This window comes from Pezoporus flaviventris, unplaced genomic scaffold, assembly GCF_033815535.1.
Source record: "Pezoporus flaviventris isolate CSIRO_AGI_PZ_B2104156 unplaced genomic scaffold, CSIRO_AGI_Pfla_v1 ptg000030l, whole genome shotgun sequence".
NCBI classification, from domain to species: Eukaryota; Metazoa; Chordata; class Aves; order Psittaciformes; family Psittacidae; genus Pezoporus; species Pezoporus flaviventris.
Window position 1 is genome coordinate 1,877,968 of NW_026892578.1, and position 71,094 is coordinate 1,949,061.

A 71,094-nucleotide genomic window follows, 5' to 3' on the forward strand; every position below is an offset into this window, starting at 1 on the left:
CTATCCCAGTGCTCGGTGTAGCATCTGTGAGAATATTTTTGCCAGCAGTGTCGTGGTGGGGTTTCTTAATTGTTCTACCCTCCAAGAAAAAAATCGTTTACACTCAACTGGCAACCATTTTAACATTTATTATGTCTGCAGCAACCTGGCAGCTGGGGAGAGGAGTCAGTCATACTCCTAGAAATGCATAACCAATGAATCACCAAAATGTGCAAGCTGACCCTGGGTTATCTCTGTGCTCTGATCTCCTTTGAAAGCAGGGAATGGGGGATGTGGTCACTAGGCTGAGGTAGCTTTTAAATATATTTGCTAAAGTGACAGACCCAGAAAAAGCATTCACTGCCTCAACTCGATAGTTGCTTCCTTTGTCAGACTGCAAGCTCTCTACCTGCCAAGCCAAGGAAGGCACACACATGTTCTCGGGCATTGCCTGAGTATCCAGGTGCCCCTTTTCTGCCTAAGCACCATAATTCATACATCTTTCTACTCATGCCCCAGGTTCAGGAGGCTTTCATGGAGTTCTCTCGGGCTTGGTTTGGCTACTATACTTTCATTTGAACTTACTCCTCCCAGGAGATGCATTATCCCACCACCGTGTCTTGAACCTAGGGCTCTGAACTCCCACCACTGGGAGTTTGTTGACTCATGGCAAGTGAAGGCACCATGCAGAGCCAGCAGGAGGGAGCCTGGCTCTATTACTCAGTGGTTAGGTGAATCAGCAGTGATACTGACTGTTTCTTTTTTCCTTATTTTTTAATGTCTAGTCCAGATGTGATCTCAACCCGTGAGTGCATTTCTAGGCATCATGCCATGCAGACTGTAACGTAGAGTCAACAGGCTTACCTTGCATAGTGCAAAAGAAATGCAGTTAGTAACCTGAAAATCGCTGTCCTTCATCTAGGTCAGAGGAGAAACTTGAGTCTTTTTCCTTGTAGCATGCGCTGAATCCAGGGCACTGGTTAAGCTGGAATTAATGGCAAAACAGTGAGGGGCCACGTCGAGCTGTCACAGCACTTGGCTGACTTTCTCTTTTGAAACTCGGATAGCGCTGAGTCTCAAACATGCCCAGAATACAGTGAAATTTTCTGCTTGAACTAAGAAACAGATTTCTTTTATGAGCTTCTCCATTCAAGCGTCATGCAGTTGCTTGATGAGGATTAAATCATACTCTGGTAGCTGAATTCACCAAGGAAGGAGCTTGCTGCAGTAAGGGAACTCGGACATGGCCAATGCCTCTGTTTAGGAAACATTAAGCATCTGTCACTTAGCCTGGTCCCTCTCCCTTCCCAAGTTTTAACTTCCTTACTTATTTCAGATTTATTGATCTCCCCTGTTTGAGTCATTATAACACATCAGATAATGTACCTGGGACCAAACTTGTCCAGGGTACCCTATACATGTGTGCTGCTCACTGGGACACCATTCAGCAGTAGACCTGGGAAGCCTGCCACAATGTGCTTCCTATTTCCCAGTCTGAGAGCTTCTTTCTGCATGTCATCACACAGGCCCAATTCTTACTAGGACTTAGGTTTAAATGTGTTTGCATTGGTGGAGATACGCTGGTGTAAAACTGTTTTGAGATGTGGACCATGGCCTACTTTTGGCTGAGAACTTCCCTTGTGCCCTCCTGATGGGCATAAGGGGCATGTCTTCCATGACAAAACAATGGCAGCAATAATAAATCCTGGTAAAATAATATCAACTGAGTGTTTCACTGTCACTTAATAGTGCAAATTGAAGCATTCTTCTGAGCAATTCAAAGATGTGCACACTGGGACTCCTCATGTCTTTAAGCTATTTCTCTTTCAAGATCACTCTGTCTTCAGATAAGCCTTGTCTTCCTTCCTCTGAAATCATGGCAAAGATCCAGAAACTGGTGAAGCCGTGTCTTCTAACACAGATTATAAATTCAGTACTAGTCCATGGTACAAATGAGTATGCAAGTTATTAAGATCTTAAGAACGGATCTTCTCCCCCTTCAGTCCCTTGTCATCCATCTCTTTTCCTCCATGGATCCATAGATTTGTTTCAATAGTCATTTTTGTAATTTTTAAAAAAGTAAAATGACTCTTCCACATCCAGGAGGTTTTAACTTACTTTCACTACATTAAGAATCTACAGTTCCTCTAAAAGAAAACTTGTTCTGATACCTGCTTCAAAGCATGTTTCTCCTCAGAGCATATTCCAGAGGAAGGGTTGAAGAAGTTGCTGTTGGGAGGAACGGTGCTGAAGTGGTGAGGAACTACGAAATGGGAGAATGGAGATGAAAATGCTGTAAAAATAGCAAGAGAGGGATAGACGGGGAAAGAAAGAACAGCATAAATATCTGCAGGAAGTGAACGTAAAATTTATTGTCTGAAATGGCATTTCATGATAGAATAAAGCAAAAAAAAAAAAAACCGAAAATAATTCTCTTCATGGCAGGAATTACTTGGTGATGTTCTTTCGTTTATGCTATGAAGGTTGTCAAGCAAGACAAATGTCAGGATACCTTCTGGCCATTCTGGCTCTGCATTTATACCTGCTGTCCCATTACCTACTCAACAGGACCACTGATATTTTCCAGACATACACTTCCTTCCACAGTGCTTGCTAAAAGTGAATGCAGCTCATTAAGCTTTGTACCAGCCTTGGCAGGGGCCACCAACAGATCAAATGTCTGCTGCTGAAGAGGAAGCAAACACAGTGATGACACTTCATTGCTGCCTTACAACACATCAGCAAAGGAAAAGAAGCATGGGGACAGAACAGCGGGGAAAGTTTTTTTCATTCTAAGTGTTACCAGTCTGAACAGGATGAATACAGGACTCGGGTTTAGCACCGCAAAATGTACACTGAAGACTACGTAAACATTTGCTGGAGTAGGGTTAGTTTCTCTGATAAATAATGATTCATTAGTGTAATAAGAGAACAATTTTTACTTGAAGATAAATTTGAATATAAGGATAAAAATATCTTTTTTGATTATAAGGTAAACTGTGACAAATATTACTAGTCTATTACAGTAATTAATATCATTATTTACTCTAGACATAAGGATTGAAAACAAAATCAGACAAATATCTAGATCATCAGCATTTGGCTTCCTTGGAAGGTTAAAGTTTTATCCAGGCTGATTAATAGACATTCTTGAGGATTTTGAAGCTATTTCTGAACAGAAATTAGCTGGGTATCATAGCAAATCTTTGAGGCTAAGTAACCATACCCTTATTTCACAAACAGGGAAGCTGAGTCAGGTGGATAGGTCCTATCTTGGTGGTGTACATGCTTAACTTCATACCCTTGGGTAAGCCTCTGTTAAACAAAGTGCTTGGTAAGTATGGAAATCGTGCCCTTAGGTGGTTCACTGAAATACAGTGATACTGTTATAGATCAAGAGAACTAGAACTAGAGCTCAGACATCCAATTCCCCATTTTATACACTCTCTACTCAGCTGCCTTTCTCCCTTCTGGTTTTGGTCTTCTTCCTAGGAAAGCAGCATTTATGGCAGCACATAATTTGCTTGCTTATCCATCTGTCCTCACCTGTTAACTTCTGAATCTGTTGAGCATTTCTAGGCAAATAAGATGCAGAGCTGAAACCACAAGCTGATTCCTAACAATTATATGGAAATAGGTACCCTGTGAAAGAAAGAGCTCCAGTGTGTGTCCTGACTGAAATAAGGGTCACAGCATGAATTTATACTAATGAAATGGTAACAAAAACTATCTTTAATTAGATACAAAATGGCAAATCTTCCTCAAAGCATAAATCTAATATAAATAACTTTGCTAGTTCTGTTGATCACATAATTGCTAATTTACTTTGGTAAAACAAGAGGTTAATTGCACAGTAGTTTTGCACATAGCTATTCTTGTATATCCCATGCTACAGATTTCAGCTTAGTCTAGCCACATGTAGCTGACGCTGGCACTGCCTGAATTGTAAAGCAAAGCAATGAAAAATTTCAAAACATAGCACCTCTGGCACCTCTCTTGTTTCTGATGCTGCAAAACATATTTATCTTGATGTAGTGTTACTTTCCTAACTCAATTGTGGCATGGTACAATTGTCAAGGAGAATGGATGTTTTCAATAACACCTATTAGAAAATGTGTGCACATGGTGCTCCACAATTCAATGAAGCTGTGGGCAGATGGGAGCATGGAGATGAAATGTTGCCTGGAAAAGCTCTTCTTCTTCTGCCTGTCTAGAAGACTGATGCTGCTGATGGATGTCTCAGTTGTGCAGAGGGCTTGCATTTCACTCTGTAGTGAGATTTGTGTTTATAAGCTTGCCACTTTTGCTTGCTTTGTAAGGTGAGGAAATATCCCAACTTATGGCCTGGAAGAGCCTTGTCCAGGTGAGTACAAGGGATGCATAAGGTCTGCTGAACTCATTTGTTACCTGCGCTAGGAGTGGGACGAGCACAGCACACCAGCGGCTCCGGCACGGCCAAATTTGATATTGGCGTTGCCCTCTGCTGACCAGTCCAAATATTGCAATGCTAAATGTCCTTACCCTCTTGGAAGTCAAGTGTGTGCTCTACTGCGCGTCACAAAACCGTGACTTTGGATTATTTTAGATTATACACAGTCTGTGGATCTATACAGCCTATACACAGCTGTGGAAATGAAGGAAAAGACGTGGTATAAGACTACCAAGTTATAATCAAAGGCTATTTTTGGTGTTTATTTATGTAGCAGAGTCTCTGGTGTAGTCCCCAGAGAGGCCATGCTGCCCAGCAGGGTGGGTGGCTGCAGCATGTCCTTTCACTCCAGGGTCGTGAGAGGAGACATGAGCTTGGTCCTATGCTGATCGGGGCTCCTGGATTTTGCTACCAGGTCACACTTTTTGCTAAGGGTCCCACATGATTGCCAGTCCTTTTTGCTCTGAGGTCCATTCATGTGTGTTCTGCATTTTTGCCTTCTCCGTTGGAAGGTCTAGGCCATATTTAGGTCTTTTGCTGGTTGATGTTTAGATATCTATATTCCAGAAGCATGTATTTTTGTGCACACATCTACCCTTTGCAGTAATTCATTAGGTACTAGCTGAACTGCTGCGCAGAAACCCCAGGGTGCAGAAGCTTTGTGTGAAGGTATTAAAAACTTTTTCCTTTCAAGTCTGCTGTATGTTCTCCTCCAGACTTTTTCTACTGATCTTGCAGCAGATTTAAGGCTAATACATAGATGGTGTTTGCTCTACAAGGTTCTTTGCCCCAGAGAAATGTCAAAAATTCAGATGGTGAATCATAACCAGCTATAAGATCAGTCACATTTTTGTTTCTGCATTGCAGGAAAAAGATCCAGAGATGGAGACTTGGATGGAGACTCCAGACTCTCTCTGGATGGAGACTCCAGAAAAGATCCTGGAGAAGGAGACTTGGCAGCTACTTCTAGTTGTTCAATGAAGAAATCTATCAGAGTGATAAATGTATAGATTAAGGCAGTTTATGAAGTCCAGCCCAGTCAAACATACGCTTTTACTCTGCTTAATAAGGCAGAGGGGTGGCAATTGCAATGTGTCTGGAACAGATAAGTGAAACAACTCTTCAGAGTGATCTCCACGTAAGAATCCGCCTTGGCTGCCTGTAGAGACCCTCTGATCACTGCTCAACTCTAAGATCCCAGCAAAGAAATAAACATTTTGTTGCTGTCTTTAGAATAACAAGCACATCTGTCTTGAGGCTGGACTTCATTTGGAAGCCCCACGTGCGCTAGGAAAAAGCTGGAACAGGATGCTGGCAGCTTTTGGCCAGCCTGTCGAGCAGTTACATATCTTCTGCCCAACTGGCTATGTTAAGCAAATGGTTTTAAGTCTCCAGCAGGTAGAGCTGCAATTTCTACAGCTACTTCTTTCTCATTACTTGCTGAGAATCATGAAAACAAGCGGTCAGCTAACGTGGTTTTAGTTCCTAAATAGTATTTCATGTCATGCATACATGACAGTTGTTTCACTGGCTGTCAGTCAGCTCTTATTGCCAGTCATGTGAACTCTCTCATTGAATTTTCACAGGACTCCAGTTTGTGTGCAGTGTGAGTTTGCAGGGCACAAATGATCTTTTCCATTCTTTTCCATAATCCACATGCTTCCTTTTCCATCCTGAGACGTTTTCTCTCATGTTACACAAACATTCCATAAGTAAGGACAGTGTCCTTCCCAGGTCTGCCCTGCAGCCCTGGGAGTCAGGGTCCGCTTGTCACAGCTGTTAGTGTGACAAGTGTTATCATGAGATAAAAGTATGCAAAGTATGTAAGTACTGGACTTGCTAAGATTATATCTTCACTTCTCCAGAAGCAGCCAGAGCAACTTCAAGCTGAAGTATGCTAGATATTCAACAAAACAACGGTACTACTATTTCATTAAATGAAACATAATTAGGAATAAATATTGCATCATGATGTAACACTGAAGAGAGAAAATGCTGCCGGCAGTTATTTCAGAGCTGGAACTATTGAACCTTAGATTCCTAGTGAGGTGTTGGTCCCCCTGATGAATTTTTATGACCAAGAAAAGGTAACTCTGCCTATCAGTCAGTGCTTCTGACAGTCAGATTTAATGTGAATCTTTCCTCATTTTAAGCTCACCTTTCCTGGTAGTACCCACCCATGCCATGGTGGATACTGCCAGGAGAGGTGAGCTTAAAATGAAATATTTTATCATTCCCCTTTTCAAACTTTCCTTCTTGCAAACCAGCCCTACTTCATTCAGGACACCAGCTTTCCTGAATGAAACCTCTGCCTTTGCTCTCTGCTGGGCTCTCTCCTGTTGGTCCCCCTCTTTCTTCTCCAGTGCTACTCTCTACATGAAGTCTTCTGTATTATCAGCAGTGCAACACCTCCCATGTCATAGTCTCTACAGCTTCTCATTCATTCCACATCAGAATTTTGCATTCTTCCCAACACTGTGATATTTGACTGTCTACAGCTAAACATCCCCTTTGCTGCAAAGCTTCAACTCCTTATTCTTCAGTGCGTGTAATACCTGCCTGACATCCTCCATGAGCCATACGTGTTTTTTCCACATGAATCTTTGCCGAGACCATTCTGAATGCTGACTGTCCTCCAGCGCTTGCCGTCCCTACCAGCTTGCTGTTGTCTGGATATTTAGTAAGTATGCTCTTCCCTGTGGCAGCTGAGAAGGCAGTGAGGCTGTTCAAGGCACTAGAGAAGATGTGCTGGTCTTGGCTGGGATAAAGCTGATTTTCTCCGTAGTGGATTTGTTTGGATTTGTGGATTTGTTTGGATCTCCATAGTTTGTATTTCTGCTGGAAACAGTGTTGATGACACAGGGATGTTTTCGTTATTGTTGAGCAGTGGCTTACACAGGGTCAAGGCCTTTTCTTCTCCTCATACCACCCCACCAGTGAGTAGGCTGGAGGTGCACGAGGAGCAAGGAAGGGGACACAGCTGGGACAGCTGACCCCAACTGACTCAAGGGATATCCCACACCATACAGCATCATGCTCAGCATATACAGCTTGGGGAATGTCATGGTTTAAACCCAGTCAGGTAACTCGTTCACTCACTCCCCCCTTTCTTGCCCTCCCCCTACTCCTGGAGGGACGGAGAGGAGAATCGAAAAGAATGTAACTCCCACGGGTTGAGATAAGAACAGTTTAGTAACTAAGGTATAACACAAATCACTATTGCTACCACCAATGATAATAATGATAAAGGAGATAACAAGGGAAGAAAATACAACATTTCACCACCAACCAACCGATAACTTGCCTCCCCCAGCCCGAAGAACCACCAACCGATACTTTCTCCAACCCCGCAGTCTCCCAGCCCTTCCAGTTAACTCCCAGTTACATCCTGGGCATGACGTGCTGTGGTATGGAATACCTCTTTGGTCAGTTTGGGTCAGGTGTCCTGTCTCTGCTTCCTCCCGGCTTCCCCTCCTCCCTGGCAGAGCATGAGGCTCACAAAGTCCTTGGCCAAACCAAAACATCCTTGTTATCAGCTCTGTTCCCAGGCTGAAAGTCAAAACACTGCACTGCACCAGCTACCAAGAAGGAGAAAAATGACTGCTACTGCTGAACCCAGGACAGGGAAGAAGAAAGGGGGATATTCAGGGTGATGGCATTTTTCTCCCCAAATAACCCTTACACATGATGTAGTCCTGCTGTCCTGGAGATGGCTGAACACCTGCCTGCCTGCCCATGGGAAGTAGTGAATGAATTCCTTGTTCTGCTTGGCTTGTGCTCATGGCTTTCGCTATACCTACTAAACTGTCTCTATCTCAACCCACAAGTTTACCTGGGGGCAGTGAGTGAGCAGCTGTGTGGGGCTTAGTTGCTGGATGGAGTTAAACTATTCAGAGGGTTTTCCTCTTGTGCTTCCTGCTCTGGCTTTTTGGTGATCAGCAGGTTGTAAGGCCAGGCAGCACTCGCTCCCCCACTGGCAAATACATTTCCAGGTCCCTTGCTGTGTGCTCTGCAGAGAAATGCCTTGCTAAGCCTGGCTTGAGCAGGCCAGGCTTTTAACACAGGAGGTCCTGGGTGAGCCTGAAGTGATTTTCGAGGAAAGCTAGATAGCACGAAGGTGTGTGCTCCTGGATAAACCTGTCTTCCCAAGAGCGGGCAGAGCTGTCTCTAACCACATGCTCTAAGCTGTGGCAACTGGTCTCGGGAGTCGATTAAGTGTTAGAAAAAATGTTCTCCTTTGCAGCTTAAATGTATTGCCTCTCAGTGTAATTGACTCTCCCTCCTTGCTCCTTCTTATTACAAGAGGATGGATAAGCATTGGATTTACTCTCCTAAGCACACTCATTAGTTGCATAACTTGTCATGTCACTCTTTATTTGCCTCTTTTGCTGACAATGGGAACTTCCTTTTCTTGCAGGTATTTTTTCTGTGCTTTGAATTGTTGTTGTCTCCCCCTTGACTGTGCTCCTCAATTTCTGCTGTGGGTTTTGCAGTTCAGGATGAGTTTTGGGCCAGGGATGACATTTACATTTCAATACTCTTAATGGCTCCTATTCCACAGGTGACATTTGTTTTCCTCCAGAAGCAAGGGTTCCCACTGAACAGTGAACAAGAGCTCTCCTGTACATTTTACAGAGGAGCCACAGTTACTACAGAAATATGGCTGAGGAACCTAAGCTGGGTCCTTACCTGCAAATTACCACCTTATTATTATTTAACCACCTTCTTCTTATTTAACCAGTTTCAAGGACCAAATAGATGTTATTCATGAAACCTGTCATGGGTGAAGGAAGCCACTGCTGACTGTGAGAGCACATCGTGATTTACCCATGGTACAGTATTGCTATGGGTTAACCCTGGCCAGCAACAGCTCAGCCCACACAGCCGCTCACTCGTTCCCCCTCCCAAGCAAGATGGGGGAGAGAAGGAAGGGTAAAAATGAGAAAACTCATGGGTTGAGATAAAGACAGTTTAATAGGTAAAGCAAAGCAGAACAAGGAATTCATTGCTTTCCATCAGCAATGCAAATGTTCATCTCCAGCAAAGCAGGGCTCTGTCACGTTTAACAGTGACTTGGGAAGACAAAAGCATTAACGCCAAATGACCCCCTCTCTCCTGCTTTAACCAGCTGTATATGCTGAGCATGACATCCTATGGTATGGAATATCCCTTGGGTCAGTTGGGGTAAGCTGTCCCCTCCAAGCTCCTTGTACCCCACCAGTCTGCTCACTTGTGGGGTGGTGTAGGAAACAGAAAAGGACTTGACTCTGTAATCACTACTCAGTAATAGCTAAAACATGCCTCTATTATCAACAGTGTTTTGGTTACAGACCCAAAACACAGCACCATACAAACTACTGTGAAGAAAATTAACTGCATCCTGGCCAAAATCAATACAAATATTTATGCAGAGCTGAGTAAAACTTGATACTGTTCAGCTTAGCCTTTGAGGTGAAACAGGCCAGAAGTGCCAGGTTTCTCAGGATTTATTTTTAAAGACACAGGTATTCCCATGCCTTCCCACAGTTTGCATGCAGTTGTATCAGTGTAACTGAGATGGGATCATGCCATGTACTAGGACTGAGGAATCAAGGAAGGAAAGGGAAAAAACAAAAGGCTTGAAGAAGTCAACACTGTGGGACTCCGTGTTGAGGAATTCCAGCCTGATGTGTATCTCCAGCCTGGCTTTTACTATGCTTTTTTCTTACTAAGGAAGTAGCTGCTTTAAGTTTTCTGCCCATATATATCTTCACCTACCAGAACAGATCACCCCACTGCACACAGTGCAAGCACAATTGGCTGGACCACAGGTTTAAATACATGATTTCAGTAAAAAGGGCAGATGTTCAGAATATCTCTCATAAGTGACTCATTTGTGCTTTATGATAGCTAGTAAGGCAAGGCTGGAAAACACACAGCATCTGACCAAATAGTGCCTGTGTGTAACAGCAGTACTTGTTCCCCTTCTTTCAAAGTACTTTGGATTCAGCAGTTATCACACGCAAGACCTTAGTTATGAAAAACAAGAATTAAGTCATCAAAATATCAATGATGATTCTAACATCTCATCATGCTGTTTGGGACGCAAATTGTGAAATGGCAGGGAAACATATTATTTAGTCAAAAGGGCAAGCTGGTAATTCATGACCACATTAAAGAAGATGCTACAAAATGCACTGTTGGATTTGAAAATGGTCGATATTCTGATGATTGATTTCCTTTGAATACAGTTGGAACCATGCAATGCTGCACTATAGCCCAATGAGGTCTAGTACCCACTTCAACAAAAAAAAGGACAAGAGTGATTAACGATTGCAAATTTATTACATGGAACAGCAAAATCCAGACAACTGAGTCACATAATAGACAACTAGTGCAATGGGAAGTTTCTTTATGTAAACCAAGTCCTCGCACTGGTAAGTCGACCAATGAACTTCATATTCCATGGTATTCTGAAACAAATTAACACATTATATTTTATGTTGAGATGTTGGTCTGAATGTGACTTAGTATTCAGTTCTGTATGCTTAGTCCTTCTCAAAGTTAAGACACGAAATAGCTTTAAGTTCTAGCAGAAGTTTGATGGATGAAAGTCTGAAAGTTCAGGTAAGTGCCTAACCTGTTACTTGTACTCAAACATGAAACCTCCCTCTTCATACAGTTCTCTCTCCACTATGTCCTAACTTCACTTTCCTTCTTTTAAAGTGTAGAGGCAGGGTGTGCATCTTGCAGCCAGGTTGGCTGAGGGGGTTGAGCTGTGGATAAGATTTACTGCTGTATGCAAGGCCACGGCATGGTTACAAAATAGTAGCTTCTACACCAGCACTTCAGTGATATGCAGTTGATAGTCCAGCAATTCTGCTAACATCAGAGTACTCTGCATAAAGTACTTTCATGCAAGTTTAATCTAATTGGTTTTGAACTGCTTTGCAACAAAACTCATGCTGCCAGTTACTCTAAACAGATCTGGGCAGCACTACCTGCCCCTAAAGGTTTCATAGCTATGAAATATTTCCTGCACACATGTGGACTTAAACCCCAACCCTTTCAATCAACAGCTGGAAGAAATTCTTACATTGAAAACAGAAAACAGTGATCTTTATTGTAGGATAAAAGGTTGGAAGATGAGAGACTGAAGGAGGGGACACATGTACATTGACTGTCTTGTCCATTTCCCATTAAGACCTTTAATAGACAAGTTCAAAGATGGATATGCAAGTGCTAGGTGATATTATTAGATCTCGCCATCTTCCTTCCTTACATCCCCACCCCTACTCTCTCTAGTTAGTTTACCCCAAGGCAGGTCCTAATTCTGATGTGAGGATAACTCTGCATGCAGAGATCTGTATTAGTGGGCTCTTGTGTAAGATTAGGTGACTGATAGTCTCTTGCAACAGAGAGGAGTCTAGCTTTTGTGTTCCAAGTACAATTTATACTTCTGGTTTTAAACTTTATAATTGCTGTACCATTTCTAAAATTTTGCAGAGGAGGAAAGCTCCTCCTTACTGAACCTTAAAGAGAGAATAAAACAGTACTTGTCAAGAGCGTATACCGGAAGTCTCTGAGCATGAAAAACCATGCATTTCTTCCCAAAAAACTCCTGGTGACAATACGAAACACTCATGTGACAGTCCAGGTTTGTAATAAGTTGCAGTAACTCCTTCTGTCATAAAGATCATTATTAATAAAAACCCAGAACAAGTTCTTGTCACTTTTGGATGCCTACTTACCACTGCTTTCAACAGTTCTTCCATTCCGAGGCTGAAAAATATAAAAATTATATGGTTGGGCAGAAGTATGAGATGCCAGATTTATGTGCCCACCAAAATACATCTCCTGTCATGCAGACAGAGTACATAAGAAGGCTGCAGTAAGATTTCCTTTAAAGGGACAAGAGGTCAAATACCAGGGGATCTGTGCAGGGTGGGTTTTGCCTTTGAATTTGAGAAATATTCCTTCAGCCTCTGGCCAAACAACTAAACGTTCTGGCTTTAATTGCTCTCATTAAGGGTCTTGGTCCCAATTCACTGGGATACTATATGCAGGTGCCTAAGCAAGAGCATATAAATAGCACCACTGAAAGCACCTGGCCAGACACACTTGAAGTGAGCCAAAATGCAAATTGCAGCTGAACTGGGACTCTGGTTACCTACTATGACCTACTTTATAACTTTTTAATTACTAAAAACTGATCTGGTGTTAATCAGTGTGTGTCAAACAAAAAATTAGACCATACCATAGTTCAGCAAGACAATGGGTGAAAAAAAATAAAACACACGGAAGATATTATGATGATGTCCATAATACTGCTTTGGCTTTTCACCCTGCTACAGTGTGCCATATCTTTCCGGCAAGACTTTTCAGACCAAGTGGACATTCAGCCCACACACATTTTATTTAACAAATTTAGGATCAGTGCACCTTGGAGATACAGGCCACATGCTGCTTTGGATGATTTGTCTTTGGATAATTTGGCTCAAGATAAAACATTTGCAGAGTCACCTCTTCAAATAAAAATAAAGCATTTAATCCATTACTATCCCAGATCTCATTATCTTGTCATCTTTTAATGGAACCAGAGATTTATACACAAATGGCCACCTAATCTTTCAAACAAAGAATATTTGGCCTCTACTCAAAAGTGCAGAAAGAATTTGTGAAGGGAAACAGCTGTTCATCTACACTGTAACACATCACATTGTCTATGATTTAGATTCTTTAAGTAAGAGATTCAGATACCCTGAAAAGGAAAAAAGGCCGTCCCAGAGTTGCATGACTATCCTGCAAAATAAAACACAAACAATAACACGAGACTTTAAACACAGTTCCATAGACCTGTTGACAAGTTTCAGTGTCATTCCATCAGAATATCAATAATTCAGGGGCTTTTTCGGCAGCATGTAAACAACAAGATGTTGTTAGTCCCTGATGTCCATTCATCTGGAATGCTGATTAAAAATTAATACCCAAAGGACATTGTCAAGAACTACCCATTCTGCCTAGTGTACCTATACTATATTACCATAATTAAAGATTCAAGGGCTTTAGAAAATGTATAAAGGAAAGCTTTACTCATATTGGTTTGCTTTGCAGAAACAAGGTCAGCAGAGCTCACTTCCCAACCACTGGAAAAAAAAAAAAAAATCAAGCTGACTTTAAAAAAAGCAGCAAAAGAAACAGGCCATACTTTCCTGTCCACTGCTACTCTCTTGTCTTCACATTTACCTACCTTCTTTGTAAACTTTGCAGCAGCAACCTGTGATTCCTGCAAGTGGACAGTGGAAGTTAATCAAGATGCTGTAATTTCTTTGGTTGGTTACAGTAAATTCTCCATCACGGATGAGGTTGCTGCACTCCATGTGAAAAAGAGATAGTCTTACACTTATCACAGACAGATGTAAGAACAGTAACAAAGATATTTTGAAAGGTTGATTTTGAACCTTGCCTTATCCAGTGTTACCCCATTCATTACAATCATTCAACATGCTTCCCTTGCTGTTCAACCAAGAACAGCCGTGCTCTGGCAGGTGAAGCAGAGCTCAACCTGGAGTGAATGCAGGAATTCCACTCCTCTGGGTTGAATTCTACACATAGCTCTTATCTTGTTAAAATGCGGTTGCTCTTCACTTTTCGGACTATCCTTGTTTTTAACACAGGCATGATTGCTGGTTTTAAGCCTTCCCCTGCACCCTTTATTCTTCAGGAAACTCCTCATTTTTATTACTCAGTCTTATACCAAGGAATAGAATCTTACCTCATGACAGGCATTCTGTGTCTAACCAAACCCTGAACTAGCAGTCTAGTAAACCAGCCACGTCTGGGAACCTTCCTACCAATGGCACGGCTGCCGGGCTGCCTGCTCTCAGCTAAGATAGCTCTGTGTGCTGCAGGCACAGTTATACCAGTGAATTAGATTGAAGAGTGACCAGATTTAGTTATGTGGAGCAGGTACATATATAATGACCAAGGATGTGAAAACAGGGGATGAGAACACAGGAAAAGCATACAGATGAAACTGGAGAGGAGGAATTATAAAAGACAAAATACACAAGCAACAATGAAAGAATCATGATTCAGAGTATAAGACAAGGATTTCTGTGATTCAAGCCTCAAGACAATAATTTATAGAGCAACTGACATCAACTTACAGGGCTATAAAATACAATGAAAGAAAAAAGTGCTCAATCAAGGTGCTTTAAAGGATGCAAAGGAGGAGACTAAAGCAAAGAGATAGTGTGAATGCTAGTTTTGTTACAAAATTATTATTATATACCACGCAAAGATAGAGACTGACTCATGACTTAGCCTGCAGTTTCAAATATCCCAGCTAATTTCTAACAGGTGAGAGTTTACATGGCAAAAACTAAGCTTCTAAACAGTGTGTTGGCTTGACTTTAGGATGGAAATTTGAAACTCTTACAGAGATGACTGTGTAGCAGCCACATTTAGATAGCTCTTTTTTATTCTTTTGAAAGTGCCATCTGCAAGATTTACCCAAAAATTAGACAGTGAAGTTAAACAGTCTATTATTTCTCCCAAAAGATTTTAAATTCTCCAGATGGAATTCAAGTCCCATTAACACCCAAATTGCCATTGACTTTGCCTTTCTGCTTCTGAGGCCTCATTTCTTCTCTTGAAACACCATCTATTTTCTCTACATAATCTATAACTTAATGAACCAAATTTGTTTTAAAAGATCCACATAAATATAGGCTCATGTAGAAAGTTTAAGTCCAGCTAAAACCAGTAGGATTTCATAACTGTTTCATCGGGTGTGCTACATACAGACCCATGTCTACAGTGTCTTCTCAATATTCCTTGTGGACTGAGAGAGAAAGTACAACTTCATGTAATAGGAGATTTAACCAGTTGGGTAAAACGTGCTATTTGGCATAGTCATTTTTCCATATTGCACACATACATTTGATCTGCCACTTAATCAGACCACACCTAGAAATCATATTGCAGATATAGAGCTGATATTAGTTGTATCTCTCAACAGAAAACTGTATCAGTTTTAGCTCCCAATCTTGAGGGCACAGAGTGTGAATTTTTTGCAAAGTTAATAACTAAAATAGTAACCAGGAATAGGGCTCCAATTAAAGTTACTGGATGATTCTGAATGTCCCCTCATTAGCCAAGCTGCAGAAGCATAGGAAGCAATATTGAACTCAAAAACATTTAGTAGACATTTAAGACTGAAATGCTGGAATTCTTTATACAATCAGCTTCAGTACTGTAGAGTTTTATGGCTGCTTTAGGAAAGCATGCTGGCAAGAAGAGATATTGAAGTACATGTCAAAATACTTTATTGTTGTCTTGAAGGCTCTGCTTGTGATTTGAAACAACAGAGGACTCAAACTCCACAAGTAAATTGGCCTTTTTAACATACCCAGGAGCTGACTGAATTTTATGGGAAAGGCTCTTAATAAACCGGTGGCGATAAAAAAGTTATATAAAGCAGAACTGACACTGAGCTAGGTCCTAATATGTCTGCACTAATAAGAAAGAGCTACACTCTTAATCAACTTAATCTTTTGGATGCGAGTCAGAAGCACAAAAAAAACCCAAGTTCAAACAGAGTATTAAGGTCAGTAAAGCAAGGCATATGCCTCCATGTTCTAGTGGGGGCATACTACGCCTCATATTCCTCCTGGTCTAATGGAAGGTGTCCCTACCCATGGCAGTGGAGTTGGAATTAGGTGATCTTTAAGGTCCCTTCCAACCTAACCCAAACTGTGTTTAGCATGATATTAAATATGCTGTTGATCCAATGTGATGCATATTTTTAACATATTTAACCCTGTATTAGTCAAAAGTGACAGGTTAAAATACTAACCCCAGGTGTAAGTGGATGTTTTGGTTCTTGAGCTCTGAAAAACAGCAATTTCATGTACAGATTAATGGAGCTGAGAATTACATGCAAGCTACTAACAAGAAGAAATGATCTTTTCTATACTATCTTACAGCTCCTAAACCATGACACTATTAGATTCTACATTATTGTTTGGAGAGAAATGTCCAAAAGTTGGGTTTGGAGGGGCTGCTTTTTAAGGTTAAGAAAGAGGTGCTTTGAAATAAAAGAAACAAATATACCTTACCTCATTTGTTTGCATACTATTGAATATGGAATAACAGAGATCCAAAACAGTGCTGGAGATCTGCAAAACCAAACAGTATACAATACACTTACGGAGAGGATGTGGTGTAGTTTGATAAAGAATAGGCTTGATCCTGATCCCAGCATGATTTAGATCAAACACAGTTCCACTAAAACCACTCTGAGCAGGGAAAGACTTATGATGCTATTATGAGCTGGAAATCTAGTATTTTTTTATGAGGAGAATGCACACGACCTACAAATGTTGTGAACAGTCTTGTTCTATAAAGATCTAAATCAGCCTCTTACACTTAAAATACATCTTTCTATGCTGTAAAAAAAGCTTTGGGGTTTGGCATATTTAATCTATACACATTTTCTTTCACAACCATTTCAGACAATCAGGATTATAATCTTTAATCGTATACTGAAAAGTACTGTCCCATACTCACTGCCACAGGACAGGGATTGCCGATGCATGCAATCCTATTAGATAGGAAGCAACTACAGCTCCAAAGAAAGAAAACGTAAGATACCTGAATAACTGGTTCTGGGAACTATTTTCCACAAGCTTTGGTTTACAAGACTGAAAGACTTCAGGAAGAAAAATTCAGCACAGAATGTTCAAAGTTTCCAGATCATTCCTGATCTTGCAGACTTTTCTCTCCCCTTTGAAAATGACCCTTGGGTTGGGTATCATCTGTAACAGCGATGATCTTTCAAAGGTACTGAGGGTGTTTTTAAACCATTTGCAAGCTCTCTGCCAGAGACACCACAGCAGAAATGAACTGTGAAAACTTCCTCTCCCTCCCCTGCCCCCTGAGCACCCTGGAAAAAAACCATCCACCCACCACCACCAAGCTGGGACCAGGCAGGACCCTGCCCGTAACTCCTGCTGCACTGAGTAGCACTACTTCTTGCCCCAGTGCTAGCTACCACTGTGATGGGAATAAAAGCACTTTTTTCTTTGCCTAGGTCTGAGCTAACTCTGCAGGGAGATGAGCACATACACCAGCAAAGTCACTCTGCTTTCCAGAGCCTCCAGCTCTCTGAAGGAGGTTCTTCCACCTGCAGACATCGATGCTAAGGGTTACACAGCGCAATTAGTATGTCTGGAAGGGAGAGTCCCAGCAGATCAAACACATTACCAAAGTCAATTTACCTGGGGTTGATTAGACAGTTCCATCCACTGACTGAAACACAATGCCAGCTGCTTTAAAAAAAGTAAAGACATTAACACTAGGTCTGTCATACCTTGGGACATGCTTTTTAGCTCAGGGAGCCAGGACTGGGTGGTTATTAGTCTGCCCAGTTTTTGCTGACACAGGTATCCTACTCTGCACATCCCACTGTGCTCGCACCTGTCTCACCTCCTTCTGCGAGTAGCAAAGGGTTTCAGCCTCCTTGCTCTCTCCATCACCCATCACCCAACCCCCACGCCAAGGGATTTCAGGACGTATTTCCAGCCCATTGCCAATTCCCTACCTCATTTCCCTGCCGCGAGCGAGTCTCATTTCCCACCTCCCGCGGCCAGCCCGGGCTGGACGGTCTCTGTCCTGCCCTTCCACCGCGCACCGCTTTCGGGCGGGGAAGGCAAAGACAGACCTACCTGGCTTTTGGGCAAGTCCGCACCGTCCCAGGAGAGCGAAAAAGGCTGGGGGAACCCTGCGGGGACACGGCACGGGGGGACACGGCTGAGCGGGGAAGCCGCGGTGCCCAGCCCCGACGGCGCCCCTCGAGGGGAGGTTCGGGTGGGGTCTCTTATGTGTTCTCTCGGTGCCGGGGCGGGACGTACCTGAGCCCCGCGGGAGGGCGCAGAGGCAGCAGGCGGCGAGCAGCCAGGGCAGGACGTGCGGCGGAGAGGGCATGGCTGGGCAGCTGCAACCGAGCGGACGGACGGACCGACCCGCTGCCTTTATGGGGCCGCGTCGAGCCCGGGCCGCCGCAGAGCCAATGGGCGCCGGGGCGGCCCCGCGCACCGCTCCCGCCGCCGCGCCCCCGGACCGGTGTGAGCGGGAAAACCCCGCTCGCGGGAGGTTGTCGGAGTCCGGCATCAGTCACTCCCTCCCTTTGTAACCCCCCGTAAAAGCTGGTTTCCTAGAAGAGGTGACAGACAGGAGGGAGGGTAAGAAGGGGCTGCGCAAGGAGAAGCGACGGAGCTGCTGGGATTTTCACTTCAAATGGAACATTCAGTTTTGTGGTAGGGCTTACTTGGTGTTTGGAAAATGTTTCTTCTTGTGGCAGCTTGGGAAGTAAAGTTTGCCTTCTAATCTGATGGGATGTGAACTTTCATATTGAACAAGTCCCAGGGCATCCTCTTACGTTTACCTTCATGTGAAATAAGGAAAGCCAAACACCTCTTGTTTCATTTCAAAGTGCGTATGGCAGTAAACAAATTTAATGGCTTTAAACTGAAAAAGGGTAGATTTCGATTAGATGTAGGAAGAAATTCTTCATTATGAAGGTGGTGAGGCCCTGGCACAGGTTGTCCAGAGAAGCTGTGGCTGCCCCATCCCTGGCAGCGTCCAAGGCCAGGTTGGACGGGGCTTGGAGCAACCTGGTCTAGGGGAAGGTGTCCCTGCCTATGGCAGGGGGTTGCAACTAGATGATCATTAAGGTCCCTTCCAACCCAAGCAATTCTGTGATTCTATGACATAGAGCTGCTCAGAACAGAAAGGTGATTCTCTATTCTCCTGATTTAATCATCTGGGTTTTGGAAAATATTTCCTAGTTTTCTTTGAGAGCAATGCTTTCTAATCAAAACTGAGACTGAGAAAGGCAGAGTCCTGCCAACTTCTTTTTTATAGCCTTTGGGCCTACTAAAGCAAATACATATCCAGTTGTCCAATGTCTAACATACACAGTAGAGCTGTTTGGGAGGCAATGACTCTATGTGTGATGTAAGACATAAGAAGCTGCAGAAGGTATTATTGGCACAGCAGCCCCCCTTATCTCGTAATGTCCCCCATTGGCTGCGCTGTGCATTAAAAGGATTATGGCAGGACTGTTCCTGGTGGGAATATCTCAGCATCTCAGAGCAGTTGGAGAGGAGATGCACCTGCTTTCTTGCAGAGAAGGAAAGGGGAGCCAGGCTTCATGTGACCTCTTTAGTTCCACAGCTGTGCGTCCCAAGTACGTAAAGAGGCACAGGAGCAGCTGAGTGACCCCAGCACCATTAGTTCACACTTTGTTCCTTCCCCTGGGAGCAGCAGACGTCTTTGCCTCATCACAGCCCCTTGGTGCAATAATCTGAGTGGGGAGCTGTCAAGAGGTCAGGCATAGCTAGAGCAGGCACTCAGCTCTCAGCTTCTCATTCGTCTTGACTGAAAATGGGAATTTCAAGACAGGATAGTGTTCAAAGAGATAATTCCCTCTGGCTGTATATTTTTTTACCCTATGTGTGAGCTAAAGCAAAATACAGTGAATTTTGTGATTATGGTCTCTTTTATCAAGTCCTCCCAACCTTTCAGTAATGCAGAGATACAGGGTTCCAGGAAGCCTGTACCTCTTTTCACAGTGACTCTGATTCTGTCCAAGCCCATGCAATCCCAGAGTAAAAGGACTCTGTGCATTTGTTAAATGCTCTGAGTAAAGGAGGACGACATTTTATTTTTGATGGCAGCAAGAAGCAGGTTCCTGTTTGGTGTAGTTTCATTGAAGCCAGCATGGTTGCAGAAATGTGAAAGCAGAGCCCCAGTACTGTGAGCTGTGCCCATCAGAGGCAGGCAGTAAAATGCTAGAAAGTAAAGATACTCTAAAAGATTGCACATTTTTGTATTAATTATCTTCCTTCTGTCTTTTGACACTTCACTTTAACCAAACTAAAAATTATTGCTCCCCAACAGTGTTTCTGTTTCCATGTTCATTGCAGATTTTACACCCAAATAACTCCACTGCTGCAGAAACACGGAATCTTGGAGAGCCATTCCAGATCCACTGTTTGTTACTATCTTTTTGAATACTAGCATGTTAGATACTAATACTTTTAAATCCTAAGTATTTGCTACAATTTTTAGTAGAATACTACTAAATGGTTACCAGTTTGCTAGTAATATTCACTGCAACTGGCCTTCCCTGCCTGGTAAGAAAGGCATAGTCTTCTGCTTTCTTTCTCAGGCTACTCATTACCTGCCTAAATTCCCACTTCTGTCCCACATAGCCTGTTAAATCATAGCCCTTTTCTAAGTATTTAAATATATCTGAGTTTAGAAGTGAAAATTTTTTGCAATAGCATAAGGAAAAGTGTGTGTGGTCATGTTGGGCAGGTAAAATCTACCTCTCCCTGACATAAAATACTGGATGCTACCTGAACCTTTCCTTCCTCCTTTTCACACAAAATAAAGGACCTTCTACTTTACCTTTTATCTTTACCTCACCTTTTCCAGAGCACCCTAAATGCACTCTGTGCTTTCCCTCAGCACATTTTGCCTACATGTTGGTTCCATGAAGCCTGTGGAGTTATTTGTTTGCTTCAAGTAAGGCTTACACTTAAAGACAAGATGAAAACTAACTCATACAAGTTTCACTAAAAGAATCTGTACAACCTATTACCAAACTGAAAATAGTATTTTATCAGTGACTGTGCAGCATGAGGGAGGAATGGGAAAAAGTGTTTAAAATTTCTAATAGATGAGTGTGTCATATTAGGAACACACTCGCCTTCCTTCAATCAGAACTTTCTTTGCTGGTGTACATTTCATTTCGTAGGTGTTGGGTAAGGTGCAGCTCAATGGATATATCAGCACCCAGCCATGTTAATGAGCCATACTTTTATTGAACAAATTAAATTCCTGCTTCAAGATCCTGGGCTTCCTACATGCAGAAAAAGAAATAGGTTAAGTGTCCACAGTGATTCATAGAGTTAAAAATGAGGCTTCAGCTGGGGGTCAATGAGAAACAAGAGGATTTTTTATGGTGAGTCAAGAGGCTTGGCATATATTTATGGCACACATAATTTTAGAACAAAACATGCTGTGATCAATAAATGAAGAATAAGAAGAAAATTTGGCTTCAACAGGCATAAAGGTGAAGGGCTGGCTTCCTTTTTGTAAATAATCTCTGCAATGAAATCAGATCTTACCACAGACAGCGAAGACAGTCCTCATCATGCAGTGTCCAAGTGCATCCCAACCAGCTGCTTCTGCTTGCATGTGCTCAGCAGTGCTTGGTATAAAGCCTTATCCTGCTCTGAGGGCTTTCTATACCTAACTCACGAACTGTTAGGAAAGATGAGAAAAGCTGTAGAAATTGGAGGGTATTTATTAAACAAACCTGCCATAAAGCCTGCAGACATCTCCCAGTACTTGTCTTCTATTAAATATGATAGTGCCTATTTATGCTGAATACAAGCATAATGTTTAATGTCATTTTAGTAACATTCTTTTACCTTTCTAGCGCAGACAAGTGGTCCAAACAGAGAGAGATTGTCTCATTTTTGTTCTTACATGGGCAAGGCTCCACTCAGGACTCAGGGCTGTGAGCTCAAACTTTGCTTTACCAGCACACATCACACTTTTGTAAAATTGACATGGAGTATAGTGTTGATTTGGTTGTCAGAATGTCAAATAAGGACAGATAGTTGCTTTCATGCTTTTGTTTGTAGTTAGATTGCTACACTTTACGGCTATAAAGCCCTAGTCTTAAAGATGAGTAGGCCACCAAGTAAGTATTTCAAAGGGATCAGTACCCCCATAAGGTGGGAGTTCAAAGACAAGAATCTAACCAAAAGCATCAAAATAGAGGATGGGTGCTAATGGGGAAGTTAGGGAACTAGACCAGGAATCTGAACATTTGCATTTTTTTGAATAGTTTCTTGGCTGATTTCTTGGATAAACATGATTTTATGTCTGCTATGTTCAGCCAGAGAAGTAGAAATTCCTCTGAAATGAAGCAATTTGCACTTAACCAGGTTGTGTTGTATGGAAACAGTGCCGTGGCAATGGGCTATATTGGGCTGAAAAATCACTATAATTAGTACACTTGAGGCATTTGAAGAGATCTTAATTCTGGAACTTTTGCTCAGCTTAATTCTATTTTGTGCTTCCCCAGCCAGACAGGGAAGCAGTATGCTCTTCTGCTTAGGCAACTGGTGGGATAACCCCATCCGTGTCTGAGGTTGAGCTTTCATCAAGGATTTCTCCAGAATGATTTGTTCCTGGGTTCTTAGCTTGTGCTCTACCAGAAATTACCAGTTTGTCTCCCAGTCAAATACTGGAATGGCTGACACATACTTAACACCACCAGCTGAACAGATCTGATTTTAACAGCTGAATTATAATGCCGACACTCATTCATCCATGCCTCCTCAATTAGAATGATTTGATTTGTGGCTTTAATTTTATCTGAGTATAGTTATATGTAAATCAGAACTGTGTGTTTATAGAGGGATTACCACAGTCTATGATAATGGATACCTTTCACTGATTACTAAAGTATATAGGCTAACATGTATACCACGTCTCAGATTTCTAGCAAATACCAAATCCTAACTCTCCATTAGTATATGTGAAAAGATTACATTAAAATAAATGTCTCACCAAGAGCTAGCTACAGGGAGAACCAATCCCAGACCATTTCTACTATCCATCCAAGTTTCTTCAAACATCACTCACTCTAAACCCACCAGCCAGAGAGAAGATTATGTTAATCTTATTTCAGTATCATATGAGCCACCAACCCTGTGTTGGTGATATTACTTATTATCTGCCTGACTTTAAAACCATACACAAAACCCAACCTATCTAGGAATCTGAGTGTGTAAATAACTGGGAGCTCAGGCCTCTGGACACTCCAAGTTATGCATCTATCATGGAGAGAGAAGCAAGGAGTTTAACCCAAAGCTTCCCTTCCCTTAACCGTATTTGGCAGCATGTAACTCCTGTCAGAGGCCTGAGCTAAGTGCCATTCAAAATGAGTGAGTACTCAAACATTGCCACTTATAATTATTGCTGAAGATATCTGTATTTTTCCTGTTAAGTAATTTGACTCATTTATACAAAAGCAATTAATTTTCTCTGTTTCAGGTCAAATGTATTTACACAGAACTTTACTGGCACTGAAAATGAACGGACTGCTTCCCTGACATGTTAAACTTCATTTTTATGAACTCTTGGATGTCTGCTGACTTCTGACAGCTGTGAGACTTGAGCTAACTTTTATACTGCCCTTTGGCCAAAGTGGTTATGCCTGGGCATTTATCGGCCTGAGTATTTTCTCACCTCATTAGATTATATCACCCCACAAAAGCTTTAATGTAGCAAAAAGCAAAAGCTTTTCAGCTTTTAAAGCATTATATTGGCTTGAAAATATTGGAACAATAAGTCTCAGGGAAGTGGCCACCCCTGAGTAGTAATCAGACCAGACTGGCAAACAACAATAAACGAGGAGCTGTTGATACTAAATCTGTTTATACTATCTGGATTAGGATCCAGAACTGCCTGTCTATAGTGATGCCTCCCCCATAGCCTCTACTGAGAAGTGCATCTCGCCCTCAGTAGCTGTTTCTCTCTACACCTGAGTCCCAGAGACCTTCGTGCAGCACATATATGTCCCTTTCCTAAGGCAAATTGGAAAAGATCTGCCTGGTCTGCTTGTAAGCGGCTGGCCAGAAGAGCAACTGGCAAAAAACAAAACAGCAGGCTTTCCTTTGGAGGGGACTCTCCATTTCACAGCAGAATGTCTTTTTGAAAGCTTTTAATCTCCTCCTCCAATAAATTTGAATGCAAGTTTTGGTTTGTTTTTTTAATTGTTGTCCTTTCCCAAAGGCCTGTTTGCAGAAGCGGAGTGGCTTTTGTTACAGGCATAGAATTAAGGACAGAATTCTTACAGAATTTGGTTCTATTAACACTCTATTTACACATCATCTTTTGGAGTTTAGCTGTTCCATGGAGGCCAAACCCTGAACTGAGAGAGGTCTTCCTGCTCAGGGAAGGACTCCATGGGATAAGCCCTTCTGCTCATATAGTCTCTGCTCTGGGGACTGCATATTGCTGAGCCCCCGCTGAGCCCAACAGGGACCAACATTTCCAGTCAAAGATCCAGACCCAGTGTTAGACATAAATGTCTAGGAAAAAAGTTCCCTTAATATGACACAGTGGCCAGGCAACACAAATGAGGGAGAATGAGAGTGTGGCAGCAGGAATACAGTCATTTTGAAGCTCCTAGTCCCCCATCTACATTTACTTCCTCTTCTTGTATTTCCTGCCATCAAAACATTATGTGTGTGATTGCTCTTGTGGACCACCCTTGGTAAAATGGCTTGGTAAGACAGGAATTTCAGTGTGAACAGCATGCATGATGGAGCACCAGAAACTGAGTGGACATGCCCAAACTGGTGTTGGTGAGGAGGAAGATGACCATCAGTGGGGTTTAACAGTAACCAGGGAATTAGAATCTTCTGAAATAAAGAAGGAATGACCTTGAAAAGAAGCACAAAAGACGCACTTACAGAGGGTAGCGCCCTGGTGATGGGAAGAGAGTAGGGTTTGCAGTGCTTGGGTGGCTCCACCATACCACAGCCCCTGCCCAGAACAAGGGTGCAGCATCCATGTGGCCTGGGGGACATAGCAGGAGCCCAGCAAGGGTGACTCAGTGGGTGCAGTGCAAAAGTGGGAGGTCACCCATAGCCAGAGCAAACACATTGTCACTGCATGTACAGGATTTGAACTTCGGGGAATTAGTTATATAAAGATGTTCAAAAACTTATAGGAGTTCAGTAAGAGGTTTTGAGTGTCTAGTCTTGTGGTTTATCTATTGATATTGATCTTGAACATATTATTACCGTTATCATTATCACTATCACTATCATTATCATTATCAATATACCATTATTCACCAATTTCTGATTAATCACGTGCTATTAATAAATCAAGAAATCTCTTCAAACTTGATTTGGTTTAAGCTAGAGCAGTTTTTCCCTATGATATTTATGCATCTGGATGTCCCTCAATGTTAGCAACATTGTACATGAGATGCTCACCTTCTAGGTGAGCTTTCTTTTCTGTTTTACAGTAACACTTTTTGAGGATACATTTGTCTGTCTTAAATGGCAACTGCTGCACTTTTTGCTTGTTCTGAAGGCTCCAAAACAAAGAATTACTCTAAAGCCAAAAAAGAAGGGGAGAAATTTGAGAGAGAATAAGCATGACTCAAGGGAAATAATGACAAAGAACAGAGAGGAGAGCTAGGTCTCTTGGAGTGACTCTCCAAAGAGAAAACTAAGGATACTCAGCAGAGGAGCGAGGTATCCTTCATACTCTGTCAAATGCAGTACCTGCTTATCTCAGCCCTACTACCAGAAACAGAGGCTGGAGCCTCTTCAGCACTCTTCTGCATGTAAGTGGAGAAGACAGACTTTTCTCCACAGTAGAATCTGCTGTAAGATACCACTCTTAGAAACAAGCAGAGTATTTAGGGTTTTTACCTGGAAAAACTTAATTGCTAAAGAAGGAGGAAAAGCCCAAAGTCAGAGAGAAAACAGGCAACCACCTTCTAAGTACATGTTGCTGGGGAGAGGTTTCAGCAGAGATGACAGAGGGAGACTGCATCTCATCAACTGTTAACATAAAATAATACAGCGCAATAACTGGTGAATCCTGTTTGGTTTGTCACTGCTAACCTCAGAGATTTGAGATGGCTGGAGTTATCTGACTCTCATGAAGTCACATGAAACTGGAGATTATGTTGTGCTTATTTAGTTGGATGAATAATCCTGAGACAGGGGAATTAACTGCATGCAATTAAAATTTTCTTTTTTCTTTCTGTTGACAAAGGTATCGTATTGCTGGCCAGCAATACAGTGCATAAAGAAGATAGTGTTTCATGGAAGAGTGAGGAGGGATGTAAAATTAAAAACCAATTCATCTATGGTGAAATGCAGTAAGATATGTGAGTACAACATTAAAAAATACAATAAAGACTATATTAAAGATTCATGGTGCATAGCTAAATTTCAAAAACAAATTATAAAGAGTATATAGGATATATTTCCAAAATGCAAGATATCAAATTTATTTTTTTAATGTCCTCTGTTCTACCTGAGAAACATATCTGCGTATACAATTTCTGCTGGTTTTATGTTAAAAAGAAACGACACATCAACTTTACAGTTAGCTTGACAGGTTCTAGTCATTTGCTGAGATTTTGTTACATAACAATGATGCTGCTACAGTCCATGATCTTCCCTGCAGCCCTGAAAGGCAGTGCTGAAGTAACTTCAGTATCAAAATACCATTAACAAGCATTTTTTTAAAGCAGCTTTATTTTCACCATGGAATCAATAATGTGCTTCTCTTACCCAGTTGTAAAATGCTAGTGAAGAAAAGGGATTTTTTCCTGGGGGAAGATGGAGTTGGATAAGGTGAAACTTGTGTGTGGTAGCTTAAGGTTAACCTCATACTGACTACAGTATGACAATAAAACACAGACAGAAGCTATTAAGCAGAGCTCCCCACCTTCTGTTTGCAGCAAAATTAATTTTCCTTATTCTACACCAACAACACTGACAGAACAGCAGAAATTGATATGACCCAATAACTTCTGTCATAGGAGTGCATTTAACAATAGTGCTAGGCACAATCTAGCACCATGAGTTATCCAACAGAATGAGTCCCAGTGTGTTGCTGTTGTTATCGTCCCTGGAGAATGAAATAATCTGCCCTCTTTGCATTAGCTGAATTGACGAGTCACTGCTGCTCAGTGACAGGATTTCCTCAATGAAATGAGTGTTCAAGGAAGTTGTGTGTAAATTAGGACATAAAGATGCCTCAACAAAGCACATGTTAGCTTCTCTGGTGCTTTTTTCAAACTGGGGAAAGCCTACTAGTTAAATGATGCCAAAAATAAAAGGACAGAATGTCTAGAGGGAATTGAAAGTGGGTGGATGGATGGCAGCCTCCTTCTTTTCTGGGGATGCAACTTAAAATAAAGACAGTGTTGCTGGGGAAACATGCTTAAACTGTGTGATGCTTCCAAATGCAGGGCTGGGGTGTCCATGCTAAAAAAAGAATTAGTTGTGATTCTCTAAGATTCTTATGAGCAGGGCTCGATGATGAATAGAGGACCTAGTAGTTTCCTGGAACAAGAGCTGACAGCATAAGAAATGGAAAGGTTTGACTCCAAATAGTCAAAAAAGATTGTATTCAATAAGAATTTATGATGTTAGACTGCAAGAGGAAGAATGCTTAATACAGCTGGTCTGGGATATCCACAATATTTACAAAGGGACTGAGAACAGAATCTTGTCAGTAGGATATGTGATCCAAGATGGTATCCTGGACCACTAAAAGGTACACTTTTTGTGATAATAGTTGGTTCACATTTGAAAACCACATCTTTCTTTGGCTTGGTCATCACTGAATTAATTTCATCATTTTGAGATCAGTTGTAGATTTTACAATTTAGAGCAACATCAGCTGAAAAAAACACATCCTGATACTTCTATGAACAAACACATTAAAAAATGACTTTTTTCTTTTTTTTTGAAGTATAAAACACCATCAATATTGCTATTTATCAAATACTGACTGCAATAGCAACAGTGATGTCTTCATTTAAATGTGCTTCAAAACTGTGAGATTGTGAACAGACTTCTTCTCATTAACCTGCTTTCATTTAAGTTAAATAGATAGCAAGAAGATGTAAAATCATTCTCCCTTTTTGCATGAAGAAATTCCTGAGCATAAGCCATGGCGCTTCTCATGGTCTGATCTATCATGTCTGGTTTGATGAACGGTCGATGGTCACGCAGTTCCAAAACATCAACTGCTCTTAGGATGAGCTGAATAAATAGAAAAGTTGGTTGATGACCAACTCGGTTCCCGAGCTGAAAGTCAAAACACAGCACTGCACCAGCTACCAAGAAGGAGAAAAATGACTGCTACTGCTGAACCCAGGACACCATCATTTATACTTGAGGAGATATCAAAGCTGTGGAGACAGTGTTCTCACAGGAGAACGCATAATTGGTACATAAACTCTGAATAATCCTGAAAGATACAGAAAGACCATGAGAGGCCCGAAGAAGCTTAAGCAAGCAAGATAAGAGGCTGGAATTCACCGAGTTAATGAGAACTGTGGACTGTTGGCAAGCTTTCGAGGTCGAGTCCTCACACCTGTGTTTAACCAATTATATGTTAGTCACTAAGGGTCTTCAGGACATGTATCCAATCATAATATGCCAAATCACTGTAAGTGCATGTAAGAAATAGTATATAAGGGGTTAAGGATTTGTATAAAATGAACAAGAAGCATAACTCATATTGAGTCGTTCTCTTGATTCCGGTCGCTCTCTCCGACACAAAGCCTTATATTAAATGTTGAAAGCATCTTTCTTACACTCTTCAGGCTTTTCCTTGTAGTGAGGCTGAAAGCTGTATCATAAAACTTTCTATATTTACCCAACCCCTCATATTTGGTGGTTGTTGCCATAATTGATTAAAATACACTCATTTTTAAAATGGAACCTTTCAGACAATCTTGATTTTCATCAGAAACAGTCAGACATAAATAGCTCCCAAATTACTCTTGGTTAAGGACTGTGCACCTGGAGAACCATGCAACAAAGCACAGGGGCTGCACCATGCAGGAGGACACTGGCCCTGGGGAGTGACTCCCCAAGGTCAGAACACAGGCTGTCTTTGCACTGTCTTGGCTGGGAGGACATGCCAAGAGCTAAGTCCCAGCTCTCACAGACTTGCCTGCAGATTGATACCTGTTGTTTTAGGATAACCCTTCTAAACTTACATCCCCTAGAACTTTTGACATGAACATTTTTTTCCTGTCTTCACAAGAGTGGTGCTGTTCCTAGCTAATTATTGGGCTACTGGGATATGGGAAACTAATGTTCAAATTCCTCCTGATACCACATCTGCCATGTCCCAAGAGCCAGCCCCAACCAGCAAGTTATAAATTATTCGAAGCACTCCGTGTCCCCGCAAAAGCTCTTGCACATAATACAAATAACACTGATCCTCCATGCATTCATCAGCAAATGGGACCTGTGTTCTGTGCCTCCCTCCATCTCTCTTTTTCTTTTCTCACACTCCCATGACCCAAGTTACCCCTCAATCTTCTTTCAGGTGTTTCTGCTTGTCCCAGAACTGCTCAGTTTTCTAACAAGGTGATAATAAAGCTCTCCCAAACCTTGCTACAGCAACACTACTGGTATCTGATCAGTCAGGAACTGTGTCTTCTGCTTAGCATGCTGTCCATATGTTTCTTTGAGAGTGTGATCTACAACAAAAAAAAACTTAAAAACCAGCCTCACTTCTTTATCTGTGCCCGGAGCCGCTTTGGTGGTCTGTGTCTGAGCACTGCTGATCTTGCAACTCCTGGCATAGCACAGCAGGGCATGTACAGCTTACCCTTGCTGGAGCCTAAGTCACAGATACAACAGTGAGCACTGTACCTGCAGTGTCACAGCAATTTTGTCACCTGGAAATAGCCTGGAACCAATTTGCCCCTTGGTGGATGCAGCAGGTGAATTTTAGTCTCAGCTGCTTGCTTGCCCGTTTGACTTTGCTAGCCACAGAAATGAAAGAAAATCTAGCTGTCTCATGCAGGCTATGGAGAGAGGGTTAAAAGAGGGTTACAGGTTACTTTGAAAAAGAACTTGTTTTGAATACTAATTGAGTCAGTCAATCATCTCAATTTCTCTACTTTGGAAAACACCCATAACTGGGACTTAAAACTCAACAGTTATTTCTGATTTTTGTTTAAAGAATTGACTTATCTTGCTATATTGACATGATAATTTGCTTGTTGGCTGCACTCATTTTATGACCTATATAATTAAATTTGAATTATTAGGTTCAATTTTAATTGTCATTGATTTGATAATTAAATGTAGTTCTTAGATACTCTAGCCCAGCCCTGGCAACACATTGAGCTCATCGCTGTTAATGAACCCCACAAAGCTTTGAACCCCTTTCAAACTACCACAGATTACGTCTGAGAATATAAGGTAGACCAGACGGTTCAGCTAATGGCATGCTTACTTACCTCAGCCTAAACTTCTTGTCTCCTACACAGAAAGCAATCAAATGGTGTAATGATACACATTCAACAATTTCCAAGGCACTTATGGTATGATAAAACTTGTTTCTACCCTGAAATAAAAAGTTAAATTAATATTCAAATGAAAACAAGTCTCATTTGCTGCTTATGGGTCTGATCTTGCCCCTACTACAGCCAGTCTGATTTACCTAAAGATATTAGCTCTAAGCCCCCCCAGTCCCTCCACATACCTCAGTCTTTCCTATGTACCAGCTATTTCAGACATGCACTTTATAGCTCACTCCTTGCTAAAGTTATTTCAAATAAAAAATAATCCAGGAAATGTGTAATACTTTATGTATTATATTTAGACCATGCTAGCAAATCCTGCAGCTATATGCAGTTGTACACCCCTGCATTCCTCAGCCTGAATTTTTTGATTGCCATAGTGTCTCTTAATGACTCTAGAGGCCACAAGGTATTCTATATGGTCTTATCTTGTGTCAACCAGATCCACATTTAAACCAGCTTGCTCAAGTTCCAGAAAGAGACAGAACCTGTTGATGAAGATCACACCCTCTGCAAAACAAGGTACATGAATACAAGACATCTCCTTTGGTGATCAGTCATGCGTCAGAAATGCAGCCATGAAGCAGACTTGTGATTTCAGTAATAATGGCACTGCACTAGAAAAACCTGCTGGTTTGATTAAGATTTTTTTTCCCAAGTACTTGATGCTGAACAGGTGACTTGTCTTAAGGTCAGCTCTTATGGAGGCAAAGCATGATTAAGAGGGCTACAAAGACTAATCGTAATAATTGGCATAGCATTAAAACCTGGAATAATAGCAAAGAGCAAAAAATAAACATAGTGTAAGTTTAACAATATGTGCAAGCCTATGCTTCTCCTGAAGAGGATGAGCTTGGAAGGTCAAGGAAAATGAGGGTGCCTGCAGTGCGATTAAGCTGGATGTGTTGACATGCAAACTGCAGACTGGATGATTACTTATCTTGTCCAAGACAGGGGCTCATTTAAACATTTGGTATGTTTAAATGCTATTTAGAATTAACTCATGCTGAGGGCAGACAAGACAGCCTGCCACTGACATAATTATTTCTTAAAATGCTTTAATGTGCTCTTGTAGTTCAGGTGGCCAGTGACACAATTGGTCTTCCTGACTGGCCAAGCTGCAGATATTGATCTTTTGCAAGTAAGATTCTTCAGGGAGAAACATCAAACCTGAAATAAAGATATACAAGAGTCTATTAGGACATTAAAACTTTTTTAATTACTTAAACACTGAACATGCTATTAAGATTAAATTTTGCAGTTTAGGCCCATGTCCTCAGAGAAAAATGGGTGCATCACTTGCCTTTGTCTCAGCAGTGTATCTCTGATGAAGCTGCAGTCACTCTAGAACATCCCAGAGAGAGGAAGATGATGTTTTACCAGCACAATTGTCCTTTATATTGCTCTGGCGGTGTAAAAGCTTAGTATTAAAAGGAAACCAGACTTCAACATTGGTCTTGCCTCCTAGTTAAAGCCCTAAACCCCACTACAGTTTAGAATTATTAGTAGCAAGAATCCTGTTGGCTTGAGCTAGCAACTGTATAACCCAACTCTATAGTTGCCTGTGCAACACATTCTTCAACTTTGTCAGACACTTTCAGGCCCAATTATGGACACCAAAGCTTATTAACTGTGCTTAGTTTGGAAAATTAGTTTCTTTTATACTTTATTATTATACATGTCAGTAACAACATACTTGAAAAGTTAAAATACTTTAGCTGAGGCTAATAATCTGACAGGAATCTGTTCCACAGCTGGAGGCCACTTATTAATAAATCTGTGTGTGGCTGCAATTGCGGTCTTCACTCTCAACCCTGAAGAAAGAAGCAACTTTCTAGCTTGTGCAAGACACAAACTGGTGACAGCCACAGATTTCCAATGTGCTTCGCCAAAAAGGTAACTATCACTACTGCTGTTTCTACTTCACAGACAGAAGAAGGTACAAACAAACATAGAGTCAGGCAGAGCTGCAATCAGAAACTTGGGTTTCTGATTACAGGGTTTTGGCCACTGCTTCCCAGTGAAATATATGGTTCTGCTCCTTCACTGCTGGCTAGCAGCCGTCAGTGTAGCACTGAACACACAGTTGTTAAGCATTTGCAGTAGCCTGTTCTGCTCCCTAGGCTGACCACAGAATCTGTACCAAAGACAGCATCCTTGGGCTTTCCTGGTCAGGCTCCAGCACAGCACACTTTGGAAATCAGCTCTGGAAAAGTATGGCTCACACATCCTCCTCTTAATGGGGAGGAAGGTGTGTTGCCTCTTAAGTCATTCAGTGAGACGTTTAATCTAGCACAGAGTTCTACTGCCTGTGACTCAGGATTGGAAACATGCAAGTTACATGTGTGTGTGTCAGTGAGTCTCAGGCTCCATATAGTGATGCAGACTATAAAATGAGAGTCTGGGAAGTAGTGAGGTATTTAAGTTAAAGTAGCCTGTTCTAACCTGTATTTCTTCTCTGTTGTTCTAGAAGAGTCACTAGTTTAAACTTGCTTGTATCAGTGTTCGCTTGGACTCTAATAAATTTAAAATATAATTTTTAGCTGTGAAAGCATTTTAAACTCTACTTTTATCAGATTATTTTCATTAATTGGTACCCAGACACACAAATAGAAACTGCTACTCCAATTCTGTCTCTTTTGAATTTGTCCTGTCTTGAACTGTTGGCTCTGATCCTGTAGCAAGCGTCCCTCTGCTCCTCACAGACTTTATTAGGGTTCAAGTCTTCTGTGGCAAATCAGATTCAAGGGACTGTACATTGTTTAGGTATTTACTTATTCACACAACCCCATAATTAGCAATTTTGTCTTGTGTTCTCCACACAAGATCTCATAGGAAAAACAGGGTGCTGTGTAACATGAACTGCAACAGTCCACTGCAGAGAGGGCCAATGCGGTGTAGCATTGAAGATTCAGGGATCATTCCCCAAAACCTTAAAATCCACGTTTTCTTCCTTGTGTGGATTTCGGGACTCTTGCTGCTCCCATCACTGAGCTCAAAATTACTTTGTTTGTGTGGGTCTTTCCAAGCACAGAACATACTTGGGAAGAAATGCAGAGATGGAAGGAGAGATGAAGGCTAGATGGAAGGGCTGCTCATGCAGCATGCCTGTATGACTAGTTTGAGCTGATCAACAAGTCTGCAGGGTGCTGCTTATTCTGATTCTTTGCCTGAAAGACAGCATTTTTCTGTGCCCCCCACTCAATTTACCAGCTCCCACTGGGAAAATCAAGTGACGAGACCTGAAAGGAGATACTATAGGACAGTTTTTGTGCTGGGCCAGGTAACAGGAGCACATCTTTTGGAGTCAAATGAAATCCTTTGTGTTTGCATCACCTGGTTTCATACTGGATGACACATCTCCAGCGCTGTTGTATTAAACAAGCTTTAAAATGGGGTGGCTTTACTCTGGTAAAACACCTCCTCCAGGCACTGTCCAGAGGGCCCTGCTCCACCACTAGAGCTTTGCTCCTGCAGAGTTTAGGAAACACCACCTCAGCACTGTAACACACCCCTGCAGCCAAGGAGTTGTTTAAATAGCCATTAAAAATAGACCTATTACCAGCACTAGTTTTGATGGGATTTGTGAGTACTGGAGTCCTGCAGGTGTACAGAAGTCCCATTTTCAGCCTTTTTTTTTTTTTTTTTTTTTTTTTTTTAAACACAAGCGTTAGGGACCCATTAAAGATATTTTTAACAATAAAAAAGCGCCAAACACGCATCTATGTGCGTGAGTCCAGGGGGAATGCTGGCTGCGGGCCCTGCTGAGAATCATAGGTTGGAAAAGACCTTTCAGAGCATCAAGTCCAACCTTTAACCCAGGACTGCCAAGTCCATCACTAAACCATGTCACTAAGGGCCTTGTCTGCATGTTTCATTAACACTTCCAGGGACAGTTTTTTCACCACTTCCCTGGGCAGCCTGTTCTAATGCCTGATCACCCTTCTGGTGAAGAATTGTTTCCTAATACCCAGTCTAAGCTCTCCCTGGCACACTCTGAGGCCGTTACCTCTTGTCCTATTGCTTGTTAACTGGGAGAAGAGACTGACCCCTACCTCACTACAACCTCCTTTCAGATAGTTGTAGAGCGATAAGGTCCCCCCTGAACTTCCTTTTCTCCAGACTAAATACCCCCAGTTCCCTCAGCCGTTCCTCATACGACTTTTGCTCCAGACCCTTCCCCAGCTTCTTTGCTGTCCTTCTCTGGACCCACTCCAGCACCTCAATGTCTCTCTTGTAGCGAGGAGCCGAGAACTGGACACAGGATTCGAGATGCAACCTCCCAGTGCTGAGTACAGGGGGATGATCATTGCCTTGGCCCTGCTGGCTACACTATTGCTGATATAGGCCATGATGCTGTTGGTCTTCTTGGCTGCCTGGGCACACACTGGCTCACGCTCTGTGGTGTCAATCAGCATTCCCAGGCCCTTTTCCAGCTATTCTTCCCAAGCCTCTAACGTTGCATGGGGCTGTTGTGACCCAAGTGCAGGACCTGGTACTTTCCCTTGCTGTTTACTATTGGCCACAGCCCATCGACCGTGTCCAGATCCCTCTGCAGAGCTTTCCAGCAGATCTAGCTTTCTCCAGCGGATCAACACTCCCAGCAAACTTGGTGTTGCCAGCAGATTGACTGAAGGTGCACTCAATCTCCTCATCCAGATCATCAATGGAAATATTAACACCGGCCCTAATACCGAGAAACACCAGGCACTCTGTGGAAGCTGGGAGTGAACGCGGCGGGGCGGCCGGGGCCTCGGTCTGCGGTGGGGGCTGAGGCCGACCACAGGAAGCGCCTTCCTCCCCGCCAGGGGTCCCGGCGGCTGAGATACCCCTCTCTCGCAGGGACGAGCAGCCAGCTCTTCACTCATCCCTCCCCCCCGCCAGCCCGCCTCCTGGCGGCCGGGTGCGGCGCTCCGCCTCCTCGGAGCCGAGGGGAGCCGTCCCGGCTGCGGCCTCCACCTTTCTCGCTTTCCCTGCAGCGGGGCTGGCGGCGCGACCGAGGCCGAAGCCACTCCGCGCCGGGAGGAAGTGGAAGCGGCAGTGGCGGCCGAGTCGGGCAGCGGCAGGCGAGGTTGAGCGGGGCTGGGGAGGAGCTGTCGCTGCCACCGCCCGCACGCGGGGGGCGGGGATGCAGCAGCAGCGGCGGCAGCAGCAGCGACAAGCCGGCGCACTTGAGCGGGCCGGCCGCGCCGCCGAGTGAGGCGGCCCCCAGCGGGAGCGGCGCCGCGCCGCTGGGGGCCGAGGCTGCGAGGGGCGGCACTGGAGGGACCGGTAAGCCGGGGAGAGGGCCCTGTGAGGGAGGCCCGCTAACGCGGGGCGGAGCCGGGCCGGGCCGCAGGGACAGGCCTGATGCCCGGCGGCTCCAGGGAGAGGTTCCTCGCGGGTCGGGCAAGGAAGCCGGTGGGCGCCTGTTGTCTGTACCTGCCGGTGTGGGTGAGGGAGAGCCCACCCTTCCTCCTCCGGAACGGGAAAAGTTTACGCCTGTTCAGCCTAGGTACGCGCCGGAGCCCGGCTTGTGGGCTAGGGGTTGCGCGCTGTTTCGGCTCATCCGCTGCCGGTCAGACCACAGCTTTGTCCCGTGCTCTTGGCTGGGACCCCTCTGTTTTTACCCCCGCCCTTGGGAAACGTGTGAAGTCCCGATGCTGGGGTAGGAGGAGGCGCTGCCTTTGCCAGCTGTGAAAGGTATGGGGTGTCTGTGGAGTCGGACCTGGTGTCTGTCGAACAGGACACGGGAGGCAGGGACCCCTTCCCAGCCTGAGGGCCGTGGGGCTGGCACATACTCAGCCTGTCCGGGCTGGGGTGGGGGGTCCCGCGGCTGTGGCAGGCTCCGCTGCTCCCGCAGCTGGTTTTCTGCCCGGTGACAGGTGAATGGTGCGTGCTTGGGGAGGACTCCGCTCCCCAGTAGTAGCTGGAAGAGCACAGGCTAGGCCTGTTCATGCCTCTGGGGTGGTGGAAAGCCTTAGGAAAGAGCCAGCTTTCAGAAGTGCGTGTTATGATGTGCGTTACAACATTCAGTAGTGCCACACAACTTGCCTAAGGAGTGTGTGATAGATTTTAGTCCAGGGTTTTTTTTTGTTTTGTTTTTTTTTATATAAGTGCAATAAATCGTGCAGATCTCTTAACCTTAAGGTGACACAAAGGAGGCCTTGATGAAAATGGATGAGGTAGCCCAGATAGCTGTTGTTTGGCCTTTGGTACCAGTTCCATTTCAAATTGCATCATTAGTCATGTGCTGATGGGCAAGCAGTTGGTAGTTTGAGACTACCAGCGTGCTGCTGTCATTCATGATGTGTGTGGGGACTGTCCTGCCCAGGAGCCTCTATCCAAGCAGCCTGAGCTGCAGAGCAGAAGGCTCTGTACTGAGTTTTAATGTTTTATGCACATCATTCATGTGAAGACAGCAGCCTTCTGTGAAGTACAGGTGTTTTTTCCAGATAACAGGTTACTTGCAGGCCATGAGTCAAGCCTGCCACGCTTTGTGTCCTGATCTTTGGTTTGTGTTTATGTATGTGTTTGCAATCCCATTTTTCTTCTCATGCAAAATGGCATCTGGCAGATCTAAGAGTTATGTGACTGTTTCTGGGGTAAATAGCCCAGGGAGGGAAGGAAAGAGGAATGGATGGAGAGAGAGGTTTGGGGATCTTGTGTTCCTAAAAAACTGCAGAATTGCAATAAGAGGGAGAAGGAGTAACCTGAAAAATCCCTGCATAACATTTAATTGTGAGAAAGCAGACTAAACCATCAACAGCTTTCTTGTTTTTTCTACTTGTAAAGAAAAAATGTTTTAGGCAAGAAGAAGTAAAAGACACATTTGGAAACTGAAGGAAATAAATAGAAAAAAAAAAAACCAGAAGCTAGTACATGTATTCATTAGAAAATAAGTAACAGGAGAAGCAAAAAATACAGTAAGATTGGAGATGTAACAGGAAGTAAAAACCTATGTGAAAACAATAAAAGTATTAAAGAAGAAACTAGAGAAAGGGAAACAACATAGAATCGTAGAATCATAGAATAGTTAGGGTTGGAAAGGACCTTAAGATCATCTAGTTCCACCCCCCCTGCCAAGGGGAGGGACACCTCACATTAAACATGTTATTTTAAAAACATTACAGCATTTAAATAAACATAATGGTTAAGTTATTCCTGTGTATAATTTAGGCTGGTCCTGCTTCTTGAGATAGGTTATGAGCTGCTGATACAAGTGTAGTTTTGTTTAGGATGCTAGACATAACAGTGCCAGCCGATGTAATTAGGTTATGACAGATCCTCTGACAAGACTCTCGCACCGGTGAGTATGGTTGAAGATTTGCTGTGTGCATGAAAAATAGTAGGCAAAACTGCTTAATATTTTCCTCTCAGCTTCAACGTATTGAAGGTTAATAGTAATGGTTGTTATGGGTGGGACTGCGATTCTCTCCCCTTCTTGGTCTCAGAGTCCAAGTCTTTGAGGTGAGTAAATGTACTGCTCATAAGTGTCTTTGTCTGAATATTGTTCTACCTCTGGAGCACAGGATCTGGCAGCAGAGTCCTGTGTGTGTTAATTGTAATTCCCGTGTCATTTAACACAACTTCCTAGAAATCCAATACATAAATTACGTAAGGGAATATAGATCAATAATCCTTTCTGAATGGTGTGCATCCATCACCATTATAAAAGTGGGGAGACTAGCAGGGATGCTCCCACGAATGTTTGAGGCCATTTCTACCATTCTTTATGTAGAACAAATATACTGAGTTAGGCAGAAGGGTCTGGCCCAGCCCAAAAAGCCTGCAGCTGACGGTTAGAAAGAGATTTTCCTTCTGCAGAATCTTCTCTGCAAGTGTTTGTAGGTCTACTGCCTTGAAGACAGGTTTGACTGTATTTTGAATGCTGAACAGTTCTCATGGTTTTAGCAGAGCTACCTATAAAGTAAAAATGTCATTGCTGCGTTTTGTGTCCTGTGAACTACTTAACTGGAAAGAGGTCAGTGTTCAGGAATTCACACTCTATTACTTGCCCTTCCTGGATGACAGCTTTTGATGTTGAAGAATAACATGTCTTGGACATTGTATGCTCAGAGGCTAAGGAATTGCAGCAGAAAATGGGAGATGACAAACATCATCTTCATGGAGGTCACACCGCCTGTAATTGTCCAAAATACAATTCATGTGTCTTTTTACCTAAATGCAGTGTTTAGAAGTACTTAAAAATGAAACCATAAAAGAAGGGGAAAAAAGGACCTCTCAGAAGCCAAACTGAGAAATACTGCACTGAGAAAATAAAAATAACCTGAACACTGCCATTCTAGCTACAAATTATGAATCCTTTCTTTTTCTTTCTTTTTTTTTTTTTCAGTTGGAGATATTCTGTTCTTTTCCTTCTTTCACCCATTTCGCATACATCCTTAGGGTCCCAAATCTGTTTCGAGCTGTCTGCTTTCACAGTCTTTCAGCATACCCTGAAGATGTTTCACTTCTGTCTGCTACAGTGAAAACCCTTCCTGGAAACACTTGCATTGCTAGAAGGCAAAAGCTAGTTGGAAAATTGATCCCCACCTGTAGCAGTAGTATTGATGTCACTGGTGGACATGTTGAAATAATGTCAAAACCAGGCTCAGTTCTGCTATTGAAGCTTTGTGGGAATGAAAAAAGTGGAATACTGGTATATGAATGAGGAACTTACTGCAAATTTTGCTTAGAAGTATTAACTAGTATGTTTTTAGCATCTTAGCTGGGAATGAGGGCATCTGGTATTCCCTGGCAATTCACTCAAGTAGCTGTATGAAAAATGTGATCACAAACCATGCGGATGTGACTCCCATTGAAGTTGAATGTGGCTACTTTAGAACTGAGTTTGATCCTATTGCTAGTTATATGGGTGGTTTTGGTTTTTTGTTCTTTCCAGAGGCTACAAGCACAAACCTCACAGGTCTGTTGAGAGGATCTCATCGTATGAGATTTTTGTATTAGATCCTCTTTGGTTAAGCTTTATGAAATTGTTTTGTATGTATCCTCAAAAGGCAGCATTCACTTGTGTTTGAACTTTCCAGTTACCTGAGTTCATGCCCTCAGGTGTCTTATCTCCAGCAGCAACTGAGACAATGGTGCTTTATTTTTGCAAGATAAATATTCAAGCCTGAGGAGTGTCAGGTTTTGGTAGGTAGGTAGTGATGTTTGCTCTTAGTTTTTATGGGTTTGGTTTGGTTTGGTTTTTTTTAAGTTATGAAAGCTTCAGTTTTGCAGTGGAGCTTTCACAGATACTTGTTGTCAGCCCCAGTGCTTCCCTGGGTACATTGCCAATCAGAAGTTGGAAATGCAGCAAAAGATAAAACTTTACATTTCTCTTAATAGCTGGGGACTTAAATCTTCTTTACAGTTGGTTTTCTTCTATTGCATCTCAACTTTTAACCATTTAAAAAAAAAAATTTGTTAGGATTACAGTTTCTAAAATCAAGCTAAGAAGTGGTTAGAGCACTCCAGCAAACTTACAAACAGTGAAGTAGGGCAGACACTATGTGTTTGTAGTACTGTGCAATATCCTTACCCTCACTCTGCTTGAATTCAGTCAGTATCTGTGGTTTCTTTGCGCATTAAATCTGAGGTCTCAGTCATTTGGATAACCCTTCCTGCAGTCTTGGGGAAGTCCTGTCTTTATCTGCAGGGGTACAGCTACAGGTAGTAGCTGTTGCCAAGGAACCCCCTTTTTACTATCTGTGTGGACAGTGATTAGCAAGATGGCCATAAAAGGATCTTTCAGAACCTGTGGTTGATACTTTGCTGGCAATAAAAGTGACAAGATAAAAAGAGGCATTAATGTATTTAAATATTTTGTCAGGTTAAGCTTAGCTTTCTGGCTTAGTAGTTTTCAGCCTTTAATTCATGTAGGCAGTGCAGGGCAGGACTCTGCTACATGTCATGAGATGACTTGACATAACCAAGGATACTGTTAATGTTACAGCCTGTTATTACATATTAATCTGCTGACTAGCTACCACAGAGAGGGGAGCATTTTTCATTCTCCCTTCCTTTCCTACAATAAGCCATCTCACAAAGTTAAATCACAAAGTAAACTACACTTTTAAAAAATCAGGGGGTTTCTGGTATGTCTCCCCAAGCAGTCAGTGCTATTTCCAGCACAAGGAGGGGACTGGGAATGTGTACCTAGGGGTGAAGGAGAAGTGAAGCCTCTCTTTAATAGCATCTGGCATTTACACTGCCTCAGCCTTAACATGGGTTAAAAACCCAGCCAAAGGAACAAAAAGTATGAAGTGAAATCTACTGCTATATTTTGTGACACACATGTGTATTAGTTTTGTCATTTTGGTTATGAAAAATATTTTTCTAAACTGGAACAAAAATAATTAATGTGTCAATCTTTCCTCTTTCAAACAGGAAAAAACAACTTTATATGGCTCATGTCTGACAACATGCACCACCAGTGGCTGCTGCTAGCTGCATGCTTTTGGGTGATATTTATGTTCATGGTTGCTAGCAAGTTTATCACATTGACTTTTAAAGACCCAGAGGGTAAGTTCAACTTTAATGTTGATCTGAAATGGAAAATTGAATAGTGCTTCTCATAAATGCTCCTTCTGTGCAAAGTAGTTCTGCTGTAGTACCGCTGTTTTGGTAGGATTGAGAACAGAACAACTAAATTTCTAGAAGTGACAGTGCTGATAGTTTCTGCTTTTCTTGGTAGAAGTCTGCAAAACTAACATCATGTCCTTTTTTTGGTGGTTAAGAACATGTTTGTCAGTACTGTCCCGTGAGGTCTGCTCTTTCAATACATTTGGTTTCAGTATCTTGATCTACTAGTAGTAGACGTTACATGCAGTACAACAGAGCACAATTACCCGTTTAAAGACAATGGAGATTCAGAAAGAATTAAGAGTTCATTTCAGATGATAACTAGTTTCTGTCCTCTTGTGACTGCTTGTCCTGTGGCTGCAGTATTATGTAAAATTTGTGGAAAATTCTATTTCATTTGCAGTGCACTTAGTCTGGCCACCTCTGCCCTGCTTCTTGCATTCAGTTTTATCCTCTGCTGTTTGACTGACAAACAGCTTACAGGCTTTTGCTAAGTAGCCCAGATGGTGTTAAGCTGATGAGGAATTTAAGCCATTTCATGACACTACACAGCATGTTACAGTTTTCTGTCTGCTGAGGAGCTACTGTTACAAAGCCATCCTACAGAGAGTTTAGGGTGAAGGTGATGATATCACTTCTAGTTGTAAGAGACCTATATTTCTGCATCTTTCTAAGATATGCAAAAATGTGTAACTTCTGAAACACTGACATCACTAGTGACATTTGTTTCAGTAACTTGATAGTGGATAGATATATTAAGTGTACCTTTTTAAACAGCATACCTCTGGATAGTGGAGATTTCAGCAAGTCTTACAGATGAGAACTGTAGGGTAACTTAGCTTTTCTTGGTCCCAGTTGTTTTTGAGTCCTAGGACATCTGCAAATAAGCTGGTCTTACGTTAGGTAGTTAAATCTTCAGTATTTCATTTGATGCCAACTTGTGTTTCCCAGCTCAGGTATCCTTTGAGTGTTTTGTTTTTTTTTACATCAGAATTTGTCAGGAGGATTAAAAAATAGTTAAAAAAAAAATTACTAGAGTACACCCTTTGCATTTACTGCCTTTTTATTACCTTGACTTGCCAGCTTTTCTCTGTTGTCTATGCTGAAGCTTCCTTCCCCTTTGAGTAGTTCTCTGAGCAGAAAATTGTGTAATTTCTTAAGCTTCAGTTTTGCAAAGACATGGCTGTGGTTAAGTGTATGTATGTGTTGGAGATACCTGTATTTGTACTGGGAGTCATGAAGGGAAGTAATTTGAATATACCAGCAGAAGCTTGGAGAAAGTCCAAATAGGATGGCCAATCCTAGAGGAACAGTTCTAGACTTAATAAAATATGGCTTGTCAGAAATTGTCCTTACTTGGCTGTGTCTACTTAGCAGATAGAACAAAAACAGCAGATGCTCAATGAATCAATGTTCTTTTGTTTAAGCCTTTTACTAATGTCTTGGGTGCATAAGCAATAGGAACTCCTTAATGAGAAGGAGCAAATTTCTGTTCATCATTTCTAGTAGCATCTGCAGGCATGCTTTTACATGGTGATAATGGTGGATACTTTAACTGGTCTTTATTGAATCAGGTTACTTTGATTTTACCAAAGGATACTGTGAAGTAAGTCTGTGCACAATAATATTTACTGTATCTGATTGCTTAGTTGCTTACATGGTTTTCAGCTTTAACTTGCTTTTCCATGCATGCCCGTTATTAAAATGCAGTGGAGGCAGAGTAGAGTACTCCCTTAAGAAAAGGACATTGGCAGTTTCCAGGTTTCTTGACTATAAAACACTAAGCCCCTATAGATGCAGACGAAGACAAATTATTCATTGATGAAACTGCATAAGGGAAAAGTAGTCCAATGTGGATGGAGATAAATTTTCAGTGAGAAGTCATATTATTTTTGCTTTGTGGTTGGGGAAGGCTGCTTTGAATCATTTTTGATTTTTCTGTACCATGGAAAGCTATAGCTTTGTGGACTTTTGAGTTTTCCTATAGCATGCCAGTTGCAAAAGGTGCAAAAGGTACTGCAAGGATACACACTTTAACTTGGTCTCGAGCTATTAGCTGTCATAAAATCATTAAAAAAGAACAAGAGTATCAGCTGAGTTTTTTCTTTTGTTGTGGGAGTCTCTAAGGAAGGCAGTCAGTCCAGTAATAAAGGAAGAGCGGATCATGTATTTATTGCTGGTTAGAGGTGTTTACTTAGAGCACCAAATAAAAGATGTTCCTTAATGACACTTTTCTTCTGGTAATGTCTAAGAGTTTACAACAGAAAAAACCTATCTGCTAATATGAGGGGAGGGAGACACCTGATAGATTTATTTTTTTTTTTATTTGCCCATACTTCAGTAATTCTAATGAAAAATAAAAATGTCTTACTGTCAAACCCATATAGCTGTACTCAGTTGTCTACTAATTGTGATATTTGGATCTATGATTTCTATGTCTCTTTGCACAGTCTGTTTAAAAAAGACCAAAATACAATGGACGTGTTTCCTTGCTAAAACTCAACTGAAGTTCCATCCAAAATTCACACAGAGTACATCCTTTAAAATATTCATAGGCTGTCTCATGTGTTGTCTAGTACCTTCCAATTTGGAAACAAGTACCATGTTTTGTACACTTAATACAGAAAGTGATGTTCAGTTGTGTTAGCTGTAAAGCGGGAATAGCTGCCTTTTCCCCACCTTCTGTAATGCTCTTGCCTTCCTTCCTACTTTAGGCTATGGTGCCAAGCAAGAGCCATTGATACTGACAGCTGTAGCAAAAGTGGAGGAGGTACATGTGCCAGAAGAAAAACGTTGGCCTGAAGAATTCCAGGTGCTTACAGTTGAGATAAGGGTTACATGTCTTATAGTGGGAGAAAATAAGATATTAAGTTCCTTTCTGTTGTTAAAGGGAATTTCTAGACAGGAATTATTTATTCAGATTGTTCTATTTAGATAGAGCCAACCGAATTCATTTTAGCTTCACAAAGATAGTTTGTTATGGTAACCTGCTATCTTGTTTCATCTGAATGATTCAACTTAATGTGTTTCCATTGTTAGGAAAAAATCATTACAGTACTCCTTTATCAAGTCAGAACAGTCATTTTGTTATCCTTTTTAATATAATGTCCGAGTTTTTGATTACTTGTATTCTGTATTGCCATAGCCATCAGGTTTGTGGTTCTTGAGGGCAAACCTGTCTTGTCTGTTATCCGAGTTCTCTGACCAATCCCTCTGATTCTTTTTATCAGTCTCTATTTCTTTTTCATGTTTTCTGCTCTATGTGCTTCACATCTCTGCATTTTTCCAAAGTAGAGCATGAACACAGTACTATTCAATACCAGTTGATCCTTTAGATGCATAGTTTTATGCTTTCAACAATAAAGCAGAACAAACGTGGTACTTGCTAAACTGCAAAGAAACTCTGAAATTCCCTTGTCCAAAAGTTAATTTGAGACTAGTTGCACAGTAGGCTAAGGCCAATTTTTTTCCATTGGTTGCTTAAGTCATCTTACATTTAAAGTGTTTTTGTGATGCAGCATGGAAAGTAGGTTTCTGTATAAACACAACGCTTTTTTGGTTTTGCATGTAAATAACCTGAATTATAAATTATACTCAAAATACTTGTGAGAGGCACTTTGTTTAGAGGAAGGCTAGCAGATCTGTGTAATGAGTATTAATATCTTCTTTTACTTGTATGGAAGAGGATAATAAGGTTTCTGGATCTATATCTATTCCCTCTTGACTTCCTGATAGCATGAAGCATGAAGCACTAATATTAATCCTGGTTGCATGCAAAAGAAATTGTTCTGACAGCTAAACAACCTGTCGGGCTGTTCAGATTTCATTCTGACCAGGGGATATTGGAGAAGAGTAACAGAAAAAGCAGAACGAGATTTTATTTATTTTTTTTTTTTCATATGGAGGACTGGGACAAAACATAAAATCATTCCATTTTCATGTTTAGCTTGGACACTGTACCTAAAATCATAGAACCATAGAATGGTTTGGGTTGAAAAGGACCTTAAAGATCATCTAGTTGCAACTCCCTGCCATGGGCAGCTACACCTTCCAGCAGACCAGGTTGCTCAAAGCCCCATCCAGCCTGGCTTTGAACACTGCCAGGGACGGGGCAGACACAGCTTCTCTGGGCAACCTGTGCCAGTGCCTCACCACACTCATAAGAAAAAAGTTCTTCCTCATACCTAATCTAAACCTACCCTTTTTTGGTTTAAAACTGCTACCCCTTGTCCTTGTAAAAAGTCTCTCTCCAGATTTCTTGTAAGCCCTCTTTGGGTACTGCAAGGCTGCTAGAAGGTCTCCCTGGGGCCTTCTTCAGAGTGAATAAACCCAACTCTCTCAGCCCTTTCTCATAGCAGAGGTGCTCCAGCTTTCTGACCATTTTCATGGCCCTCGTCTGGACCCACTTTAACAGGCCCATGCCTTTCTTGTACTGAGGACCAAAAAGCTGAACACAGTACTTGAGGTGGGAGTCCCACAAGAGTGGTTTAGAGGGGCAGAATCATCTCCCTTGACCTGCTGGCCAGACTTCTTTTTTATGCAGCCCTGGATACAATTGCCTTTCTGGACTGCAAGGACGCAGGGGCAGCACATACCCAATTTTTCATTCATCAGTATCCCCAAGTCCCTCTCTGCAGGGCTGCTCTCAATCAGTACTTCTAGTCAGTACTGATACTGCCAACCATGTAAATCAGTTAGTGGAAGGGGGAAGACTTGTCAGTAGAAATGTAAGATTTTCCATTACCTGTTAATCAGACAAACTCCTTTTTCCTCTCTCCCCACTAATTGTGAGGCAGGGGTGGTTGTGGTTCCTGTCAGTCTCGGAAGAATGAGACATATCAAACACTTCATCCATTTCTGGAGAGAGGAATCCTGCCTGCTTCTCTTATTTGCCATACTAAGCCCTGATGCTTCTTGTGTGAATTTTTGTCCACTTGGTTTTATTTCAGCTTGAATAAATGGAAACACTGAATACCTGCAGGTGCTAGAAAACAACACAGAACTTTTACGCCAAATTCTTCTTTCCCAGCTAGATGGGTCAGCATCCCTAAGCCCCATCTCAGAGATTAAAGCTTAGTTCCTGTTGAAATCCCTGTCCCAACCCCTTGGAAACTTTCTTGCTCGCTGTTGAAGCTTTGTGGGAATTCCAGTATTTGGTCAAGTCATGTTTTATCTGCACAGATAAGCAGCAGACTTAAATTGTATGGAAAAGCACTTAACTACTGTCTACTACTACCCAGTGACTTAGCAGTTGAACCAACATGCACAGCAGCAGCACAGGAAGGAAACTGTGCTACCCCTTAGTTAATATATAGCAATGTTTTAATTGTGAATCTGGGAGTCATTAAGATACATAGCTTGGGGATTTTTATACTTTAGAATTTGATCTGAAAACTAAATTCTTGCACTTTTTTTCTTTTCTTTTTTTTTCTTTCCCCTCTGTGTTTCCTAAAGCCAACTGGAAAAGCTTTTTCTGGAAATCTGATCCGCCAGCCCCTGGTTCATATGGAAAGACTTGAGCTTCTCAGGAATGTCTGCAGAGACACTGCATTGAGAGATCTCTCTCACACTGCAGTTTCCAAATTCGTCTTGGACCGAATATTTGTGTGTGACAAGCACAAGATCCTCTTTTGTCAGACGCCAAAAGTGGGCAACACTCAGTGGAAAAAAGTCTTGATCGTTTTAAATGGTACCTACTCTGCTGTGGGTGTGTGGGTCTCTTTGAAGAGGAGGAAAGAGCAGAATTAGTCCAAGTGGGACAACACAAAAATGGATTCTTTCTGCTTTTCTGTACACTGATACTTAATTTCAGCCTTTCATTCTTCACAATTGCTTCTAGTCCTTCCAAAACATCTCTTTTATAGAAAATATACACCTGTTCTTTCTGTGAAAGTAAATACTGTTATTGCTTGGCTCAAAAGTGATTGGAGTCATGAAAGAGTACCCATGCTGGTGGGAGGTAGATTTATCTTTGAAGGGGTAGCAGTATTCTATAGTATTTGAAAAAAGTAAACTACAAGGTATCACAATTGCATAAATAGAAATAATACAAAAATTCCGACTTGAGGCCACTGACTTTTAACTAGGGGTGTTTGGCCACAAAGAAAGCCAGTTAGAACTTGGCAGCTGCTGTTGGTCTGTACTGCTGAAATCTTGTGTATGTGCTATCAGTGAGCCATCATAGGAGCCATAAAGATTGTGAGGTGCTTAAGGCAATAATGTGTTCAACAAATTTATGTTATAAAGGACTGTAAAAGAAGGAGTAAAGGGACTAGTGTGTTTGAAAACAACCTACAAGGTGAACACTGCCTATCATCTTCTTCTAATGGCCAATAAAAATAACTCATTTCCTGAAGGTTTTCTACTGTACCCTTACCTGCACACATAAAATTAACATGATCGTATTTAACATAACACACCCTTGTCTGACATTAGAGCATTGTGCCTGTCTGTCCGCCAAGGCTGTGAATTTGCTACATGTCAGGTCAGTTGAGGTCCTTCTGTGGTTTTGCAGGTGGCATAGCCCACCAAGATATGGGCGAAACCTGAACGTTGTGGGCCCAGCTTGCTTGTTAGAAGCACCTTGTGAACAGCCAGCTCTGCACTTGTGTTTCTGTATTTTCTTTACCTTGTGTGAACTAGTTTGCGCACCCTGAAAGAAATGGTGACAAATTGGCAAAACAAGTGTCCCTCAGCAAAACCTTTGTAGCGACAAGTATGTCTTTAAAAACCTTAATACTGGTTTCAATTTTGATGTATGGATGGGAGCTAAAAATCAAGCAAATATATGCACCCGCATAGGCGCACACACAGAGGACACATATGGGCATGTGTTTTAAATACCCATGAAAGCCACACACCAAGAAAGTACTAAATATGAAACTATACCAGTGCATTAGAAGTACTTGTTCCTATCAGAATTTAACAGAGATAACATGCAAAAAATAGCTGAGGACAGGCAGGGATGTATTAGCTGCATTGAGTGAGGATAACTCATGTCTTAGCAGCAGCAAATCTTTCACCTTGAGCTTCCTACTTCTGGTGTGTTGGATAATGATAGAAAATTGTTTTTACATAAATACTGGTCACCTCTGCCTTGAGCAGTACTAGTATTTGCTGATGAAGACTACCACTGCAGTTGACCTGTTTCTTCTTTGAATAGTTTCAGCAAGCAGGACAGATATGTGAGGGAGAATATTTTACATCCAAATACCTAATTGGTATTTAGAGGTTCAGATGGAAAAAACATAGCTGTGGCACTATGGAGGTACTGTGGAGGAGCTAACTCTGCTATTGCTCGTACTGAATTTGTGCTCCGCATGATTCCAAGGATTCAGTTTCTGAGGCTGTGTAATCTGCCATCTGTTGTCTACATGTAATTTAAGAAGAGTACAAAAATATATAAGCCCCTGAAATTAATAAAATGCAACCACCATCAGCCTTCTCCCCCCACCCCGAAAAAAAGACAGAAAACTGAGAAGCTGAGTGATATGGATTATTCACTGCAGTTCTGGAAAAAAGCCTTAAAGGCTTTCACCCAAAGAGTTTTTTTTGAAGCATCCTGTTCTTGTTGCAGGTTGGTACTCTGGAATGATGCTGTTGTGTAGAGGCTTATGCCTAAAGCCGAAGGGGTACACATGAGATATTTCTCAAGGTCATAAAAACTTCCAGGATCAGGATCTTAAAATAAGCACATCAGAATTTAGTGACATTATTTTTCTTGTCAGTTCATGTGCTTGCAGAAATAAACATCTGGAGACTTTCTGTTGTTAATTTTAGTGATTTTTAGTCTGTGTCGTATTGTATGGTTGGAATTTTTCAGCACAGCATAGCTGTTAAATGAACTTTATGGATCCTGACAGCGAAGTGCTTCTGTATTGAAGCAGTTCCAAAAGCAGCCCACAACATTTACTTTTTGTTGGTGATAGAAACTCAGCCAAAAAGCTGGTTCCTTCATTGGAGTTAATCCTCAAAGTCTTCCTCCATTTGTATGTGTGGGCAGAGGGAAAGAAAATGAATGGGGACACTGAGGTGGGGAGTTAAAGGCTTAGACATAGTTGCTAATGAAATCTGCATAATGTGCCTTTCTGAGAGTTTTGAGGCCATTTGGTCTTGGACCTTGATGTTACATACCCTAAGGAATTTTAACAGTTTTCAGCTTTGCAGTCAGAACCTCTCATCATTTAACAGTTTTAAACATAGTAACCATAAATGCTAAAAATACAGAAAAGAGAAAGATAAAACAAAAAGCTGTCAGCCAAAGGCACACATGCTTGCTTGTACTCACTTTTTTCCCCTGAAGTATTCATTTTCTGTGATTTGTCTAGGAGCATTTTCTTCCATAGAAGAGATCCCAGAAAACATTGTACATGATCATGAGAAGAATGGCCTTCCACGCTTGTCCTCCTTCAGTGACTCTGAAATTAAAAAACGGTAAGAGGTAGCTTCCCAGGGGTGCGAGGGGGGTTAGGAATCAGCGCATAATAAGGAATCAAGAGTATAGCTGAAGTCTACATCTGGAATTCTCAGTTTCAGTGTTTCTGCTCTACCATTTCTGCAACGGCCTCACAGATTTTGCTGTGACAGCCTTCCTACTGGCTTTGAAGTAGAACACCAGCATAATTGATGATACAGTTAAGTGAGCCAACCAGCTCCTTCTGGATATAGGGTTTATGCAGTTCAGTGTATACCTAGATTTTGCATAGGTGACCTTCAGAAAGGAAGGTTTATTTGGAAGGTCCACACTGATGCCCTGTGTAGTAAATCTTGCGTGCCTACATGTAAGATTGTCATTACAGGCAGATTTACTTATTGAGATGGAACTGGATAGGTTTAAAATGTTATTGTTCCTTAGCCTGAGAGTATTGTCCATCTAGCTGAATCACTTTATCTCCCTTTTTCGGTCCTTCTGGTTCTCAAAGCAGAAAAAGTACTCTGCGGTAAAACCTTCTGAATTACTTTGGATAGGTTTTTGACTGTGTCTGCTCTCATCTCTACTAGACCCTATGCCATATATAATCCCTGTAAAGGGTGGCAGCATGGAGAGAATTGACGTAAGATGACAGCGGGCACTTGTAAACTTGCACTTGCATAGTTATGGTGTGTACTGAGCCGTTCTGAAGAGTCAGCCCCTTATACACGTGTCAGATACCGGCAGAGCCTGGTCTGAGGTTTGTGAACGGCCCTGCATAGAGAGTAGCTGTTCACCTGGGGGAAGAGCCATAGCTCGGGAGTTTGAAGTTGAATGCCATTTTGGTTTGGGTTGTTGCAGTCAGCTCACCAAAGTGTGCTGGAGATGCACAACATGTGTTTGGCTGGGAATTCTGACATTATCAGGGAATTTAGGTGTAGAGAGAAGGATAATGTGGATCTGTTGATCTAGTTTGCTGACCTGTAGCCCTGCCAGGTGAGGAGTAAGTGAGGAGAACCTGAAGACTGATCCAAGTTGCTGTTGAGGCTGGAAAGAGTTGCGCTGCTTACATCAGTGAGGATTGGGCTCTAAATCTCCTTTTCTGAGCTATTTACTGAAATAAACCTTGTTTTCAGTTTAGTCCTCCTGCAGATAATCTCTGATTACAGAATATTATATATTTCAGTATTAGAATAAAATGTGAAATTTTGTTAAAAACTGTGGTCTCATGAAAACGGTGTTCTCAGCCATTACTGAAAGCACACAAAAACATCAAATAAAATGCTAGATTTTTATTGTTGTTTACTTCAGCAGTGATTTGTCTAACTACCTGCCAGGGAAAAATGCAGCCCTCTATGCATTTAGCAACACCAAGCCACTTCTTCCATGTTTTTGTGTATTTTGCTTCTTGAGCTTAATCACATGGAATTAAAAATATCTTTGACTTGGAGCTTTCAGCATCTTTCGTCTCCTGTTTATATGGATTGAGAGAAACTAAGCTTCTCCAGTTTGAATAAAATGTGAAAACCAGAATGATCTATTTCCACTTTGTCCTGTATACAAAAACTATTAGTAAGAAGTCAGAGATTGTATATCTAGTCCTATTGATTCTAATATTGATAGGCTGCAAGTGGTGTAAGATTCACATTGCTGTGTCTGCGGTCAGAGTTTATGTGCATTTTGTCTTTGTTAAACACACTTTAAACATGTTGTTAATTTCTTATATTTTTCTTTCCTCTGTTTAGACTGAATTTATACTTCAAGTTTTTTATTGTTAGAGATCCATTTGAAAGACTTATTTCTGCATTCAAAGACAAGTTTGTGCACAATCCTCGGTTTGAACCTTGGTACCGGCATGAAATTGCTCCTGGCATCATTCGTAAATACAGAAAGAATCGCACAGAGACCAAAGGGCTGCAGTTTGAGGACTTCGTGCGCTATCTGGGAGATCCTAATCACCGGTGGCTGGATATTCAGTTTGGTGACCACATCATTCATTGGGTAACGTATGTGGAACTTTGTGCTCCCTGTGAAATCACATATAGCGTGATTGGACACCATGAAACCCTGGAGGACGATGCTCCATATATCTTGAAAGCAGCTGGCATAGACCATTTGGTATCATACCCCACAATTCCACCAGGCATAACAGTGTACAACAAAACAAAAGTAGAGCGGTATTTTTCAGGAATTAGCAAGAGAGACATAAGACGCCTCTATGCACGGTTTGAAGGTGATTTTAAACTCTTTGGTTATCAGGAGCCAGATTTCTTGCTTAACTGACGCCTGGGATAAGCTCTGAAGAAGTGTCTCATGGATTAATCTAAACCTGCGTGAATACCAGCTGCAGCACTGACAGAGCTGAGAATCAACATTTGTTTTGTAGCTTTTTGATGTTGCTCCATTTTTCATATGAAAATGCTTTCATTTGTCATATGAACAAGTAGGGGCTTACAGTTGTTGTTTACTGACCATGTTTTCAATACATGACATTGCAGTGTTTTAGGAATTAAGTCTCTGTTATCTGAAATACAGAATTCTGTTTCTCTCCTCTTCCCTTCAGGAGGAAAGAGGGAGGACAAGTGGGCTATGATCTTCCCCTCCTTTTCCCAGACAGAATGCCTGTTTTAAAATGTTGTGAAGTATTTATAAGAAGATGGCAATTTCACTGTAGTTTAACTCTGACATGTGGGTGAACTTGATGATTCATACATGAGAAAGGCATGTTGTCTCCCATGAGTTTTGAAAATGAGAGGCCAGTACAGGACAAAAAAAATTGATTAAATGCTTGTCAAATAAATCATCTAGGTTCTGTCATGTGGCTGCTATAATAACAATAATGCTGATCTGAGCCCATTGTTGTTTGTCACAAAATGAACCTAATTAGACAGAAGGTTTAGATGTGTTAAAAAAGGGATTGGTTCCAGACCCCTTTGTATTTTGTCAGGTGTTTACTGTACTTACTACTGATCTATCGAGCTCCATAATTTTACTTTAGATTTTATTTAAGATATTATTTAACTCCTGGCTGTTGTAAGTTATCTGAGAACACAGATGCAAATGGAGCATAGAAGAAATGTGAAACAGCTAAGGAAACCTTAAAGAAAATTAATTTCAAACAAAGTATTAATTGCATTTGTGGAAGCACATATAGAAATCGTGAGATGCTCACACACAATATAACTTGTTTTGTCTTCTAACAGTAAAGATTACTAAAGAAGCCACAAAATCTGGATATCATATAACAGATCTGCTAGAGTTACTTGGACGACCTTTTTCTTACATCCAACCTTGCTGTATGCTCAGTACCTCAGAGAACAGAAAATGTACTCCCCTTTGAAAATTCATCTCCCTGCTGGAAGGAGACAGGATGAATCCCTGATTTTTCCAGTGTTTCACTGCCATGGTGTCCCAACTCAAAAATGCCCAATATTTATGTTACCCATGGGGTGAGTTGGCTACTTGCCAGGAGTTTGAATGTCGCTTAAATCTGTGTACTCATTTTATGCATTAAAAGAAAAAGGAAAACCAGAACTGAATGGATGCAGCCATCATATTTGCCTGTGCTTGCATTATGTCTCAGAAAGAGCAGTCTCTTGTTTGAGTTCACCAGCAGTAAAGATCAGTACACTGCCACCTCATCCCACAGGCCATCGGAGAGAGACCATGTATCTGAAATACAGGAGTTGCTCTGTCACAGTGAGCATGTGAAGTGTGTTTTTTAAATCTTAGCCCCAACAGGTGAATTTTTAGGTCAGCGTAATGTTGCTGGCTAGAAATGCTAATTATGGCCAGTGCTATGGAATCTACCCTCAGATCCAGCCACACTATGGTTTTGATAATTTCCTGTATCAACTCAAGGGAGCATCTTGCATTTGTGAAAAAGGACATGTGTGCCAAGCTGACATGTGCTGCTACCCACAAAAAGGAAGCCCTGTTGTAGCTGGAAATGGTTTCAGAAAGATCTCAACAGACTAATTTCAATAAGGGAGAATTATTGGCTGGACATGGTTAAAAAGAGAGTAATCCAGGGTGGCAATGCTGGAAGGTGGAATTTTTTTCCTTTTTTTTTTTTTTAAAGAACAACAATTGCAGTGCCCTAAATTGTTAGTTCTTAACCAATGATAAAAAGATGTTAACTGCTTCAGGTTTTCCTGTTTTTCTTAATATGGGAGCTTAGCAAAATGTACTGTTAAATGCATTTTGGAGCTAATGACCTGATTGATTACCTCTCTGCCAATTTAAAATGTAACAGTGAATAATGTATAGTAAATTCAGGCCTTAAAGTTTAATTCTAATAAAGACAAAGCAGAACTGTTTTCCTCTGAAAACATAAGCTACTGATCACACAGAATGCCAATGTATGTTTTTATTTTTCTTGGTAAATTACTTCATGTATCTATTGCTTAAAAAATGCCGGTGGAAAATGCTACATAAATATTAAGTAATAATATTTTATTTTCTAATAGCTTTCTCTGCATTGAGTTCTCTCAGGCATCTGACAGCAAATGTGAACAATGCGATAGACTGGCATAGTCAGAGGTGTGTACTGCTCTTGCAGCTCCGTGTTCCCTTGCTTTTCAGGCTGGGACTGGAACTGGAACACTCATTATAATTTCTTCAACTCAAATGCAAAATTGGTCCTTCCAGTGATACCCTCCTGACCTATGTTTTCCTTCTGGAAGTGGGCTTCTTCCTCACGTGGCTTAAGTAACAATGGTGCAGTTCCATATGACTCTTGCAGAAACTTGCATACCATGAGAGCCCTTGGCAAGGTATGGTGGTAGGGTTCTCCTTATGTTGTTCCAGTGCAGGTAGGGTGGCCAGAGCATACTGTGTTGGGGAGGAGGCTCTTGCCCTGCTAGTTACGATAAATTAAATGCTTGTGGCTTATTTTAGTTTAATTGTACTATACAAGGCTTTTACAAATTTAGTCCCAATGGCATGCATGACCAGCATTTGGCTGTTTGGATGTCATTTGCATACCGCTTTCAAACTGCAGGCAATATTTATGTCATATTTTGGGAACTGCTGGCCCAGATTGTTATTTCTCTTTTCTTACTACAGTTACAGCTTCAGAAAACAAAGTCACATCCTTATTTTGTGCATCTGTCTCTTTATTGTCTCTCCTCAGCAGCTTTTGAATCCTTTGGCCTATTTTAACCACATTTTACAGAGGAAAGTTGAGCTCTTAGGGGTGGTGAGTTGCTGTAATCTTCTTGAAAATAGGAGAAAAGATGCTCTTTGTACATCCGAGTCCATGCTGTATGTTAGCTTTAGGGAAAGTGCAGACAGGAAACGGAGTTTCACTATTTCTCCTCATCTTGGAGCTCCTTGTTTCTCACAGACTCCCTTCACTAGTGCTCCAGGTCTGGCCCCTGATCTCGGCAAGAAAGACAAAAATAATGAATTAAAATGTATTCCATGGGGCTGTTTATGTCCCTTAGAAAATAAAGGACATTTTAGATATCAGCTTGCAGGGTTTTCTTTTTTGAGGTATTGGGAGGATTTTTTGTCTTCCCTCAGTTGAAAATGGATCCAGAACTCACTTGCGTATGAACCAACTTTAAGGGCAATGCCTGTCCCCTTTTAACTTTAGCACACAGTGCATTATCACTGTTGTGCTTTCTGATCACATGCTATGAAGATGTTTTCCTGTAGTTAAAAATATATCTGTGTTTTTTTTTATTTTGGGAACTGTTACTTCAAAGAAGTAGCAATTCAGAATGTCCTGAAAATACTGTTTTTAACAGGTAAGTATATTGTTTTCCTGTTCATGCTCAGACTGCCCTGTTTGTACAGAGGGTAACAGCCCCCTGCTGCTACCACTTGTCTCTGTCCTCGAATCAAGGAAGCCATCAGACAGCTCTGGCTTATGTGTTCCATTAGTTTTTCTTTGAGGTGTTAATAACTTTGCTGGCTGGGAAAACCACCTTTGATCTTATCCATGCTCCAGAAAGTTTGCTTCAGAAAGAGCGATTATGTAAGGATAGCTTAAGCTTATTTTCTCAGATGAAAAAGGATGTCTTATGCATCTGCTTGTATCTGATATCCCTTAATTGTCAGAGAGAAGGTGAATGATCTTTCTGCTTAATGGCCTTACCATGATTTACACTAAGCCCTTGTCCTATTATTAAGGCAATGTGAAGGGACCTGGAAGGAGGGGTGAATTCAGTGTGTGCTTATTTTAACTGTGAGGCTGTTAAGGGAACTTGACACAGGAGTTGGGTCCTGAAGATTTATCATGGTTAATGCTTGTTGACATGTCATCTGCAGAGGCTGGCGCAGTTTCTCTCAGGCCTGCACCTGAGAGGATTTACACAAGGTAGAAAGAGGCTTGTGGGTGGTGGAAAATTCCCTTTCAGCCTAAGTTAGCTGTGCATGTTGCTGGGCCACTGCCGTGGAGAGGGTTTTAGAAGGAAATGATTCTATTGGCAGCAAAGCCTGCAGTGCTGGGGCTGGTGAGCAGAGTGCCTCCCTCCCAGAGGAGGAGTGAGTTCAGCTCATGCTGATGTGTGCAGCCGACTTTGGTGCTGCCTTGTATCAATCTCTATTTTTGTGGTTTTAATGCAATTGAGTGCAGCTGAGCTGTCATCTTGCTTTCCTGCGTGTGGCAGTAGCCTGCAGTGCCTCATCTCATCATCACCAGAGCAGCTTTGAAGGGCCTGGAGCCTGTTTTGCTATGCAGTAGATGTTTCCCTTATGAAGCAAGCAGCATTAGGCCTGCAGCCATGCAGCTGGTGGCAACAGGCCGGTATAAGCACCGAAATGGTTCTGTTTGGGGCTAGGTACTGTAAAATCATAATTTTCCCTTTTAATCTAGTCAGGAGTGAAAGAGAAAAAAGATGTGTGTTTGCTTTGAAAAGGAATCATGAAAAGGAGCTGTGCTCATAGAAATTCCAGACTGGTAACCCCAGGCAAGGCAAGCTCTGGGAGAGCAATGCTGGGAAAAAAGCCATGGGCAGTCCCTTTAAAGCCCCTAGGGATGCTGGACTCCATGTTGAAGGAAAGTTTCTGAAGCTTTATGAGAGATGTCAGAGGAGCAAGTATGCTCCCCCGTATGGTGTGTGTGCATACCAGAAGAACAGCTGCTGATGGGACAGGATGCTCATGGCAGGCTGAAAGCATGAAGCATCTGCTGTGGGTGTCTGTTTGAAACCATGGAAAGGGGAAAAATGAAAGTGGAAAGGAAGTAATGAGAAAATAATCCTGAAGGTTACACACCTGGAAATGCATTTCCCATCCTAACTGCCAGAAATATGTTGAACACCCTGGATGTACAAGTAATTCCTGAGCAGTCTGTGGGACAAAAGCAAATCTGCAAATAAGGTAAATGTGGACCAGAGGGCATCTGTACATGCTCTGGAAAGCAATTTGGTTCTGAGAACCTAGCCAAGGCTCTCAGTTGTGCCTAAATAAGTGGATCTCATCTAGGAAAAAATGTATAGCTATACTGGAAATATACAAGAAGAAAAAGCCCTTGTGGAATAAGTAGCTCTTTCAACAACCGCATGTTACACACCTACTGTGATTTCAGAAGTAGGAACATTTTTTTCTTGTAGATCTGTTTTTCCTCCTGTCTACACTCTTTCTGTTTTATTCACATTTTCTTTTGCACATCCTGAGTGATCTTTGGGTGATACACCACGGTATGATCTGTCACTCTTCTCTTGTCAGGAGGGCGGAAGAGGCTGTAGGAAACACAAAATGTTCTCCATAAGGCTGAGGAACACAAACAGAAATTTGAGGGAGTTGTAATCAATCACAATAGACTTGTGGTGACTGTGAAACATAAAGATTGCATGAGCTACTCACTAGATTTTCCATTTGTTGGTCAGGAATTCACTTATGGAATTCTATTCTGTATTTGGCATCTTTGTTCTTACAATTTGAATGGCTTCCAGTAGGGTTTTACAGCAAGTAAAACTGGAAATCTGGCATAGCACAAAGTTTCTTTTTGGATCCACCTATTTTACTCTCATTCTACTTTGAGCATTTTGTAGGGTAAGAGTCGATTCTTTGCACTTACTCAGTTTCCTAGTTTCTGACTGTTCTTTGCAATGCTGTACCATTTGTACTTGTGAAAAGGCAGTGAGCAGGAGGACTCAGCAAACACTCTGGAGAAAAGAGAGTCCAAAGTAAACCTTTACTTTTATGCCACTGTCTACTTCTCAAGCTTCTTTCATCTGCCAGTATTTGTTTTCCTTTCATTGTCTTTTCAGTCTAGCTCTTTGCTGTAAACCCCTGTTGGGATATATATTTATGATTAAAGTTACGGATTTAGAAACACGGGAGAGGAAAGGGATTAGGAACAGAGTTACATCAAGAAAGAAAGAAAAGTAACAAAAGGAAGGAACTTCCACACCCCCTTTCACAGTCCCACATGAGTCGTTCCATTTTGCATAGCGTTCTTTAGCTGCTTTTAAGGACCTAGGTTCTTGGCGTTTAGGCTAAGGTCCAGTGTAGAATGTAGTGTGAGTGGGTTTCTCATTAGTGTCTAAGTTGCATGCATGCATGCACTTGCTGTTCTCTGGTGTAATCAGGATGGTGTTTTGTAGGCTTACTTTTCCTGTCAAGCATTACAGGACTGCATAGCAAAGATAGTGCAGAGGTGTTATTTCCTTGCTTTCTAAGCAGCAGCAGTGTGTTGCTTTACTCCTCTTGGCTATAGACAGTATAAACATAATTTCATTTTTCTAGAAGCTGACCAGTGACAAGTGTTAATCAGGTTTTAACCTCAGCACAGTGTTTAAATGCATCTCCATGTGAGAGCAAGGTATTGCACTAAATTGTAATTGTTTTTTGTGGGTTTAGGGTTGACTTAATAGGTTATTGGAAATGCCTTTCTGATGGAAAACAACCTACTTGCGTTGCTGCTATCTCCATGTAAGGGCCTGTTATATGATTGCTTTCCAGTGAGAGAAAAATCACTTCATTAGACAGCAATACACTTTTATTGTAATCCTCTTAGTGATGGATTTGGGGCTGAAAATACAGCATGGTAGATTTGCTTTGTGCACTCCTGTTCTGACGTAGTACTGGCAGAGATTTCATACTTCTGTTATTTTGGGGTCTCTTTCTGCAGGTTCTAGTTGGAACTCTTTCAGGTTTAAACATTTTGCATTGGAAAGTATGTAACCAGACTGTTGGTAGCCCAAGAAGGGTTTTCATGAAGAAGGGTTTTCATGAAGAAAGAAGCCAGCAGCGTGACATGGCTGTGAGAAAGCTACCACCCAGTTCTGCACGCATCCAGCAAAATATTTCCAATAGTGGACAGTAAATATGACTACTGTGATTGTGGATAGGCTTTGCCTTGACTCCATTTCCAGTTCTTACCAGCTGTGGCTGGGGGGATCTAGCAGAGATGCAGAGAGGGGCTGCTGGTGTTTGAGTGGAATGAAGAGCCCACCTCCCAGTCAGCGAGCAGAACTTGTTTAGCCTAAGAAGGAGCTGTTATAATTGCTATCTAAACTGGTACTGGGGGGAAATGAAGGAGTGGGAGAAGGAGAGAAGCCAGAAGACAAGGCAGTCACAGTGACCAGAACCAGTCTGAGTTGGCCAGGAGCCAACTGAGGCTGGAAACAGGGAGGAGGTTTCCTACCCTGAGGCTCTGTGTTATTTTGCTGTGTACAAAGGAAGCAAAATAATACTAGGCTGCTATACCACTGTCTGTTAAAGCAGCAGAGGCCTTCACTTCATAGAATCATAGAATAATTAAGGTTGGAAAAGACCTCTGGATCACCGTGTCCAACCATTAACCTAGCACTGCCAAGTCCACCACTAAAACCATGTCCCTAAGTGCTACATGTACAGGTCTTTTAAATACCACCAGGACTGGTGACTCAACCACCTCCCTGGGCAGCCTGATCAAATGTTTCAGTGTAAAAATTCTTCCTTATAGCCAACCTAAACCTCTCCTGGCCATTTCCTCTTGCTCTATTGCTGGTTACTTGGAAGAAGACACTGACTCCCACCTCACCCCATCCTTCTTTCAGGTAGTTGTAGAGAGCAATAATGTCTCCCCTGAGCCTCCTTTTCTCCAGGCTAAACAACCCCAGTTCCCAGCTGATCCTTCAGGTCCCATCTATTCTCTCAGGCCAGTAGGCTGTGGCTGTAATGATGTGGAGGAGGGCTGGTGTGTGAGTGCTAGGTGATCCGACTGGAGGAGAAGGATCAGCAGAGGCAGGTGGAGCCAATTTCCACATACATCCAGCCAAGTCTTGTATGCCAAGAAATGTGCTATAGTTGGGGAGCTGTTGCCATCTCCTGCCTCCTGTTGTGGTTTAAGCACAGCCGGCAACTAAGTGCCACGCAGTCGTTCATGCACTCCCCACCTCCACAGTGGGACAGAGAGGAGAATCAGAATAAACATAAAAACCTATGGCTTGAAATAAAGAACAGTTTAATAATTGAAATAAAAGTAAAATACGAAAATAATAATACAATAATAATAAAAATAACAATGGGAAATATAGAGAAAGAGGAAGGAATAAGCAAGTGATGCACAATACAATCGCTCATCACCTGCCAACAGATACCCAGCCTGACCTGAGCAGTGCTTGGTCCCTTTCGGGTAACTCCCCTCAGTTTATGTACTGGGCATGAGGTGCTGTAGTATGGAATGCCCTTTTGGCTAGTTTGGGTCAGGTGTCCTGTCTCTGTTTCCTTTCAACTTCTTCTGCCCCTCCTCACTGGCAGAGCATGAGACTGAGAAGCCCTCATTTAGAGTAAGCATTACTTGGCAACAACTAAACCATCACTCTGTTATCAACATTATTAACAGACTAAATCCAAAATACAGCACTGAAACAGCTGCTAGGAAGAAAATTAACTCTATCCTAGCCAAACCCAGCATATCTCCTTACCTTATTTAGCCCATGTTAACCAAGGAAATGATAGGAAAAATGTCAAATATTGGAAGGAGCCAGGTTTATGGAGATAACTTCCTGTTTTGTTGTTTGGAAAACTAACAGTGCTTCCCCTGTCTATGTTTGAGTTGGATGTCTGACACAAACAGAAGTGACTTGGTAGGAATCTAGACTTCTGCTCCAAATCCAGATACCCCATCTCTAGCTGGCCATACTGACTCAACTGTCAGCATTGCACAGTGCACCCAGACGTCTCTGTGGTGCCACTACTCAGGAGGACCTCTGCAAGGCATCATCACTCTGCCCATGCTGTTCAAACAGGTATCGCTTCCTGCAAATGAGTCACGAAGCTTCAATCCACCTCTCCTTCTCCATCCCTGAAGGGGAGAATAACAAGCACTTTCTGCAGAAGGGAGCTGCCACCGTCAGATGTGGATAAGCCATTGCTGGGGGAAAACTTGTAATCAAAACTTCTCCTACAAGGCTGGGTGTACTGAAGATATTTGTAATATGTTTAGAGAAGGTGAAAAGTTCCTGGAGGAGACAGAGCAGGAATAAAATATCAATGGCTTTATTATTAGCAGATACCTTTAAAAAGACAGTTGTGACCTCTGGGTTCAATCACGCCGCGTGAGCTTAGGTTGTAGGCTGCCGGCGCTTACAGCTAACACAAGTAACACTGAATTCTGTCAGGAGCTTAATTTGATGCATTATTTTCATTTTGCCCTAACACGCAAATGATCAGAGGTGTATGTGTTTGCAATCAGTGCAGCAGCTTAACGCTCCAGACTGCAAGCGATAATTTCACTAGCCACCCGAAACTTTACCATATACTCGAGGTTTCCTTTGTAATGTATCATTCTGAAACATATTGAGTCTGGTAGGCACTTCACTTGAGCTAAAGGCACAGAAAGATCTAGTATAGTCTCTGCTCTACCTGAGAGTGCAGGCATGGCTGAGACACAGGGAACCTGGGTTTCATGGGATTCCTTGAGTTTTCCTTTAATACCTGTGTTATTTGAGGTGCAAGTGTGACTGCATCCTACAGCACCTCATCTTCAACTTGGAGGAGCTTACAATCGTTCAGGGCACTTGGCTGAGGTTGTTCCTTTTATGGGATGTAGAACTGATAGTGACAGCTGCAGTTAGGTTTCCAAAAATGCTTTCTTTACAATACTTTGGCTTTGACTAATCCTAATTGTTTCTAATAGCTAAATGGTTATGTCACTTCTGGGAATACCATTTAAGAAAATTACTTAGTGTTGTGCCCTTGATGGAGAAGAAATCTTGGGGTGCTATGCTGATCTCTTACAACGGGTAAAGGACTTTAAACTCAGTGAGGAAGTGAAGTGTCTCTGCTGTTCGAAATGTGCCTTTTGCTGTTTGTGTGATGAAACCACTGGGGAAATGACAAATCTTTGAAGAATTCAGGCCACACAAACTGGGAAAAGCCCCAGAGCTCAGTGGCTAAATTTTTCATCAAGAGTATGACCTGTCCCAGCCTGGAAATGGTGATGAAGGCTCTTTCATCAATCACTTCTCCTCACTGCAACAGCCAGCTGTGGCCTCAGGTGCTAGACCTGAGTGGTGAGCCACTGGGGACTAGAGGGACAAGGATAATCTGGGAGGAATCTGGAATATAGGCAAACATAAAGAGAGTGAACACTTCAGGGGAGCTTGGAATGGAAGGGATTAGGACTGAAATCCAGCAAGGTGGGAAATAGAGCAGAAGAAAGGAGTTGACTATGCAAGAAGACTTGCACTAAGAACCTGTGAAGGATGTCAGGGGTCACAGGACTTGGTTTGATTTTTGCCTTTTTGGTTTGGTTTTGGGGTTGGCTTTTTGGTTTTTTGTTGTTGTTTTGTATGGTTGGTTGGTTGGTTGGTTTGGGGTTTTTTTGCCTATGTCTAGAAATTGACAGTCAAAGAGTGCTGAATTTGCAACAGCTGGTATAAAAGGCTGGGAAATGCTGAAATTAGGGGCTTTCCCCTGCCCTTCTCACCCACGCTTCTTAGCATAGGAGTTATTCTTGTTACACTGTCATATACTGTTTTTTTGCCCCACAGAATTCATGTCTCATAAATTGTACTGGAGACATGGGGGCTCCTGACTTCAGCACAGTCTTGAAGGAGAGTAAGATGCCTGTGGTTCAGCTTCGTTACTTCTTGCAGAAGATAGAAGATAGGTAGGTACTGAGAGAGGGGAGAACTGCACGAGGAGGAAAGATAATCTTACCATCTGCCAGCAGTTGCCCCAAGTTTTGCATGATGCTAATTACATCACCTAACCCTGACTTCTCACATGTGATGTCACTGGTTATGGGTTCCTCATTCTCTAACCACAAGCTTTGGGGTATGACTTGCAGGAGCCCTATTTGTTCACAGTTGCAACTTAAGTCAGTCAAGGCTGTAGTCTGAATATAATATTAGATGATGTTTTAAGTGCCTCAGCTCCAGAATGGGTGGGTATTTTTTCCTTAGGCTTTCTGTACCCCATATCCCCACCTAGAAAGCAGGGTTAATCCTTCACCTCACAGGAGTTCTGGGAAAATAATTACTGGCTGGAAAGCAGAAAAGATGGGGGTTTTCTCAGTCCTGCTCTGGGTAGTATCATATAAACATGACCTGAAGGACAAAACATAGCATGGAAAAGCTGCCCAGCCATGGAGGAGGAGAATCAGGCATAACCCATAGATGTGAGGGGACAAGGCAGGGAGCTGGGACTAGCAGGCACGTTTCCCTAGAAGCCACAGCGGCTGGTATTAATGCTGGCTGTGAGGCTATGAAATGAGGGACTGCCCAGTGCACGTCTTGATACAAGGTTTATTGTGGGTCAGGAGCGGGCCTGTGAAACAAAGCTCAGGACTGGCCTCTCCTTTGATTCTCTGGTTCAAATGTCTTGCTTGTGGAGCACGAGAATCTGGTTGCTCAAATGAAAATGAGCACCTGATGTATCCTCCTGAAGGGAAATCCCTTGAGCATGGACTTCCTCGGTGTCCTTGGCTCGCAGATCAGCTCCTATTGGGCCTCATCACTTTCCACTGGGGACTAGAGGGGCAAGGATAGTTTGCGGGGAATCTGAGAAATAGGCATGGATAAGGAGACTGAACACTTCAGGGAAGTCTGGGAGGGAAGAGTAATAGTATGAATAAAGCCCTAGGATCTCTCTTTATAAATTCATTTATAAATTCAAACCTATTTAGACTGTAACTTTATTGCTACTGAATATCTGATGGTGACATTGCAGCCTTGACACTCAAGGTTTGTTTTTTCTACACCTGATTAACATTAACCTCTCCGACATGCTTGGCATGCCAGCAAGGCCCCTTGTGGGATTCCTCACACTCAGAACCCACTCTTTGAGTCACAAATGAAGCAACACTTGCTTAGCTGTACTGTTGACCTGCTTACCTTATTTTCCACCAGCGCCTTCATACCCAGGCAATGTGATCTCCTGCTCACACGCCATTTTCCAAGTAACATGTACTGGGTGTGACGTGCTGAGCAAGACACAAACAGCAATTTCACTTTGTCAAGAAGTTCCTCTGGTTTGGCAGCTCATGCTGTTGACACACTGGCAAGTTTTTAACCTGGGCACCACTGCTATGGACCCAGTTTCATTGGAGGACAGTACCCCTGGCACACCTGAACAGCACTGTGTGTGTGCTGTGCCTTTCGGAGGCACACAGTCAGTGTTCAACAGCTGCTACGCATTGCCTTGATTGAAGCTTGACACCCACATAGCAACTGGGGGGTTTGGTGTGTGATAGGAAAGCAATCCACTCTGTTAATAATCCTTTTACAGCTGCAGAAGCCGTAAGGTATTTGTGTGAAAGTAATGAAATGTGCCTGGAGAAAATCCACAGAGAAACAGGTAATGGTTAGCTTCCACCATTATTGCTTGTTTGGCCTGTCACAGGGGCTCTTTATGGTCGTTTTATGGGTTGGGAGAGGGGCCAGGATCAGACTCTGGAAACAGTACTTTTTATTAATTAAGAAAAATTATGTTTGAGTTCTAAATTAAAGCAGAATACCCTTAAGCTGCCTGCTGTGAATGCCTTTATGCAGATCTTCTGGCAGCGAGTCAAGCCTTGTCACCACTCCTGTGCCTAGTATTTGTTATTTAGGCATGCACTCAGGAATTTCTGGTGAAGACAGGGCAATATTAATGCTGCTGTGCAAGCCTCGAGTGAAACTTCACCCAAACATGGGCAAACAACTCCGAGAGACTTTCCAACCAGAATGAGCTAAGTAAGGCGAGAAAAAAGTTGTGTTAGGGATCTGTGTCCTAGACTGATTTATAGGTTGTACAGAGATTCCGTAATCACCTCCTCTGACTTTCTACATCACACAGCCATTAAACAATACTCCTGAATGGACTCAGTTTTGACCATGGGTGCACATTTAGGAAAGAGGAGGTGGAAGGAATCTGACCTGGATTTACAAAGCTCATTAATGGAGAAGTCATCACAGCCCTTAATAAAATGTCTGAGTTTATATTACATTCAAGGGTAATTACCTTCCATTATCATCACAGTTAAATATTTATTATTTATTTCTTCTCTAAACTTTCTTCAAGCTTCATCTGTTAAAACTTGGGATGCTTCAGTTCACTATAGCCAGGAGATAAAATGTGATGTCTGTTTTGGCATAAATGCTGGTGGAGGATCACGCACCTTACAATAACAGTCATTAGAGGTAGGAAGAATCGGGACTGATTTGTACTAGTAAGATTTCTGCCCTTCCTAATGTTCTCATGTACGTCACTGCTTCTGTAACCCTCAATGGAATAAGGCCCTGCTCCTGGCATGCACTGCAAAAGCACTGTCAGCTTTTCGGATTCTTTGACTTGTATGCCAGTCCCATGACATGTGTGTTTAAAAGGAATGGAAAGGGCTAAATGTAAATAAAGTAAATAAAATAAAATAGTTTTGTTTCTCAGACTCTGTTTCCAGAAATTTGCTGTAAGAATCAAATTAGACTGTCTGAGCCTGGAATAGAAGAGAGAGGCATTAGGAGACCTTTTACTCCCTCATGGTGAAAATCTAAACCCTTGGCACAGTATCCAGAAGACACTTAATTTTGCAGCTGTGTAGCAGCAGTCTGTGTCTTTCTGCAGATCACCTGTATCTATTCATATTTAACGGCATATTTTGACCTGACGAACCACAGATGCAAGAATTAGGTTTCCAGACACTGTGTTTTTCTTAGCAACCAGTTCGAATTTCAGCCTGAAGTGAGCCAGCTGACTGCCCAGTGAGATATGGCACAACTTGGAACCCTGAATGTAGTTTTAAGTCATCAGTGACACCCGCCTGCATTACTCTACCTGGAGCGCTGGCACTGATTCCATGGCACATGAAATCTGCTGACCTTATTGAAGGATCAGGCTTGCTGCCCCACCTGGAAAAATAAGGAAGTTGAAAGACATCATCCATATAATGTTTGTGGAGGATCTGAACCAAGCAGTCTGGAGAGAAGAGACTGCTGGGGGAGAGAGGAGAGTGGTGTGGAGTCTACTTACTAATTTAATAAAACCAGAACGTAGATGTGTGTATGTCCTGTGTGTGCAGGGAGAATAAAGGTAGACTATGTAATAACATGTAATAAAGGTGTAGATTATGTATTGTGCACAGTTTGCTTGAGAGTATGCTGGGAAAAGGCTTGTTCATATGGTTATATCTAAATCAATGGTCAGCTTTAGCAGTCAGCTGCAGCTATCCCTTAATAGGACATTTTAGGGACTACCATTTAAAATACATCTTCCTATATGGTAAGCTTCCAACAGCCCTTTAAAGTAAGTACCATGTGTTTCTGTAACTGAGAAACTACAAAATTTTTACCCATGTGCTTGCATGAGCAGAAGAATGAGCTTTCATTTATGAGCTTCACACACCTTTGAAAGCTGTATCTGGTTCTGCACAACCCTGCTAGCTCTTCAGAGTACATTTTGCTGGAAAGCTTTAAGAGATCTCATTCTAAATATCTTGATGGAAGACATTCTTAATGTGGTTGTACTCATTCTAATTCCTGCTGCATTCATGAAAAAAAAACATTTTGAATGAAAATGACTACAAACTCCCTCTGCCTATTTTTGTACTCTTTCCCTTTCCCGAAGGTTTGCTTGTATGCTAGCTAACACAACTGCAATTAATCACAGATGTGGTTTTCCCTTCTTGTCTTACTTCTTTCCAAATAATTAGATTTAATTGGGGAGATGGTGATTATTACATTGGCATTCACTTTCCAGTGCTCTTCTTTTGCTATCAGAGTGATTCACAAACTATCCATTCATCCATACGGATGCCAATACCTACATTTTGTTTGCACAGTCCTTTTGATAGAGTAGCTTTCAGATTCTTCATTAAAGGGGCTGACCTAATCCTTTGAAGTTTTACTATTCGCTTCCTTAAAATGTGGATCAGTCTTAAAACAGATCAGCTCTTGGGTAATAACACCCAGTGAATCTGGATGAAAATGTTAAATAAAGCAGCAGAAAGGATTATCTTTGCTATATCTAAGCCAACCTACTCACAAAACACCTTATCTTCAGGTGCCAGCTCCCTAAAGTGATTCTGGTTTTATTCAATGCATGAACCCAGTGGATGTAGGTTTAAAATAATCAACCAACTCACCAAAAAAAAAAAATCAAAACAAAGCATGCATTTTTTATTTTCCTTCTCTTTTTCTATTCTTCTCTTTCTAGTCCTGTGGTTGAATTCAGTATTTTTTGCTTAAAAATCCTCTCCACACAGAATCTTGCTCATTCCTTCAATGCTAAAAGACATTCAAAAAGACATCTCAGCCATTTGAAAGAGCCTTTTGTGTTTCATTCCCCAGTGCACTTCTGCTGTGGAAGCTTAAAACCACTTGTTGCCTTCAGCCTCTCCTTCTCCAGAGACTGCAGCCTCTCACCTCCTGCCTTCTCTTACCCTTTACCTTGTTCTTCCCCTCTGCTTCTCACCGGCCTATATGGGAAATGTCACTTCTTGTAACTGCCACACCACAGAGCTCTGCCCTTCCTGCCTGCCCCTTCACCTCCAAACACCATCAGTGTGCTATCCAGAGCCACTGACTTTTATTTTCCTCTAATTCTACTTTAGGTCCCCTACCCAACATATTTTGCAGTTACATCCTGTCATCCATGGAAGCTTTGTGATCGTCACCTCCCGATTCCCCTTCTTTCATATCCTAATCCCTTCCATCCTGGGGCAGAAGGATGCTGTCTCTCACAGCTTTTCTCTCTGCTGTGTCTCTGAGCAGTGTCAGCCCCAAAATGCAGCTTCAGCTATTATCTCCTTTCTTCCATCAGCTAAAATAAGTCACTATGCATCCTCCTAACAGCCCCTGGCGAGTATACCTAGCCATGGTCAAAAGGCTAGATCTTTTCTCACTTGATCACAACCATCCATATTGATATACTTCTTGTTACTTGGACCTGTAAACATGTTTTCCTGCTGTTGTCCTAATGTTTGGGTGTTGGGTAAATATTCCTGTTCCCTCCTGCATTGTATTTTTTCAGGTGAGATCTCGTGTCTTTTCACATGCCTGTATTTTTATTCCAGTCTCAGGTATGCTGTTCCCGTATAACTGAAACAACTGCTCTCCATCTCTGGTCTCTTTTCTGATGGTGCCCGTTCACTAATCAATTGTTCAAGCCTCTTTTCCTTCCTGATCATTACTCTCTTATTCCTCCTTCAGATCCTCTTACTGCCTCATCTCTTCCGTGTAAACAGAAACCTCCCTCAGACTCCTCCATAGCTTTGTTCGGCACTGCTTGCATGGCACTTTGGCTTCTGAGGTAATGGTGAAGGCCATTTCTCCAGTGCGAAAGGTGGCCATAGTGCTGCCACCCTCCCTGATCCCTGGCACCAGTAGAGGTCCTGCCTATGTCCTGGTGGCTGAGCATGGGAAGATGTGTGCAAATATACCTCCTGGCTGGGTGATACCATTCCAACGCTGTCATCCTTGCTGGTGACTCCCACCATGTAATCTCACTCTTCATCTTAGGTTAACATCCTCCTTGGGCTGCAGGAGAGTCCCAGCACTTGGGTTTTCATTCCTGAAGCAGCAACATCCAGTTTGCCTTTTTGGCTGAGCTGATTGGAGCCAGCTCCCTCTCCAAGTCCCCCAGTGACCATCCAGTGATCTTCCCTGAGCACATGTTTCCATGGAACGGCCCACTGAGTGGAAAAGCTGAAGGCTCTGACTCAGAAATAGCGATGCCCTGATTTGGACACGCTGATGAAATTCATCCCCTCAGCCGCACCCCACTGACCTTTCCACTGAAGCAGCCTGCTCCGCTATGGTGACCCAAAATCAGCATTTAATCCAAATCTAAAAAACCACTCCTCTCTTCTTCCAGTACTTGCCTCTGCCAGAAAAAAAGGACAAACACTCATTGTTTAGGAGGTAGGAGGTAGAAACTTGCCTTGTCCTGTCTGCTCTTGACTGGCAAAGAACAACAGATGTATTATTATTTTACTATGTTCTCTGCAAATTTTATCTTTCAACCTGCCTGTGATTTTGTGGGCTGCTAGAGGTTTAGGGCCAGGGATGTCATCGGGAGGTTTCTAATGCTTCAGCTGATGATAGCAATGAGGTTCCAGGTGCTGGGTGCATTGTGCCGGCTCATGCTGAACACCTTACAGGAATCACTTGATAATTAAAACTGGATTTCTGTAGCATGGAATCCCAGAGTATTCCTTGAATGAAGACAGCAATCAGTAACTTCCAGGGGGAACAGGACATTTTACTGCTTTCCACCTGTAGAAAACTGACTCACTGTCAGTTATTCACGATGTTTTTCCCATCTGACCCACATTTAATTTTGTAAGCATAATGTCTGGGAGTTTTGTGAAAATGTGTCATAGGCTGACTCACAGTAAAGAAGCAACCAAAACAGGAGAAGAAAGTTTCTTACAGGCAAAACAGTATCTCATGAATGCATCCTATTGATGTTACTTGCCTTTCTCTCATACTGAGTTGCAACCAACCAAGAATTTTAAAGTGGGGAAAGAAATTCACTCTTGAGGTCCAGCTTTGCCTTTGGTGAATTCCAGGCAGCACTCTCAACATGAAATCCCTCATACTATTATTAATGAGAGTAGTACCTGGGCCTCAGCACATGAACTGTGGGAAGCTGTGACCACAGACATGATGCTCGAGCACAGCACCAGGATGTCCTTCTCCAAGCTCCTGGGGAATGTGCTCCAGATCACAGCCTCAGAGAAGACTTGCTGTATTTCCAAGGCAGCCCATCTCCCTGAAAAATGTTTGTGCAGAAATTCTGACTGCAGAACCCTCTCCTGCTTGGTTGCCAAACAGATCCTGGGTATCCAGAGGTGGACGGAGATCGGCCCCCAACAAGAGAACATCCCACTCCAGCCCTGTGCCTGACAAAGCCCTGAGGGCACCAGCAACAAACACAGGTCTTGCTATTTCTTCAGGCATGTGAACCAGCACAATGGGAAATATTTGTGATATTCTGAAAATCCAAGCTGGTGCTTACCAAACAAGACTGAAAAATTCCCTGACTCTATGCTAGGAAACAGCAAAGCATCCAATGTGGAAAGAGGCCTCCTTTGAATGAGCTAACTGTGTCCACAGCTGCATGGGTCAGGAAGGCAGCCACTCCCCAGCCCACCAGGCACTACTGCTGGTGTCACCCTACTGGTTCTGTAGCCCTCAGACTAGGCAATAGGTGCTGTCAGGAAAATTCACAAGTGGCCCGTGCCAACCGAGGAGAGAGGCTTGGTCACAACGTACAGAACTACAAGAATAAATATTTACTCACGTGCATGAGGTGTCCCGGACAAATTGGGGCACCTGAATGTGGTTTCACACAGTGTTCTTATCCACTTCAAACATTCTGGTACCTGATTTGACTAATCACTAACACCCACGCTACTGATTACTAATCGTAGTAAAGCTTTGCAGAGCAACAGTATTCTTTCAGCACTCTTGCTGCTTGTCTATTGATCCAGACATCCCTGGAGCCAGTCTTGTTAGAGTTACTTGTCTTAGACTAGACAACGCTGGGAGGGTTTCAAAGACATGTTACAGGGAGTAGGATGCTTGCAGTATCTTGGCTATCCTGTGGTATCCTTTATCCTTCATGAACAGCTCCAGGCTTTTAAGAAGCGAAGTCCTTATTTTCCGGGGCTGGGCTGTCCTTTAGTTTGCTTTACTTAAGCATGAATAATACCAGTCTCCAGTAAAATTTCACTACCTCATTACATTACAGTGTATGTCATATATATTAACCAAGCTAATACAATTCTGTACTATAAAGACTGATTGATATAATAGTTAGGGAAGGGAATTTCCTTAACAGGGTTTTTCTTGGAGCAAGGAGCCGCTTGCTCTACACAGCAGCTATTGGAAGGGAATCCAGCAGTACACTTTAATTGGCTCCTTTTGCATCGTAGGATGTGTTAATGATTTGTTGGACAGTTATTAAGCTGTTTAACCTTCCAGTCAGCCCATGCAGGATGTAGTTAAGAATAATGTCTTTTGTACAAGATAGATGTGTGTCACGCTGAAAAGACAAGATCCGACTCCCTGTTTGAGACCTTGCAAGGTGAGAACCTCCAGAAACATTCCCAGCTCCTGTGATTCACAGCAGCTGGGTTAATGTATTACAAGTCTTCTGGGGAAAAAAAATAATCTTCATTATGTT

The 71,094-nt window shown here is 42.2% G+C and overlaps 2 protein-coding genes and 1 long non-coding RNA gene across 14 annotated transcripts; 1 reads left to right on the top strand and 2 right to left on the bottom strand.

Annotated features, from left to right (window-relative positions):
- Nucleotides 1–10,713: 10,713 nt before the first annotated feature.
- NMS (neuromedin S) lies at nt 10,714–18,853 on the bottom strand. 8 transcript variants are annotated; one of them, XR_009744481.1, is made up of 9 exons: nt 18,304–18,826; nt 18,118–18,173; nt 17,671–17,718; nt 16,510–16,569; nt 16,248–16,281; nt 13,638–13,673; nt 13,148–13,189; nt 12,139–12,169; nt 10,714–10,860 (listed from the first exon to the last, which is right to left on the bottom strand). XR_009744481.1 is itself a non-coding variant. In XM_061459966.1 (8 exons), the coding sequence occupies exons 1-8, from the start codon at nt 18,560–18,562 to the stop codon at nt 10,844–10,846; spliced, it is 549 nt and encodes a 182-aa protein (XP_061315950.1). In that variant the 5' UTR covers nt 18,563–18,826; the 3' UTR covers nt 10,714–10,843. The 8 variants fall into 8 exon arrangements, 5 of the variants coding, with proteins under 5 accessions (XP_061315950.1, XP_061315949.1, XP_061315952.1 ...); XR_009744480.1 differs by having other exon boundaries at nt 17,671–17,721; nt 18,304–18,808; XR_009744482.1 differs by lacking the exon at nt 17,671–17,718 and having other exon boundaries at nt 18,304–18,853.
- Nucleotides 18,854–31,612: 12,759 nt separating this feature from the next.
- On the bottom strand, nt 31,613–35,441 carry LOC133272503 (uncharacterized). The gene is made up of 2 exons (XR_009744453.1): nt 35,264–35,441; nt 31,613–31,739 (listed from the first exon to the last, which is right to left on the bottom strand). It is a non-coding gene; the product is annotated as an uncharacterized LOC133272503 (long non-coding RNA).
- A 264-nt stretch (nt 35,442–35,705) lies between these two features.
- CHST10 (carbohydrate sulfotransferase 10) lies at nt 35,706–53,614 on the top strand. 5 transcript variants are annotated; one of them, XM_061459666.1, is made up of 6 exons: nt 35,706–35,840; nt 40,941–41,075; nt 43,850–43,947; nt 46,590–46,824; nt 49,463–49,568; nt 51,291–53,614. In XM_061459666.1, exons 2-6 carry the CDS (start codon nt 40,964–40,966, stop codon nt 51,826–51,828), a joined length of 1,089 nt encoding a protein of 362 aa, XP_061315650.1. In that variant the 5' UTR covers nt 35,706–35,840; nt 40,941–40,963; the 3' UTR covers nt 51,829–53,614. The 5 variants fall into 5 exon arrangements, with proteins under 5 accessions (XP_061315650.1, XP_061315646.1, XP_061315648.1 ...); XM_061459662.1 differs by lacking the exon at nt 35,706–35,840 and adding an exon at nt 35,956–36,063; XM_061459664.1 differs by lacking the exon at nt 35,706–35,840 and adding an exon at nt 37,954–38,018.
- The last annotated feature ends 17,480 nt before the right edge of the window (nt 53,615–71,094 follow it).

Excerpts from the sequence above, each read along its gene's own strand:
- NMS (XM_061459965.1), bottom strand. The coding sequence starts at position 18,562 with ATGCCGGACTCCGACAACCTCCCGCGAGCGGGGTTTTCCCGCTCACAC. Across the intron at positions 18,174-18,303 it reads CGCCCTCCCGCGGGGCTCAG|GGTTCCCCCAGCCTTTTTCG; the intron begins GTACGTCCCGCC and ends GTGTCCCCGCAG. Across the intron at positions 13,190-13,637 it reads CTGCAAAGTTTACAAAGAAG|GATAGTCATGCAACTCTGGG; the intron begins GTAGGTAAATGT and ends TTTATTTTGCAG.
- CHST10 (XM_061459666.1), top strand. The coding sequence starts at position 40,964 with ATGTCTGACAACATGCACCACCAGTGGCTGCTGCTAGCTGCATGCTTT. Across the intron at positions 46,825-49,462 it reads AGTCTTGATCGTTTTAAATG|GAGCATTTTCTTCCATAGAA; the intron begins GTACCTACTCTG and ends TGATTTGTCTAG. Across the intron at positions 49,569-51,290 it reads GACTCTGAAATTAAAAAACG|ACTGAATTTATACTTCAAGT; the intron begins GTAAGAGGTAGC and ends TCCTCTGTTTAG.